We start from the raw sequence: 56561 nt of genomic DNA, 5'->3' as shown, positions 1-56561 counted from the left end.
TACAATGCACCTCTCTGTTTTGAAACAGATTCTCAATTAGACCCTTAGTATCCAGAAATCATAGATTTTGCCGTAAACCCATATCGACTGTGTGTTCTCTGAACGCACTAGGTGGTTAGCCTTTGGTAAGCGGATCCGTAAGTATTTGCTTGGTACTCATATGCTCAATGCTTTCAAAATGATTCTGGATTTTCTCATTTACAATATATAACTCAATGTCAATGTGTTTGGCAGCACACTTGACCTGTTATCTTAAGAGTTAACTACTTTAAATGGCTATTGCTATTGACTACCATTTTTAAACCTGGGTACTAATTCCCTCAACCTTCTTTTGCCTATTCCTTAAGCCTCATGTCAAGCTATATTATGGTATGCATCACTGATGACACCATAACTGTTTTTTTAGCTTTTCTACAATAATACTCCAACTGCGAGTGTTAGCAATAATTGTGGATTTCATTATACATCTCGCCAAGACTTAACATTTGTACTCTCAACTATTTAAGAGTACTTGTTCTTTCTTACTCAGCATGAGGTCTATGATACTTTGTAAAATTGAAAGACATTCTCAACTTATTCCAGTGATCTATATCTGGACTGGACTTCTGTCAAAATATCTCGGATACGTAAACTACGTCAGGGTAAGTTCTTACTTATACTTGTACACTCATCAAGCTTCCAACAACTGAAGCATATGGAACCATGTTCATTTGATCGATCTTATATCGGTTTCTAGAACACTTAAAGTTCCTAAATCTATTACCCTTGACTATAGAAGCAGGCGTAGGTTTACTCGCATGCATACTTTATTTCTTTAGAATCTTTTCTAAGTATGTCTTTGCGATAGTCCTAATACCCCTTTTTTCTATCTCGGTGAATTTCAATTCCTAGAACCAATGACGGTTCACCAAGATCATTTATATTGAAATTTGAGGGCAAGAACTTCGTCTCCAATAGCAGATTAACATCACTACTAGTGAGTAGGATGTCATCTATACACAGGATGCGGAAAAAGAATTTTTCATTCTTGAACTTCGCATAAACGCTATTGTCGTTCTTATTTTCTTTAAACCCAAACTTTCTTATCATTTCATCAACTTCAAATACTACTGTCTAGAGACTTGTTTTAACCCATAAATGGATTTCTACAGGCGGCATCCCATACGTTCTTTTTTCTTCCACGACAAAACCTTTGGGTTGAGCCATGTAAACGTCTTCGTATAAATCCCCGTTGAGGAATGCCGTCTTTACATCCATCTTATGTAACTCTAAATCATAATGTGCCAATAACACAATTATGATTCTAAAAGAATCCTTGCATGAGACTAGAGAGAAAACTCTCATCGTAATCTATTCATTCTCTTTGCGTAAAACCTTTTGCTACAAGTCATGCTTTATATCTTTTTACATTCCCTTTGGAGTTATATTTTGTCTTGTAGACCCTTTTCACAGTCTACTGTTTTGGCTCTATTAGGAATTTCTTCTAAGTCCCAAACATCGTTGGTATTCATCGAATTTATTTCAACTTCCATAGCTTCTTGCTATTCAAACGAGTAAGCGTTTCTCATGGCTTCTTCAAATAAGGTGGGATCACCCTTCATTTGAATTTGTTCACTAACATAGACTTCATAGTCATCAAAAAATTGGTTTACTAATTCTTTGAGACATTCTGGGGCCTCAGCTACTGGCACTTTCATGTGGGGCTGTTATTACTCTTCATTGCCAAGAGGTAATTAATTCTACAGGCTCCTGTATTACAAGATCCTTATTTACGTTATTCATCTTCTTTGAAGTGCTAACAACAAGTGTTGTATAAGTCATACAACATCAACAAATATCGAGAAATTTGTTGTTTTGAATCACAGAAGTGGGCACGTAGTCCCGCTTCTCTTCAAGTCATAGGTCTCTACATATCTTGTTCCCCCCGATCGTCCCATCTTTTATAAAGATAGTGTATCTTCCAATTTCTTATTTGGGTTCAATCTGTTAAAACCTTATATGATGCTTTAAGCACCGCTTTAATATCTTTGATGGTGACTACGCTATCTTCCTCTCGAAACTTTAAAAAATCCAGGAATTTAGTTGTTTCTCTGCTTAGGGGTATCATTGTTACGACCGACGGTCACATTCATCAAAATCTTTATCTCACTCAGTTTCTTACAAGATCTGTATCTCACTCTTAATAAAGAGTACACATTCATCAACATCTTTATCTCACTCTTAATGAAGAGTAGTTTCTTAATTGATCTGAATTCTTACTCTTAATTCATCTCACAATTCTCCCCCTCAAAATATGGCATGAACTATATTGCCATAATTTCGAGAACTATTTAGAAAACTGTGAACGATAAGACACTTATGACTTGCTTCATTCACATGATTATGCCATGCAAATAAAGTTATTTCTTGATCCATATAGGAGTACACTTTCCTCATTCTACTTCAAGAACTCGACGAGGTCTTTTATTAACTGTTCTTTTGCAAGTCACGCTTGTATCTTTTTCTTGTCCTTTGATTAGTATTGACCATGACAGTGCATTTCTATTGTGCCATGGTCAATACTAGGATAGCATAAAAGCTACCTAAACTTCTCTCGCTATACGAGATAAAAAATATATGAGTCATCATAAAACTTCTCCCGCCATGTAGGATTGACTAGCATAAGTATTATACCAAACTTCTCCCCATACGGGATAAATCTATATACAAATTACCGTAACAAAAAATTTAGTCATGATGACTAAAACATTCACTTATACTTTATTTTCCAATTAAATCTTCCCGTTGGTTCTAATTTAATTAGGAAATTAATAAACTAACAAAAAATTATCTTGAATTGGCTTGACTCAAACCTTTTCATTCATATACCACAGCATTGCAGCTCGTTGGTATGTAGCCGAGTGATCTTGTCGGTTAAAGAATAAAACTTTCAAGATGCTTCTGCATCAATTCTACATCACCGTTGGCAGAAAATAGAATTAATGCATAAAACTCATAAATTAACTTGAAAGACATATAACTACTCTTCAAAATTAAATTCTTTCATTGGTTCAAATTTAATTAGAAGATAATCAATATCATTGCAGCGAAACATGATAATAAAATATATTCTATTAGTTCAGGAGCATTTCTTGGTCTTTTTCTACTCTTTGAAAAATGGACCATATTGGTGTAAAATTTTATCAGAGATTTAAACTTCAACCTTAAACTTATTATAATATTGTTATCATCAACGTTGGTCAGAAAATAATAGTATCATAATTTAACATAAATAAATCGGACTACTTCTCTAATTTAAATTTTTTCATTGGTTCCAATTTAATTAGAGGATAAACATAATTATAATTTACTAAATATAACTGCTCTTTAAATTAAATTCTTCCATTGGTTCGAATTTAATTAGAAGATAATAAACATTAAACTTTGCAGCGGAAACATGAACAAATTCTTTATCTACTTTTCAGAAGCATTTCACTGTACTCATCTACTCTTTGAAAAAATTATCCCGTTGGTTTCAAATTTTGACAGAGATTTAAACTATACAAAAACATCAAAATTTGCTTCTGAAAATGAATAAACATGACTCGGTATCTACTGTTCATTTTGCCTAGCCCGTTGAAACATTACGCGGCCAGCAGCGAAACACCGCTCGCGCGCCCGCGCTCGTGGCCGAGCGACAGCCCAACACGACTCGCTCGCCCGCTCCCCCGCGCCTAGGCCGCAACCTGGGCCTGGGCCAAGATTTCCTCAACCCGCCTGGGCTGAAAGCCGGTCCAGCGAATACCGATCATCGATCGTAATCGGACGGTCGTCCGTCGTTCTCGGTAGATCAAAACTCCCCGCGGTCGGCTCTCCCCCTAAACCCTAATTCCATTTGCTCTTCCCCTTTCTCTCTCTACGCCGCAGCGCACCAGACACAGAAGCGATGGCGACTCAAGGCTGCCGGAGAAGAGAGTGCGGTGCTGTCGTGGCCCCCCTCGCCGGAGCGCGTGCTTCCCAGTGGGTGAGCGCGCTGCAGTCGAGTGGCCTCGCGTTGGCGCCCTGAGCCCACTCGTCGGTGACCCAGCGTCGAGCGACGGCTCGTCCCATTCTGCCCGCGTGACGGCGGTGGTGACGGCGGCGAGAAAACTGGGTAGGTTCTCCCCTCTCCGTCCACTTTTCTTCTTTGGTTAGGGTTAGGGTTTCGATCCGATTCGGAAAACGAATCCCCTCCTTCTACTGAGTCTACGCGCGGTACGGCTCCCTTCCCGCGTGCCGTCGAAGCGGCGGCGCGGTCTTCTTCCCACGCGACGACGGTCTTCTTCCTTAGGGTTAGGGTTTCGGTTCTAATCCCGTTTCACTTTTCTACCCCGATCTACGATCTACACACTAGAAACCTAGAAAACCTAGCTCTGATATCATTGATAGAATTTACTAGACCTCTAGGCGTAGATCAGTGGGTAAAACTTGACTTAGATGGGATGACTTACTGATGTACCTCACTAAACCGTGTTGCGGCCGAGGCGCCGGTGACGTAGTAGCTACAATGGGTCGGAGTAGAGGTAGCCGTGACGCGCCCGCTAGGTCGTCGTAGGTAGCAACCATGCAGGCGCGGTGCTGTGGCGGCGATGAAGGCGATGGAGCTTCCCGTCGCTTACAGCGCCCCTTTCGATCGGTCTAGGGATAGGACATCGGTGAGGGGCTGGCGGCTGCGATGAACCTTGTATCTCGAGCCCCAGCCCCCACCGTCCATTTATTACGCTTCACGACAGGAGGCCATCAGCCAGTAGAAAGGCTGAGCGCCTCCGATCAGAGCGCGGATCAAGGGCCCGTTGGGCCAATCGGTGGAGATCAACCTAACACAACCAATCTCAGCCTCTTTTCTCTTCTCTGTAAAGATGACAAACAGGTTATGAAAAGTAATCTGGTTTCCATTTCCTTCAAGCATGAGCTTACAAGTTACTTTCTTGTGCTTCCATTCCATTGCATCCGACTGAGCCAGACCACTCAAAACCACTTCTTAACGCCTAACCACAGGAGCTAGCAGACGGCTCTTTCTTTTTCTGCAGATGGCAGCCCTTCAACTACCAAGAGATAACACAACCAGCACAGATCACACCTTCCTTTCCGTGACACAACAAAACAAACAAGTAACCATCCCAACATACAGTACTGCACTGTCTAATCACCCCTTTTTAACCCCTCTCCCGCTAAACCACAGCCTGTTCGGCAGGCTGGGCTGGTTCGTTGCTGGTTCGTGGAGAAGTACTGCTGGCTGATTTATGTAAGAGATAAATACTGTTCTGGCTGAAAATTTACGATCGTAAACGTCCAGCCGAACAGGCTGATGACTCACTGAAATCTCTGTTGTTTCTAAGTAACACAGGAGTACAACCTACAGCCACGTGTAAATAATAAACAAAATCTAGATCCATCGAGCACAACAACTTTTACACCTTAATATCATAAAAATCTATGTACATAAAGCTGCCTATAAAATAAATCAATGCAAAAAACACATTACATGGGGAGTAGTATTCAACTTATATATGCATCCATCTGTATCATTCATATGACATCTAGGCTAAAAAACAAAACGCAAGAGGAGAAGGGTACTTGGTTGAGTGCATGCCACTCACTACACCCGTAACTGAGACTGATGAGAAGAGCTAGCTAGCTGCTACCTTGGCTGAAGACCATACCAGGAGCAGCAGCAGCATGCTGCTCCGATCCACTCATCTGTTGTGGAGAGGGTTTGGACCTTGAGGAACCATTCTTCTTGAGACTGTGAACTTACTGGCGGCGGCAGTGTCGTCGTTGTCCACCTCTTTTGAAGGAGATACGGCTGGCGGAAGCTCGTGTTCATGGCGCCTCAACTCGCTCTTCGCTTCCTCTCCTCTCAATGTTCTCAAGCCGAGGATCGAGCTTGGCAAGTGTGACATTAGCAAGAGCAGGAGGATGCAAGAGAGCAAGTGCCGAAAGAACATCCTCATGGCATATGTTAGAGAGAGAGAGAGAGAGAGAGAGAGAGAGGTGTTTGGGAGGCATCCTCATGACCGTCTGCGGGTATTAATATGGATTTAGCTGGGGGTCCATAGTCCATACCCTGTTCCCGTGGGGTGCAGACACGGGCAACAAGAAATAGAGCTCTAAATGAACCTCCATCGATCCTATGGTATGGTCCAGTTAACTCTTGAATCTTGATAGATGACAACGCGTTTGGTTTGCTAATAAAAAAATCACTACTACTTTCTAGATTTCTTTTTTTTTTCAGTCTACTCCTTCAGTTTCCAAAAAATATACAAAAAGGTACTAATATTTATGACGTGTACATGAACTATAGAATATATTTTCAGTAAATCTATTTGGAGATACAAATATCAATAAATTCTAGTCAAACATAAGTTTGACTTGGTCTAAATCTAGCATTCTTTTTTTTTTTGAGATGGATGTATTTAGCAGCTATCGTTTGATATGGGACTTTAGGCTGCGTTTAGTTCGTGAATTTTGGGAATTTTGCTGATGTAGCACTTTCGTTTTTATTTGGCAATTAGTGTTCAATCATGGACTAATTAGGCTCAAAACGTTCGTCTCGTAATTTCCAACCAAACTGTGTAATTAGTTTTTTTTCGTCTACATTTAATGTTCCATGCACGTATCGCAAGATTCGATGTGATGGCTACTGTAGCATTTTTTAGAACTAAACAAGCACTTATATATCGTGGCTTCTGAATGAACATGAAGAAGTATGTACACAATGCCAGGTATCCCATCGGCTTATGCCCTGTTCGTATGGCTGAAAGTATCGTTGGCTGATTTGTTGTGAGAGAAAAATATTATTCGTTGGATGAAAAGATACGGCTTAGACTGTCTCCAACACCGAGACGCAAATCCAAAATACGTCCCCACAGTGCTTTGCCTACCCGAAAACACCGGCCAACAGCTGACCCAAACACGTGACACATTTTGCCTACCGGACCAATCGATACACAAAAAAGCATCGCCTCTCTCCTCGCTACGCAAATCGTCCGCGCTCGCTCGCGTCGGCACCACTCGCGTCCGAGGTGGCCCGCTCCCGCACCGGCATTGCCGCCGGCCCCGCTCGTCCGCGCTCGCTCGCGTCGGCACCGCTCGCCAACGGCGGCAGCGCTGCCGCGCCCGTGCCGACCCCGCTCGCCCGCGCTCGGGCGCGCGTGCGCTCGTCTGGCGTCCGCGCTTGCTCGCCCGCCGAAGCGTGCGCTCTCTGGCGCTGCCGCACTCGCCCATCCGCGGTACGCCGGGGGCGTGCGCTCGTGTGCGCGTTCGTGCTCGGCTGCCGCTCGCGCTTGCCTGCCCACTGCCGCGTGCGCTCGGCCGCGTGGAGGCGCTCGCCCCCGTGCTGGCCACAGCGCGCTCGTCGTGTGCTTCTTCTCCAGTGCCGCTTGTCCGTGCCTTCACTAGCATGCGCTCGCCCGAGCGGAGGCGCTCGCTCGCGTGCTGGCCACAGCGCGCTCGTCGCTTGCTTCCTCTCCGGTGCCGCTTCTCTGTGCTGTGCGTTCAATCGCGTGCTTCTTGTCTCTGCTCTGGTTGGTCGTGCTCTGGTTGGCAGAGAATGAATGGAGAGAGGGCATCGGAGAGCGGGCCACCTACTGGAGGAGCTGCGCGGAGTACTTCGCCGTCGGACTCGGATCCCCCGCCGCCGGCCGCCAAGTACTTCGCCGTCGGGGACTCCCGCGGCCGCGTCTTCGTCTTCTCCGCCACGGAGGGATGAGGACCGGGGAGGAGGCGCACGGGACCGCAGCTCGGCGGCATCCTGGGCCGGGCGGTCGTCCTCCGCTTCGGGATACGGGTCGCCGCCGTGCCGGACGAGGTAGGCAGCTCGGCGGCGTCCTCGGCCGTGCGGTCGTCCTCCGCTTCGGGATGGGGCTCTGCCTTTGCGTCGGTGTTGGAGAGGGTTGAGATATGGGTGCGTGACCCTTTCCTGTGCATGACCTAAAATCTAAAATGGATGTCGTGTTTATGGCTTGCTTGTTGGAGACAGTCTTATAAGCCAAGTGAATAGTACGTTAAACTTTGGGTTCAGGCAAGTCTGACTTCAACTGTTACAGCAACAATGCTGTAGCCATGTGAAACAGCGAGCTAGGTCGTGCTAGGTTAGGTTTAGGTAACTTCGAAGTATGTGTCCCCAGACCCCAGCCCTCTTTGTTTTGCTGTCAGGGTCTTCTAAAGAGATTTGGCACTAGGATGCTCTGGTATCTTTCTCCAAGGCCTATACGGAAAGATTCATGAAACTCGTGTGGGCATAATAAAGAAATGCTTAGGCCGAGAGGTTACTGACTGACAGTCTTGGCTGTTTGTGACAGTTTCCTTGCATGTTATTATGTTAGCCTGATCAAGCAAGCAACCAATGGTCCTTTGAAAAGGTACCCCCAGCAGACTTTGCTTGCAGTTACAAGCAATTGTTCTTTGAGAGGTGAGATGGCTTCTGCTTCCCTCTCACTCTCACCTCAAAACAGACCTGCTGCCCTGGGATTAGAGTATCAACGCAGGGTAGCTTAAGCTAACATAACACCATTGGTATCCCTACCAACCGGTTAGGCTCCACATCTGGTGGAAATCCAAATCAAGATCAGTGCTCAGTAATCTTACTAATCTGGCAAAATACTGCAGCGTCTGCAGGGGACAAGGCACAAGTGTCAAATGTAAAGCTGACATTCAGAGGCACTAAGGTATGGGGGCCATTATCCTGGCAGAATCTTGAACCTGGATGGGGCAATTCAATGTGATGGACCAAAGCGAGTTCTAAGCATTGCAAATTCCAATTACCAGCAGAGTGACTACAAAATACAGCCCCCTCCCCTAAAAAAAAGGCAATAGTCACTTTTTGAAAAGTCAAACAATTTTAAATTTGATCAAAATTTTATACAAAAGAGTACTAACATTTATGATACCGAATATGTACCGTTGGATTAATCATGAAATATATTTTCCTAATATAACTATTTAGGGTCACAAACATTAATAATATTTCCTATAAACTTAATTAAATTTTAAAAGTTTGACAACACACAAATCCAAATTACATCTTTTTAGGAGGGAGGCAGGAACGGGCAGCTGACTACAGACTGGCAGAGAACCAAGAAGACATCAGTTTTAAATTTTTCTATGTCTACTGTTTGGTCAAGTCGATGCAAGGTTCAACAGATCTGGTAACAGGGGAAAGAAAAAATAACCATGACAGGACAATATTGATTCCCATTTGATGTGCTAGATTGTTAATTGATGTGTCTCTGCATCGATCCGTGCTGCTGCGTTATTCATTAATAGTGTGTCTCACTACAGGAAAGGTTAATGGCAATTTATTATCAAGCAACCAAATTTAGTACCCTTGATGAGCATTTGCTGCTTTAGCTGGAGATTAACTGGAAATCTACAGGCATACCATACACAGGTTTAATATGTATGCTTACCTGGTAAGGTTGTCCAGTGATGCAGTCTGCACGTCATGCTTTGATGATGTGCCAACAAATATCTGTCAGCACAAACGGGTTTGCTACAGCAACAGGACCTGTTAAAAAGTGCAGAAAGTGGTAGAAGAAAACATGGTTTAAAAGCAAGTGCCGAGTGCTCAATTTTTCAGTGGTTCAATCTTTGCTGCGTATAATATATGCATGCATGTTCATATGATTTTGCAGTTTCTGCAGAGCTGAGGAAGCTTGTCGTGGTAGAGTTGCGCCAAAGAGTTGGTGTACTGACTTTAGCTATTATAAGGTTTAGGCACATGTGAATGTGATTCGCCCATCCCCCTCTCATGTCCCTGCAATAGGGTCAAAAGCAATGCAAATTTTTCGTGCCACAGGTGCTAAAACCTACTATAAAAATACATGTTAAAGCCTGATTAGCTCTGGAGTAACAGTACTTAGCTTTGCGAATAGGTCATTCTACAGGACAATGGTTTGATTCAACTCATGTTGCTTTGGCCACAAGCAGAATGCACCTCTCATGGGAATTGGTCATGTGAATATGACAACTATTGTCACCTTGGCCCATATTTTGCCCGATAGGTAATGCAGTAGCAAACCAAGCACTTCTATTCAATCCAATACAGGGTTATGCACTATATAGAATACTAACTTACCAATGTAGGGTTAGAAATTAAAGCCAAATATTGGGTAGCAACAAATCTGAAAATACCAAACAAACAAAATACATGAGGGTAGATCCACCTGAATGCTGTAACTGAATGCAATTGTCTTTGCTTAATGCTAAGACAGGGGCAAAGCCTTAAAACTCTAAAAAAATATATGAGGGTAACATTAATTGTAAATTGTAATATACATGCACAATACAATTACATACTTCTGGAAAAAAATATTTAAAATGAATGCCATTTTTATTCATAATGGTATAGTACAATCAGGCAGTAACACCGATGATGTCATTGGTGTTTAGTAGGTACAAAGTTACATATTTCACATAGATCCAACAGAAATTTACTGTTACTGAAATTTCGCACATTAAATGTGATTTTCTATGTCACACTTTCATATTTAAATGCAAGCAACTCCCTAGGAACTCAAGCAAACTGTTGAGGAAGTGTCATGTACTGGCTTCTGCATCAAGTGTACTTCTGACTCCATCTTGAAATGAGATTGGCTTGATACCAAGAATCTGGGTTAGCTTGGTGATGTCCATGGATATGTCTGGTGGAGAAGCTACCCCTCGATTAACCTGGGTAACAGGTAGATGCGGGCATTACAAGATATTATGATGGCAAAATAAGCATATGGAAGCAAAATGTTTAAAGCGACCTCAATGCTCATGTTGGATACTATTTCAGTTGTAAAGTTAAGACCAACTTGTATCTAAACCATCATGCTTGTTGAATAACCGTGTTCTAATAGTACTCATGTGTTAACACTAAACAGGCATATATGGATGCTTCAATGCTACATTCCAGAGGCAATACCGATGATGCAGACACATAATTGATTATACTGGGGTTATATCCACGAACAACAGCAACAGACTCAGCCATCTGCAGTCTTGATACCCTATCTGGACCACCAACATTCAGGAGGACCTGGACTTTTTTGCCATCTGCAGCATGCACTTTGATGTCAGTCACCATGGTACAATGGAAAGCAATTGCTAAGAAGAAAAACACTAATATTGAAGCGTTATATATAAACTGGAACATATTAAAATTGTTTATAGAGTGAACACAAGAAAGAGTATTATTGCTACTGATTGAGTTCCACAAATGCTACAAGTCAAACTCATACCAGATAACCAAGTTTTTGTCAATGACAAAATCACGTCCACCATATCTTTGACATAGACAGGGCACCGGAATTCATCATTGAAGAACTCAACCTGTTGGCCTTGTGAAAGAACACCATCCATCCACTGCATCCAAATGCCAAGTACTTTTCTTAGTGAGACAATGCTCTAGTCCTGTAGCATCAGTTTGAATTCTGAAACATTAGCAACACGAGTTTACCTACATATAGTTGGGGGAGAATAGCATAACACTATTGGTGAGCACCGAGTGCATTTTACCTGAATGGGAAGGGATTTTGCCACAGGAGAGATTGTTTGTGGCCCATAGATAATGCTGCTTCTCAAGATCGCATAGTTTGAGCATTTCTCAATAATGAGTTTCTCCGCAGCAACTTTAGATTTTCCATACATGTTCACCGGCATTGTGTCGTCCTCTTCTTTGTAGAAGGATTTCACCCCCTCATAAACTGTCAGTACATGAGAGGCATATTTCATTGTACACTTGAGTCTAGGATGTAAATACATGCACCACAGATAAAAAAAAGGTCTGAGTAGCAGCGTATTACACCAAGGATTGTGATGAGTACTGTACCTTGATCGGTTGACAGATGAATCAAAAGTGAGTCGTCATTTCCAAAACTTAGCAACCAACTGACAAGTGAAGAAGGCACATTGGTAGCCATAGCAGCAGGTGGATCCATTTCACATGCCCGAGGAACTGACATCGCAGCACAGTTGACAACTACGTGTGGCTGAACATAATAGGTACAGGTTAGTATGCTCTGTTATCGTAGAAATGTAGTAGTGAGCTCGTGATTCATGTAACGTACAGCCAAGGAATCGCCAATCAGTTAATCACTGAATCAGTGAGAGCAGAAGTTCGTATGAAGCAGAGAGTTGCAGTGGGAAATGCGGACGCGTATGCACCTGGCCAAAGGACGCGGAGATCGCCTCGAAGCCGTCGCCGGAGCGGAGGTCGGCGCGGAAGGCGCGGACGGAGGGGAGCGCGTCGAGGAGCGGCTGCGGCGGGGCGGGGCTGTGGTGGGTGAAAGCGATGTCGAGGCGGTCGGCGGCGGAGGACGCCGCGAGGAGGTGCTGGCCCAGGTAGCCGCTGCCGCCCACCACCAGCACCCGCTTCCTCTCCTCCTCCGCCCCCGCCATCTCGAGGGATCTGCTGAGACTGAGAGATTGCGAGGGAGGGAAGCAAAGCGCTCGGCTTCGGCTCGCTCGGGGTTGAAGCGGAGCCGTGGGTCCCACCCTTCAGTTGAGAGAGCGATGCGTATCCTGGTGCAGAAGGCGGCAAGCTCTACTCCTGAAGGCGGAAACCTAACTGCTCTTCCTCTTCTCTTCTCACTTCACAGTCTGTTGCGTTGGCCGCCGCCAAAACCCAGCAGCGAGCGATAAACCCTACAGCGCCGCCGTCGCTGCCCCAGGCGGCGATGGGGGGCGGGCCGCGCACGTTCCCGGGCGGGCTGTCCAAGTGGCAGTACAAGAGGATGCACGAGAAGCTGGCGCGGCAGAAGCAGCGGGGGCTCCTCCGCCACGAGAAGCAGCTCTACCTCGCCCGCCTCCGCTCCGAAATCCGCGCCTCCCGCCTCCCGGGCGCCGCCGCCGCGGAGGCTCCGCCGTGCGAGGGGCCCACCTCGTCGCGCGCCCACATCCGCGCCCTCGCCGACCGCTTCCGCAGGCCCGGCGCCGAGGACCTCTGGAACGAGGACGACGGACCCCTCCGCCGCGCCAAGCGGCCGCCGACTGGGATCGCGTCGGGTGTCCAGCACCGGCAGCAGCAGTTGGACTCTGGGAGGCCCCGCGGAGGACCGAGTTGGGAGGACTGGGAGGACCTGGCCGCTCTGGAGCAACCGAGGCCTCGGAGGGAGCCTTTAGACAGGGGAAAGGGGCCGACCTTGGCCGCGTTCAATCCGAGAAGAGAGTACCGAACGGTGGCGCCCTGGTGCCCGCGTTGGAATCTGGCGCCACTCGGTTTCGTTGATCCCAGGAGGTTTTACTCGGTGATGAGTCCTTGCTCCGTGAGTTGGCAACCGTGTGTCGACCTGAGGCCATTGGTTGCTAGAGGCCTTACTGAGGTTGGGAATGGAAGGAGGAAGACACCATTGGCGCTGTTTAATCAGGAGAGGCTGTACTCAGTGTCTGCGAGGCGATTTGGCAGGAAATGGAGACCAGATTCGTCAGATGAGGATGACGAGGGTACATCTGCGCGCAAGAGGAATCTGAGGTTTGGAAAGTTTGGGGCTTCGGGCGAAGAGGATTCAGAAATTGATGAGTCTGAGGACACAGGTGCCATCAGGAGGAGATGGAGCAGTGCTGCTCTCAGGAACTGTGATATGAAGAAGGAAAGGCGGGTGCTCAAGTCTTACGAGGAGGAAAGCAATGATCTCGCGGGTAGAATCCGAGAGCTGCGAGAGGAGATCAGAAATAGGGAGGTTTTGGGTACTGAGAGGAGGCGTTACGAGTCCAGGGGTGAATCTCTGCTTACCAGTAAAAGGTCACACTCTCATATTTCATTATATGCTATTGTTCATATTTGTTGTGTAGCCTAGGAACTTCATATTGTATGGTTCATGAAATTTAGGTAAAGCAATGAAATGAAATATTCTCGAAATGTGTGCATCATATGTATGAAATCTTCTAGTTCAGCTTCTGGAGTACCGTTTTATCATGACACTGACCTTTAACATAAAAATTAACAATAATGCAAAGAGTGGAGGCAATATAGATTGCTCATCACTGCACATCATGGTACTTTTCCTTTTGACTCAAGGTTAATGAATGATTGGTGAATAATAAATTTAATTTTGCATGTCCTGTCTTACTTTGAAATAGAGATAGCATCCATATAACCAGCAAGTTATGTTGTTTCTGTCTTCAGATTTGATGAGTGTGGTGTCTCCCCTCTGACAATCAAAGCACTTACTGATGCTGGATATGTACAGACAACTGTGGTGCAAGAGGCAGCTCTTCCTATTTGTCTTGAAGGTATTATATTTATTTTACTTTCTCTAGACATTTCTTTTACACAAAAAAAGGAAAAAGAATGAACTTTGTGATATGAGGAAAACATGTGTTTGGGTTCAAAAGAATTTGAGAACATATGTGTCAGAATGAGGTTGAGGTTGCCCCTCGTAACCTTATGCATGTACATCTCTCGAGAAGTCAGGTTGTTAAATCTTTGTTTGTACATTCTGATATCTTCTTTAAGCATAAGCATATGGTCCATGTTGCTTGACTTAAGTATTTCTCCATTTTAGGACTTTCAACCTTATGATACCATTCCGTTATATCTCTGCCTGAACTATCAGGACATGTTATCACAGAAGTCATCGAATTCTCACTTATAATACTATATATAAGCAGGTAAAGATGTTCTTGTCAAGGCCAAAACTGGAACCGGCAAAAGTGCAGCTTTTCTGGTAATGTTCACTCATGATATATTATATTAGTTTCAGAAATTCTGTTTCTTTTGATGTTCATATTGTTCAACCAATTTATTCAAAATGGATTGATATACAGCTTCCTGCAATTGAATCAGTCTTGAATGCTATGAAGAGCAATACAAATCAGCGAGTATCTCCAATATTTGCTCTTGTCCTCTGCCCTACAAGAGAGCTTGCTATTCAGCTTACTGCTGAAGCAAATGTCTTGTTGAAGTACCATGAAGGAATTGGTGTTCAATCTCTTATTGGTGGCACTAGATTCAAGCTTGATCAGAGACGTTTAGAATCTGATCCATGCCAGGTTTGTCATATTTATCAACCTACTGAAGATCAAGACAAAACTTACTTTAGCCTGACGATTTTCCGTTTCCTTCTTTCCCTTCCAGATTTTAGTTGCAACACCTGGTAGACTGCTGGATCACATTGAAAACAAATCATCATTCTCTGTTCGTTTGATGAGATTGAAATTGCTTGTGTTGGATGAAGCTGATCATTTGCTAGATTTGGGTTTCCGTAAAGACATAGAAAAGATCGTCGATAGCTTGCCACGTCAAAGACAAACATTGCTCTTCTCAGCTACTATTCCAAAAGAGGTAGTATAATAATCAGCATAGCTTGTGCACCAATATATGTATATTTTTGTCTAACTCCAACAACAACAACAAAGCCTTTTAGTCCCAAGCAAGTTGGGGTAGGCTAGAGTTGAAACCCAACACGAGCCCCTAATCATGGTTTAGCCACGTCAATAGCCGCTTTCCAAGCACTCCTATCCAAACAAAGATCTCTAGGTATATCCCAACCCTTTAAATCTCTTTTAATTGCCTCCTCCCATGTCAGCTTCGGTCTTCCTCTACCTCTCCTCACATTGATATCTCGACTTAGCACTCCACAATGCACTGGTGCCTCTGAAGGTCTCCTTTGGACATGGCCAAACCACCTCAGCCGATGTTGGACAATCTTTTCTTCAATTGGTGCTACCCCTAGACGATCACGTATATCATCATTCCAAACTCGGTCCATCCTTGTGTGACCACAAATCCAACGCAACATACGCATTTCCACGATAGTTAGTTGTTGGACATGTCGTCTTTTTGTAGGCCAACATTCTGCTCCATACAACATAGCCGGTCTAATTGCCGTTCTATAAAACTTGCCTGTAAGCTTTTGTGGTACCCTCTTGTCACAGAGTATGCCAGATGCTTGGCGCCACTTCAACCACCCTGCTTTGATCCTATGGCAAACATCTGTATCAATATCTCCATCCTTCTGTAGCATCGATCCTAGATAATGGAAGGTATCTTTCTTAGGCACCACTTGACCTTTCAAACTCACTTCTCCCTCCTCATGTGCAGCGTTGCCAAAGTCGCATCTCATGTATTCTGTTTTAGCTCGACTTACTCTAAAACCTTTGGACTCAAGGGTTTCCCGCCACAACTCCAGTTTCCTATTTACTCCTGCCTGGCTTTCATCAACTAGCACTACATCGTCCACAAAAAGCATACACCAAGGGATATCCCCTTCAATGTCCCTTGTCACTTCATCATTATCAAGGCAAAGAGATACGGGCTCAAGGCTGACCCTTGATGAAGTCCTAGCGGGAAGTAATCTGTGTTACCATCATTTGTTCGAACACTAGTCACAGCATTGCTGTACATATCCTTGATGAGGGTAACATACTTTGTTGGGACTTTATGTTTGTCCAACGCCCACCACATAACATTCCTTGGTATCTTGTATAAGCCTTCTCCAAGTCAATGAAAACCATGTGTAGGTCCTTCTTCTGCTCCTGAACCGCTCCATAACTTGTCTTATTAAGAAAATTGCTTCTATGGTAGACCTTCCGGGCATGAAACCGAATTGGTTCGTAGATACCCGTGTCGTTCCTCGCAGTCGATGCTCGATGACTCTCTCCCACAGCTTCATCGTGTGGCTCATTAACTTAATTCCCCTATAATTAGTGCAACTTTGGATGTCTCCTTTGTTCTTGTAGATTGGTACCGATATGCTTCTTCTCCACTCCTCAGGCATCTTGTTCGATCGATAGATATTGTTGAACATCTTCGTTAGCCATACTATAGCTAAATCCCAGAGACACCTCTACACCTTGATCGGGATACCATCAGGTCCCATCGCTTTACCCACTTTCATCCTTTTCAGAGCTTCTCTAACCTCCTGCACTTGGATCCTACGCATAAAGCGTCTATTGGTGTCATCAAACGAGTCGTCCAACCGAACAGTGGAGTTCTCATTCTCCCCATTGAACAACTTATCAAAATACTCTTGCCACCTTTGTCTGATCTCATCCGCTTTCACCAAGAGCTGCTCCCTCTCATCCTTAATGCACTTGACTTGATTGAAGTCCCTCGTCTTTCTATCACGAGCCCTAGCCATCCTATAGATGTCCTTCTCTCCTTCCTTTCGTATTCAGACGTTGGTAAAGACCCTCGTAAGCCCGCCCCTTAGCCTCTCCCACCGCTCGTTTTGCAGTCTTCTTTGCCACCTTGTACTTCTCTATGTTGTCTGCACACCGGTCCTAGTACAAGCGCTTGTAGCATTCCTTCTTTTCCTTGATAGCCTTTTGCACATCTTCATTCCACCACCAAGCGTCTTTCAAGTCGCATCCACTTCCTTTGGTCATTCCAAGTACCTCTGCCGCAACCTTCCGAATGCATGTTGCCATCTTCTCCCACATGTTGTTTGCATCGCCTTCGTCCTTACAAGGGCCATCTTCTCCCACATTTTTGTCTAACTCCATCTGTGTTATATTATACTATATCTGCGAATGAATACCCACAATCATAAAACTGGGAGTAATGGTTGCTAGTTGTGACTGACAGGTTCGAAGAGTTTCACAGCTAGTATTAAAGAGGGATCACGTTTTTGTTGACACAGTGGGCCTTGGAGCTGTTGAAACCCCAACTAAGGTATACTCTTTATTTTATTTTTTTAAAACGAAACTAAGGTATACTCTTTCTCCTCAAAATATTTGTCTCTCTTACTATTCTGAAGATACTTGATACACACGTATAGATGTTTGAAGCCATATATTATCCACTCTTTAGTTTGACCATTTGAATATTATACCATCATGCTCTTTTTAGGGATACATGAGTTATATTTGTAAATCATGTCTAGCTTAAAATAGAAGTTTGTGGCCCTCTGTTAGCCTTCTTTTCTATTCTCTGTATGAAAATAATTTTGTTTCCTGTTGACCCATTTCTACCTCCTATTGTTGGGCTTAGGTTCAGCAATCATGTCTTGTGGTACCACATGAGCTGCATTTTCATATGGTTCATCACCTACTTCGAGAGCATATTGACCGTGAAGTTGATTACAAGGTCCTGCATCTCCTTTTCTTCAAACAACCAGTTGTAAGAACTTCAATGTGTCGTTTTACTAATAATATTCAAATTTCAGGTTATTGTTTTCTGCACGACAGCCATGGTGACTGAATTTATGTATATCATGCTTCGAGATTTGAAGTTAAATGTCAGGGAAATTCACTCAAGGAAACCTCAGCTTTTTAGAACTCGCATATCTGAAGAGTTCCGGGGTTCTAATCGCTTAATTCTTGTAACATCAGATGTTTCTACTCGTGGGGTGAATTATCCAGATGTCACCCTTGTGATTCAGGTGAAATTCCATTCATGATTATTGTAGCTGAAGAAAGTTTATGACACTACCATTTATTTGCCTAAGCAACTGGAGAATTGACGTCTAACTGTTACAGTTGCGTGGCATGATTACATTGCTTCTGTGCTTCAGTATTGCAGTACTGACATACATGGTTCTCGGATTAGGTTGGTGTTCCTCCTGATAGAGAGCATTACATCCATCGGCTTGGAAGGACTGGAAGGGAAGGTAAATCTGGCAAAGGAATTCTTTTACTTGCACCATGGGAACAATATTTCCTGAATGAGATAGGTGATCTCCCAATTGAGAAGTGTCCAGCACCAGACATTGGTCAGGAGATGAAACAAAAGGTCCAGATTGCTAACTTAGCTTGTGTTCTTGTTATCTTTTAGGAACTAGCCTATTTTGTCCTATAACCATCTCATCATGCAATATCGTTAATGCTTACAAGAACTTCATTTGAAACGGTACTTGCACATGTGCCCACAACAGCCTTTCTGATGTTTTGTCATCATCACACTATTCAGTTCACTGTTTAATTGCTGCCCCATTATATTGTAGTGATTAAGTAGTCACTGATCAGCTTATTCAGCCATTGTCATACTTTTATTCACGTTTTGCAATGCAGGTTGACGATTCAATAAAAATTGTTGACATGAGCATCAAAGAAGCAGCATACCACGCGTGGCTTGGGTACTATAACTCAATTGCTGACATAGGTAGAGATAAAACCATGCTTGCTGACTTAGCAAATCGATTTGGTGCTTCGATCGGCTTGGAGAAGCCTCCAGCAATATACCGGAAGACCGCACTGAAAATGGGGCTGAAGGATGTCCCTGGGATTCGAATAAGGAAATGACTTGCTCAACACAGCACGGATTTCTTTGTGTACCCTTAGGCTTTTATACTAGTGTACAGATTCACTCTCATAGTCTCAGGGATGAGTAGTATTTGTTCTATTTTCACCTATGTAGTGGCATTTCTGTATACTGGTAGTTCCATTGATCAGCGTCCTTGACAAGGCTGTATTGATGAATAAGACCGGCTTCCATGCGAATTACTGTAATCCAAAATGTGTGAACATGTAGCTGTGCTTTTCAACTCTTATTGTATTATGGTACCGCTACCCTCTAGGATCTGCTTGATCATCATTAAGCAGCTTAAATGGGTTTTTTTAGATGGAATAGCATCTACCAAGTCATTTATATCAGGGGGCACGAACTGCTGCGTGAAGGCCAGGCAAGAAGGCGAGATGTGCATGTGGTTTAACTATTCGATATACGGAGTATATGATATGTGCGCCGCGCACGAAGTACAGTACTATGCTGGAAAGAATATATCCTCCAAATTCAAATTGTGATTACGAAAAGACAAATTGTGATAAATAAATAAATACAATCATCGGTGACTGAATCTCATTCAGATACAGAACATGTCAATACCTCTTCATTTTTCAATAAAATGGCCCAGGCACATCATAGACAAGATACATGAAGTCATAAGGCTTTTATCGCCTATCTGAGGCCACTGATTCAGCAGAAAATAGATACTTCACGCGAGAAAGAACCGAGTCATGCGCTGGATCATATGGATGGTCCTTGGACGGGATCTCCAGTATTGCAGGAACAGGTTTGTTGTAGCCATCTACCAAGAACCTTATCATGTTTGCAACCTGACAGACACAAATTGAACACCTCAGAGAACAGATTCCATATCATTTTTTTTAAGCATTTCAAATTTCAACTTTTACAGACTACTCAGAATGCAAAAGCTTAAAGCTGATTTTGGTGCATTGCTGGAATTCCAATGTTCATTCAATATTAGGAGCCTAAGTTCTGCAGACTGATCAAGCATTTTCCTATAAGTCTAGAACTAAGCACAGCCAAAGGTTAAGCGGTTTTGATTAATTACACCTGCAGGGGGATAGGCAAGTATGTCGTGATGAAATACCACAAGCTCCAAAATTTTACCCCTAAAACTAAAAGGTACATTTTAATGTGTTTAGAATTGAGAGCAAATTTAACAGAACTAACTCATTTACCTGAACTTTTGAGGCAGAAAAATTAGCTCTGCCATGATCCCATGATACAAAAGAATAAATAGCTGGACAAAAAAATAACTGCATTAAACAAGATTACTTACATATTGGCTGATGAGTACAATCGCAATGTCCTCTCTAGCGGTGAACTCCTTAAATGCATCTTCAATTTGTTTAACTGTTGTTTCTGTAGCATAAACACACAGGATTTTATCAACAACATACTAACAAACAATAACAATATAAATAAAAGTAAAAAGTTAACGCTAGCATATCAGCATTTCAACTAAATACAGGAGCCATAAAAAAATGTTGAGCTAGAAAACAAAATTCAGTTTTCTGAAAGCTTTAGCTTTCATCGTTCAAAAAAGTACACCAACTGGCAAAGGAAAACCTAAATGTGTCCATTAGTATATAATCAAAGCTCACATTGAGTATCTTCCAGAGCAATTTACAGCCCAATAGAGCAACTTCAGGTTCGACACATTAGCTAAACCGGTCACTGGAATTCACAGAGGTTGTGTAATGTTCAAGCACAATTTTTTTTTTCACAAAAGCTACCATAAAAAACCTTACTACGAACCATTGCTGAAGCAATCTACCGGCATGCCAATATTGCAATAAACTGAGTGACAGAGAATGACCAGAGGCCATTTTTTCAGTGAGCGCACTATGCTGCAGAGCTCAAAAGATTAATCAAGTTGAACATTTAACTCTATTAGTAGTATGGATCATGATAGAGGAAGGCCAATAGGCTTGGATTGATTGATTAGATTACAGGAGGGGTTACACGTATATATAGGAGAGCAGGGAGAGCCCAAAGGGCCTGGCCAGCCTGGAGGTGGAGGTGGCGCATAGGACTAAGAGATTACAGCTAAGAGGTAATTAATTCTAACACCCCCCCCCCCCCCCCCCCCCCCCCCCCGCAGTCGGAACGTCGTTAGAGCGAACGTTCAGACTGGAGCGGAAATCCATAAATACAGAAGAAGGAAGCCCCTTGGTGAAGACATCGGCGAACTGCGACGTGGTGAGAACATGAAGAACACGGACGGCTCCAATGGCGACCCGTTCCCGAACGAAGTGGAAGTCGATTTCCACGTGCTTGGTGCGCTGATGCTGAACGGGGTTGGTGGAGAGGTAGACGGCGCTGACGTTGTCCCAGTAGACGAGGCAGGCAGAATCCAGAGGATGGTGAAGCTCCTGTAGAAGCTGCCGCAGCCAGGAGGCTTCAGCGACACCATTGGCAACGGCACGGTACTCGGCCTCGGCGCTTGACCGAGAAACGGTGGGTTGGCGCTTAGACGACCAGGAAACAAGGCTGCCTCCGAGGAAGACAGCGTAGCCTGAGGTGGAACGGCGGGTGTCGGGGCAGCCGGCCCAGTCGGCGTCGGTGTACACGACGAGCTGAGTTGGAGCAGATCTGGGAATGACCAGACCATGACCGATAGTGCCCTGAAGGTAGCGAAGAATCCGCTTGGCAGCAACAAGATGAACTTCCCAGGGATCATGCATGTGTAGGCAGACTTGTTGGACGGCGTATGCAATGTCAAGCCGGGTGAAGGTCAGGTACTGAAGAGCTCCCACAGGGCTGTGGTAGGCTGTAGGATCATCAACAGAAGGGCCGACATCAGCAGACACTTTGGCACAAGTGTCGACAGGGGTAGAGCATGGTTTACAGTCGCTCATGCCGTGTCGAGTGAGAATGTCCAGAGTGTACTGACGTTGTGAGAGAAAGAGAGTATCCCTGTGTCACTGAACTGCCACACCGAGAAAGTGGTGCAGGGGACCGAGATCAGTCATGGCAAATTCCTTCTTCAGTGCATCAATCACACGGTGTAGGAGCTGCTCAGAGGAGGCTGTAAGGACAATATCGTCCACATATATAAGCAAGTAGACTGTCGCGGTGCCACGGCGATATATGAAGAGAGAGGTGTCTGACTTGACTTCAGTGAAACCCAGTGAGAGCAGAAAAGAGGCAAACCGGCTGTACCATGCTCGCGGTGCCTGCTTTAAGCCGTAGAGGGATCTGTTGAGCTTGCAGACGCGTCCAGGAAGAGCAGGATCAGCAAAGCCAGTGGGTTGAGAGCAATACACTGTTTCTGACAAAGTCCCGTGGAGGAAGGCGTTCTTCACATCAAGTTGATGGATGGGCCAATCCCGAGAGTGAGCCAGAGTGAGGACGGTGCGAACGGTAGCGGGCTTGACGACGGGACTGAAAGTCTCATCGTAATCAACTCCGGGGCGCTGTGTGAACCCACGGAGCACCCAGCGAGCCTTGTATCTGTCCAAGGAGCCATCAGCATGAAACTTGTGTTTGAAGATCCATTTTCCGGTGACCACATTTGCCTTGGCAGGCCGAGGAACGAGATCCCAAGTGTGGTTGTTCAAGAGGGCAGCAAATTCTTCTTCCATGGCCCGACGCCAGTGCGGATTAGCAAGAGCGTCACGACGGGACCGTGGCAGTGGGGACAGAGCCTCGGTGTGTAGAGCAAGGCGAGGCTGCCTGTATCCGGACTTCCCGCGGGTCGCCATGTCATGAGAGTTGGCGATTGGCGGGATGGAGACGGCTCCTGTTGGCAGTGGAGGACCACTCTTGATGTAGCGCGGTGGAGAGGGAATCATGCCGGAGCGTCGAGGAGGAGCCCCAGCAGGGGACTCAGGTGGCGAGCTGGGTGCGGGGGCACGCCGGGTGTAGACGTGGACGACGGGCGGCTTGCTGAAGGAGGAAGCCAGGGGCGCCTGCACAGGGGGCGCCATGGGCGCCTGTAGAGGGGACACTGGCGGAGGGGGCGCTGTGGATGCCTGTACAGCGGGCGCCTGTGGAGGGGGCTCGCCAAGATCGGCAAGGGCATCAGCCATGCCCTTCATCTTGCGGCAGTAGTCGTCGATGGAGAGGGCGCCCTGGGAGAGGGTGCGGAACTCAGCGTCGAGGAGCATGGCGCGTGACTCGCGATTGTTCAGGAACTGTTGTTCAATGCCGAGCCACGCTGCCCGAGCGGAGATGCCGTCACGCTCGTGGATGACGTCCAGAAGGTCGGTGGAGATGGTGTTGAAGATCCAGGAGACGACCACGCAGTCCATGCGGGACCACGCTGGATCGTTGAAGCGGGAGGCGTCACTGAGGACATGGTCCTTCAACGCGAAGCGGCCGAGGATGAGGAGGACGTAGCCGCGCCACCTGGAGTAGTTGGAGGACTGGAGGTCCAGAACGATCGGAATCAAGTTCTTGATGTTCTGGACAGCGGCAGCCTGGCTATGCAGATGAGCGATGGCCGCGGCGTCGGAGGAGATGGAGTGATCGTCGCCTTCCTGAGAGTCGTCGTCATGGAGGGAGTCCGTGCGGAGACGGTCCCGGAGGGCAGCGGCCTGCTGTTCCAGGGCGTCGGCCTGCGCGCGCTCCTTCTCGAGGGCGTCAGCGGCGGCATGAACGCGATCCTGAGCGGCAGCAGCGGACTTGAGGAGGTCGGCCTCCGTCTGAAGCTGTTGGCTGCGTTCGGTGTTGGTGGAGTGCAGGGAGGCGGACTCCTCCTCCAACTTCTAGGCGGCGGCGAGAGCTTCATCACGAAGCTTGATCGCGGTGGCCGCGGCGGAGACGCCGGAGGTCGAAGTGGCCATGGGCGCGCGGCTGGGGCGGCAGCTCTGGGCACGCCGGCGACAGGGAAGGGTCGCGGGTCGCGGCGGCTCCGGGCGCGCGGGGCAGGCGCGACTCGAGGCGCGCGCGCGAGAGAGGTGAAGGAGCGGGTGCGGCTTGAGGCGGGCGCCGGGAATAGCGGAAGCAGAGGAATCGTAAGTTAGTCTGATACCATGATAGAGGAAGGCCAATAGGCTTGGATTGATTGATTAGATTACAGGAGGGGTTACACGTATATATAGGAGAGCAGGGAGAGCCCAAAGGGCCTGGCCAGCCTGGAGGTGGCGCATAGGACTAAGAGATTACAGCTAAGAGGTAATTAATTCTAACAGATCGTTTGGCAAGTCATGTATGGCCTTCGTATGAAAGTTAACATCATTATTCTGTGAAGTCAAAAGCTAGGAAAGTTCAAACTTCAAACTACCATAGACAACTTAAATGGCTTTGCATATTAACAGTTTCAAGGAATTACTGTTATCAACAATAAGATAATTTGTTTTCTTTCTCAGATCCACATTGCCAACTCCAGCCAACAAAAAGCCAGTCACCGTGTCCTGCAAAACAAAGTGGAGACAGCAAAATCATTCCCATAGTAGAATTATAATTGTGAACTAAGATTAAATTAGAAAACCTGGCCGTACAGAATAAAAACAAAAACCTGGCTGTTCTCAAGGTGACATCTGATAGATATTAAGATCAAATTAAAAGGCGATCCTCTGACTGGAGAAGCACTGTCTACTAGATAAGTCTATCCCAGTGCCCAGAAAGCACTGTCAAATTATATCAGGGCTCTCTGTAATCATTTTGCTTGACCATCCACTGGAAAAGTTTTTTTTTCCCTTAGTTGCCATCAGAAATTAAAGTGGTGTCTTATTTGGCACTGGAAAAGTTTTTCTTCCTTAATTGCCATCGACTCAAACATGTGTGCCTTACATTACATGCCACTTTTAAGTCCATTTTAAAGTTAGCTGGTAGCTGCTGTTTAAGTGGCATGGGAGATGACCCAGCTGCCCCTATGTTCAGCAAGTAGTAAAATTTGGCATGACTTCCTTTCTTGCCACTCCAATACAAACAGATGACGTGTTGCCTTGTTTGTGAAGTAAATACTGTGTTACAAAGTGCATTATGCTACCGTTCGCATATATCTATATTATATTAGAATAAACATGTCTTGTTTATCAAATACGCATGAAGTAAATACGTACTATGCTACCAAGTAGTAGACCATCGATCAACTAGTTTCTGTTTAGCTATCAATACAGAACAGTCAAAACACGGAAACGGCACTATTTCTGTGTTCCCTTCTTATGATGGCAGGATAATAGCCTAGCATTTGGTGACTGTTGTGTTCGTACAGTAACCTAACTATTAATACTTATGCTTCGGCAGAGAAGCAATAATGCATAGATAATGAGTTCAGTGCTGAACAGCAAGAAATCGATTGACAGACCCATCGCCGCTAAACAGCTAACACAACAGTTATATTTCTCGCGTAACAAAGGCCATTAATGTCGAGCTACTAGCGAGAAAGGGAGCGGCGAGGAATCTCTCTTGTTCAGAGCGTCCTGCCACGGATCTGATCTCTACCGGAGACGAAGTATCATGCGTTTCTTTTTATCAACTCAACCACTTGACAGCCTAGAATCTTCTCACACACAAATAAGCAAAACATCCTGATCCCCGAGTAATGAGACCAAATTCAGGGAAAGGGGGAGAAAGATGGAACGGCAGCGAGCTACCTCATCGGCGATGATGGCGATTAGCGCAGAACTGTTGGTCGGGATGTTGGCTCTCCCCGCCATTGCCGCCGCCTCTTCCCTTCCTGCGCATGCAGCAGCAGCAATCGAAAACAAGAGGCTTGGATCAGAGAACGAGATCGCCGGTTGGGTAGGCGGAATCCGTGATCAGGAAAAAGAAATCAGGATTGGACCTTGCGACTTGCGAATCCGCGAGCGGGCGTGGAGACGGGAGGGAAACCCGGCGCGAAATCAATCGATCGATCCGACGGCTTTGTTCCGCGGCGTGGATGGATCCGCAGGTCTAATCTACAGTGTATCTATTTTTCGGTTTCGGCTACCTGCCTCATCAGATGATAATTAAGGGTTGAATTGAAGGTGGGCCCCATGTGGAAGAGAAGAAAGAATCCGATCCACAAGCTGTCTGTGTTGGAGGAGGTGTATATTCTTGTATTATTCCGTGCCGTGCCGGTCCGCCTAGGGAAAAGACCAATAATAAAGTGTTTGGTGATTAGCTAAGTTTCAAAAGCCAAACTATATAATCAGTTTGTTCGCTAGTTGGTTTCTGGGCTGGCTGGTGCTGGTTTATTGTGAGAGAAAAATACTGTTGGCTGGCTGGTTTTGGCTGGCTGAAACCAACAAGCGAACAGGCTAAATATGTAATAGTAGTCTCTTATTTGTCTAGACGAATTTTTTTTATTGTTAGTTTTACCTATGCTCAACATTCTCTTTCATAATCCTCCTCATATTCACTTAGCGCATGGACCCACTACTACATATGCACCAGTGCCCAGCTTATTGCTCCACATCTGCATTTACTTGGCTATAAGCCAATTATTGTACATGCTCTACGTTTACCTTTTTTTCTCTTTTTCGTATCATCAATCAATCACACAACAGTAGAACATACTCCCTCCGTCCAAAAAATTACTAATCAAACTTTCTTAAAATTTATAACTAGATTTGTAAAAAACATTCGCAATGTTTATATCTCCAAATAAGTTTATTATGAAAATATATTCAACGATTCATCTAACGACACTAATTATACAACATAAATATTAATATGTTCTTATATATGTTTAGTCATAATTAAAAATATTTATTTCTCAGGAGGTGAGAATGATATTTTTTTTACAAAAGAGAGAGTACTCCCTCCGGTTTTGATATTAAAGTCGTTCCGGAGGATTTTGCGATTTCAAAATACTGGTCGTTCATCTGGTATTCGGTCCATTGTGGACTCTTCTACCCTCGCGCATGCTCGCTCCCAAGGCCAGAACTCGCTAGCTCCCGAGGCAATTAAACCGCAGCCCTCCATCTTCCCCGCGCGCTCCCGTCTTCAGTCGTAGCCGTGCCCTCCCGTCTTCAGCCATAGCCGTGCCCTCGCTCTCGTCTTCTCCGCCGGGTTCTACCTCCACGAGCGTCAGCGTGGCTCAACTTCCCCGCGCGCGCTGGCGATGGCGGAGGGCAGCGAGGAGCCCGCGCGCGGCGGCGAGCCTGACGGCGGCACGCTGTCCGCGGCGTCGATCCGGAAGAAGGCCATCGAGGTGGGGTCGCGCGCGGGGAAGAAAAAAGAGCGCCATGCACAGACGCCATGCACCGCGCAAACGAAAAAAAGAGCGCGCCATGCAAAAAAAAAGGAGCGCCATGCAACCAGCACCACGGATCTAAAAAAAGAGCGTCAAGCCATGCAACCAGCACCACGGAACGAAAAAAGAGCGTCAGGGAACAAAAAAAAGGCGCCATGCACATTACCAGCGCGCGTCCACAGCGGCACAGTGCCATGCAAAATCGCCAAAAGTTGGAAAAAAAATGAGAAGCTCAAGGATCGAACCTGTGACCTCAGGAGACTAGAACACATGCACTAGACACTCGAATGGAGAGATGTTGCTATACTAAAATGATTCCGAGGCATATTTAATAAGGGCAAACATGGAAGAATAGACCCAAATTAATTATACCTTGGTATGCTAAACCTTGTCCTAAACGACCTTAATATCAAAACCGGAGGGAGTATAGATGTACTGCATACTGTTTCCAAGGGCATCTTTGAAAAGATTGAATAAACAAAGTCAGTATATGTCTCATTATCAATAGGCATATCGTCTACTACTAGAAAACTAGTGTCAACAAATTATAAAATAAATCCAGTCCTGTCAGCTCGAACTATCAAGCGTGTCTTGCGACATGTTCATGCACAATTTTGTACATGTGTGTTTCACTATTGCCCATCTTCCATCCTTGAACACATAATGTCCACTAACCACTATGCGCCATATAACTCGCCTATGGCATTCCCCTAAGCCGTTGCAAAACAACCTTAATACCTAACCCAACCTGACACTTTTGCAACAAAGAAAAAGGAGGATCACTCACCTAGCAGTGAAGAGAAAAGAGGAGTATCATTGTACTTATTATGCTATATTCAACTGTAATTTTTATGCCCATGCTATATTTTCAAGCTAAATTGAATTATTATTATATAGGAGCTACCCACAAAAAAAATCATGTAGCAGCAATTTTTTTATATTTCTATTTATACTCTTTCTTTTTAGAATTACATAGTACATCGTAGATGCCCACAACACGCACGCGCACTCACCCATATGAACACACGTACGCAAACCCTAATATTTATATTTATAATTTATATAGATTAGAGTTTTTATTTAGTTTTGTTATTTCTATCTAAACATGGCTGAAGAACACAACCCTTCATATTATCAAATAAAGGCTCAGAAGAACAGAAGAGGACTGAACCGAAGATGCTATTGGCCCAGAAAGGCCCATCCTGGCCCAAGTCCGTCTTCTCCTCCGGTCTGCCCAAGCCCACGTTCCTCCCAACCCTCTACCCCCTCACGACACAAACTTTCTTCCCCTCTCCAGTCGGTCTCCACGCCGGATTTTTTTTTAATTTTAACACTTTTTGTACTCTATTTTTAAATCTAACATTGTTTAATCTTGTTTCAAATCGAACACTTTTAGCCGCGTCTATTCACACGCCTCGGTGAAACGCCTGTGCCGCGCCATGCATGGTGGTCGCTGTCGCGCCATCCCTCGCGCGGCAGTCGCTGTCGGGTCGATTCAAACAGTAACGTCTGAGCTGTCGCTATCGGCAGTCCCTCATGGCACAGTGTAGTAGTGGCACCGGAAAGGAGAGCGGCCTTTTAGATGGACACAGATTGTCCACCCCCATAAGTTGCCTCTGAGTTGTCCTTCACTGATGGCTTTGCCTGGCTTGTCACTGTAGAAAGGTTCAGCGGCCACGCATCTTCCGCACTCTGCACAGTAACATCTGGGATGGCGTCTCCAATCGGCTGGAACGGTTCGATATCCGTTTGATCCGATCGCTAGCGGTAGGAGCGGTGACGTGACAGCGACCAGGGCCGCTGAACGTTGACGTGGCCGGAACTACCGCGCCACAGATCTGGGCGTGGCACTGACGTGCCACGGAGCATGGCGCGGCAAGACCCTGGCGGGCGGATTCACCGAATTGGCAGGCCCATCGCCAGGCTAGGGGTCGGTCGGGCAGACCTCTACGGCGGAGCGTGCAGTGCAGGCGTGCAGCTAGAGACTAGAGTAGACTGCCAAGGCTAGTCTAGTCTTACGGATGGGTGAAGGAATTATTGTACGCGCTCCTTGCAGTTGATGGTTGGTGCACTACTGCTGTGCATGTGAGGCCGCCTGACGCTGCATGGTTTGGTTTCATCGATCAGATCAATCGTTTACCAGTGACTTCATCAACTATCTTAAATTTAAATTGGATTAACTTTATAGAAAATAGTATTAATATTCATCACTCCAATCAAATAGATACATTATGAAAATATATTTGATAACAAACCTAATAGGTATTCAGTGTGATAAATATTAGTATATTTTTTATATAAATTTATATAGTTAACCTTTAGATCGTTTAACTTAGCGTTGTTCTAAAACAAGTAAAGTCCACAATGGCCTCTCAAATTTGTTCATCTATGTCATCATAGTCTCTAAACTTGTAAACTTGTTCGACTGTGTCATTCCGATCCCTAAACTCAAAAATTGCATATTTAGATTCTTACACTCGTTTGGCCATATCATCTTGAGTCCTAGACTCGCTAACTGTCCATTTAGGCAGTCAGTCTATGTTTGGATCTAAAGGGTGATTTGCAAATTAAGATGACACAATTGAACAAGTTTGAGGACCTAAGCAGACGATTTGCATGTTTAAAGACCAGAATGATATAGTCAAACAAGTTTAAAAATATAATCTAAATGGACGATTTACAAAATTAGAGACCAGAATGACATAGCTGAACAACTTTTGAAGAACATAATAAGCTTTACTCCCTCTGTCCCAAAATAGAAGTCATTCTCGCTTCCCGAGAAGTTAGCTTTTTTCAACTTTGACTAATTATATATATATATATATATATATATTAATATTTATAATACATAATTAGTATATTAGATAGATCGTTGAATATACTTTTATAATAAACTTATTTGAAGATATAAATGTTGCAAGTACCCCTCACACATTGCATTTCTTGCCCTAAGGCAACCACTTCTCACACCAATCACAACATTGTTATAAGTCTCGAGGAATGTAATGTGCTCCCAAATATTTAGCAATACAGGGCCAGACTACCCTTGCTATTGGGCAAGTAAAAAACAAATGAGACCTTGTGTGGCCACTCCTAGATATTTATGGGAACGATTCAGTGATTTGGTGGAGCTCGTGTGGAAAAATATTTGTTTTTGCTGACGCCGCATGACCTCACCGGTCAGTGCCTTGGTCGTCGTCACATCATCTCTCCTGCCGCGCCACCATGCATGGCGTGGTACAGGCGTTTCGCCGCACCGTGTGAATAGACGCGGCCAAAAGCATTAGTTTTGAAGAAAAAAAAACAGTATTAGATTTAAAAATAGTGTAAAAAAAGTGTTAAAAAAAAATCCCACGCCGCCCGATCGCAGTCGCACGCTCCTTCCCTCGCGCCCACTTCGCGCCGCACCGCACCGCACCGCACCGTCATGGCGAAACCCTCCGCCGCCATCCACACCCCGAACCCCTCCGCGCTCCGCTCTTCATCCTCCTCCACTTCCTCCTGCTCCGTCACTCGCAGCTCCGTCGGATCAACCTCCTCGTCGGCCGCCGCCGCCGCCGCGTCGAAGCTCCCTGTCGCCGCCGCCACCCACCGTGACTCCGCCTCGAACGCCAAGGTAAACCTTCCCAGTACCACCCTACGCTCACCTCCTCCTCCCACCTTCGCGTTCCCACCTATTATAACAAGTACAATTCGCGGCGGCGCCCTCTGATTAGGTGGTGGCCAAGTGCCTCGTCTACGACGACGACTACTTCACCCTCCCCTCCGCCGCTACACCCGCACCGCATCCGGACGCCGTGCCAGTGGACGGGCTCGCCCCGCAGGAGAACGACCTCGCCCCGCTCCTCGAGCTCCCGGACCCCGACGTTGTCTCCGGCGACACCTCCTCCACCTCCGTCGTCTCCGCCGCTGCCGATGACCCGCTGACTGCTTCCGCCGACTCCTGCGTCACCGAGGTGGGTGTGTGCGGATCCGTTGCCATGTTTGTTTGGTGTTTTTGCGGTGCTACTGTCCGAGTTTGTTCCATTTTCATCGGAGTTTGTTGTCCTGGGGTTTGAGCATTTGAAATTCACGCTGATCGGGAATGATTTTGTGCGTGTTATGAACTTTTTCAAGAGCAATTGGAGATCTGGATCGAAAGGGTTTCCGTTTGATTTCACGAGCGCCCGTACACATTTCAATTTCACCGTTATATGTTGGTACAGCGATAGAAATTGATTTGGGACCGTAGCTGTGAACGCGACGGAGTCCTCCATTTTAATTCGAATGCACTCGTTTTGGTTTTGCAAGTTGGCGCCCAACTTTGGTTCATCGATTCTATCTGGCCTCTTAAGCCTCCCCTCGATATGAGTTCCTCCCTCGCATGTGTGTAGTTATTCGAAATTCAGAAAGACACCCAAACCGTGACGTATCCTGTTCTGTTCTGCTTGCTGATGCACAGGTGCCAGCGCCCGCGGACTCGGCCACCGACACCGAGGCCGACGCGGACGCGGCGCTGCCGGAGGACATCAGCCACGCGCTGGCCGAGCTGCGCGGCGCCGGCGGGCTCAGCCCGCGGTCGAAGCGGCTCCTGATCGCGCTCGCCGAGGCCGCAGCCCTGGAGCTGGCCACCACCACCGCCCGGCGCCTGCGGCTGCGCCGCGCCGGCTTCTGGGGCAAGGTGCGCGTGGCGGTGCGCGCGGCGACGCTCGCCGCCTACCTCTACGCGCGCCGCGCCAACGGGTGGTACGGCCACGCCCTGCTGCCCCCCACCTGATCGTGAATGGTCCCTCGCTCCGTCACGACGCCGCCGCCGCCGCTTGCTGTTCCTAGTTGCATTGGGAGTGCTATACACGTAGTCACGTACGTAGCTAGTGTTGCCGTCTAAATATCTGTCGTTACCATAGCTGTTAGGGGGTGTTTGGGTTCTAAAATTCATGTCGTATCGAATATTTAGATACTAATAAGGAACATTAAATATAGATTAATTACAAAACCAATTACATAGATGGAGGTTAATTTACGAGACGAATTTCTAAGCCTAACTAATCCGTCATTAGCACGCATTTACTGTAGCACCACGTGGTCAAATCATAGACTGATTAGGCTTAAAATATTCGTCTGGTAAATTAGTCACAAGTTGTGCAATTAGTTTTATAATTAGTCTATATTTAATACTCTATGCATGTGTCCAAATATTTGATGTGACAGAAATTTTAGGAGCTCTCTTATAAACCAAACGTGCCCTTAGTTTGTTTCAGTACAACCTTAGAACGGCTGTGCATTGCTGCACGTACGTTTTTGCATTCCATTCCTCTGACAAGACTGAAACAACATCCAAGTGATAATCCTAGTAACATGTACAGGATGCATACGTGCGTTGAGGTACTGAAAATGTTCTCTGCGTGGCTACAATACATACACTGCACAGTTACACAACGGCCGCACAGACATACATTTCCCTTGAGCAAACAACGGCACCCACCACGCAGCAAAGCGATAGCCAAGATGAGGGACGAAAGCATCTAGGAGTATGTATGTAACTATGTGCTAATGTACACGAGAACATAGCCAAAACTACAAAGGATGAGATGATATGCGTCCTGCTCTGCTTACGCCGTAATCAGAAGCTGAGGAATGAGGACCGTGGTGCCTGCCTTTGCTATCAGCACCTAGAAGCAGCCGAGGAATTTGGGGCGTGTTTGCGCACCTGGCCCAGCATGGCCTAGCCAGCCCAAACGGACCAGGCCGGGGCAGGTCTGCCCCAACTGCTGCAACGCAGCTTGTTTGCGCACCTGGACCGATTCAGCCCGGCCCAGATGAGCTGGTGTTTGTAACCCAATACTCAGCCGGGCTCAAACGCCAACCGTTACCAACTGCCAAGCACAGATTGTGTTTGCCAGTTGCTGTGCTCGGCCTGGCCCAAAGAGAAGGAAGAACAGCATGATCAATAGAGAAGCAAACACTTTGAATGAAAATATACAAAAGACATAGGCCTCAGACTAATTCCATTTAATCAACACATACATTGCCGGCTACATTGCATAATCAAAGAAGCAAATTAAGAACAGTAGCAGAATTAAGTAGTTTGGCAAGCCGAGAAGGGCAACAAGTTAACAGAAAAGAGAGTACATGAATCAAAGTGACATGTAGCCAGCTAATGCAGTCATCCTATTGTGTCATCATCGGCCTAATTAAAACAACAGCTGTGGCACATGAACAGCTTGAGTGACAGACCAACTACAACCATAAACAAGATTAAGATGACAGCATTTTTGTAACAGCCTTGCAGCTCAGGTGAATGAGGATAGATTTCAGAACCTGGACCTGTCACCAGTTCATGGGATGCTGATGCATCCCTATGAGGGGCATGAATTGGTAACAGCAAGGGTTCTTGAGGTACCCTTGCATTAAAATCTCTAAGAGCATCATCATAGTTGTTGTACTTCTGATAGATAGCTCCTTCTTCCCTAAGCACTTGCTTAGCACACTCATACCATATAAAATAAATCACAGGTTTCTTCCCTTCAAAGACCACATAGCAAGGAGGCATTCTCTGAAACCAACCAAATGTAGAACATGTAAGTGGTCTGAATGACATGCCTCAGTCGACCATTCAGTTTGAATAATGGTGAACATCATCGGCAACTTGATAAAAAAATTAGCCTCAGCTGTTATTTTCCTTGTTTAGTCATTGGTGGCTACCAAGAATTGTAAGAACCAAATAAAGAGGCAAATAAACAACAGTTACACTCACTGCCATCAGCCATCACAAGAGGATGTTGTTGCTATAGAGTACAACTGAGCAAATAAAGAAGAAAGCACAACACTGTAAACCATCAAAACAAGAATAGGGTAGCCACCTCAAGTTTGTTTTATGCATCATAGGCCTTTAAATCCCATAGTTACCACCAGAGGCATAAACAACAAAAAAGGCAACTAGTTATCAAATAAAAAGTAGCCAACAGAGGCTACAAATAAGTTTCTTACAATACCAAGTTCAGCCCAACAGCCAAGGGCTCAAATGTTCCCAAATCCTTGCCTATTGTTAGCCACCCTCCTAGGCAAACTACACCATCAAGGTCAAGTGTCAAAAGAACAAGCAGACTGCACAAAAGGTCCTGTTGTCAAAAGAAGAGAGAGTGGGTGAGGGGGGGGTGGAGGAACTATACATCTCTACAGTCAACCCCCTCCTAGCCTTCTAGCCCTTCATGTGTAGTGGAACTACACATAGTTTTTGGCCAGGAAGGTCCTAAGCCAAAGGGCCCTGTGGGCATCACTCATGTTCACAAAGCCCCTGCCTTGGGCCTTGTTGTCCAGGAGGAAGGTGTAGGCAACAATAAGTGCCTCCTCACTAAAGCTAGGCATCTCCATCACAGCAAGGTATAGATTGGCATCAACATGGGCAGGTCCAGTCTCCCTAAGAGCATTGGCCACATTGTTCACAGCATCTGACATGTTAGTCAACATGAGCATCTCCTCCTCAGAGAAGTTCTCTCTCTTCCTCTTTGGGCCAGCAGCTGAGGAGGTAGGAAGCAGTTCAGTGGCCTTGCTATCCCCTCCCTGTTCACTAGGAACTGTGGTGTGGGTCAAAGGAGGACCATCAGCCTTAGCACCAACACTGTCAGCCTGGTTCTGCCCTAAGGCTTCACCAGACCCAAGTGCAAACTTGCCTGTGGCCATGGCATTAGCAAAGATAGCCTCCATCTCAGTGTAGAACCTAATAGGGCAGTTAAGAAACTCTGCGTCTTTAGGATGGTCCTGCAGAGTTGGGCAAATGTAGTTTAAGAAAGGCAAATATAGGTAGTCAAGGCAAAGACGAGATCAAACTGCTACCTTGCAGTGGCCAAGGTAGTGCTCTTGCTCAAGCATGATAGCATGAGCCTGGTCATCCCAAAGAGCAGCACTAAGGTCCTTCAACTTGCTCACCCTAGCCCATTTCTGCCTCCACTTCCTCAAGTGGTTGTACACTTGAGTTGGGCTAACAACCTCCCCACAGAACTACTTGAGGGCTTTGGCCATAGAATTCACATCTTTGTCCTTGAAAACCTTCTCAGGCCTGCTACCATCACTAATAAGGGCAGCCATCCTCCTTAGCACAAAGCCAGAGGTGGTGTTGGTCCACCTCATTGCCCTCACAGCCCCATTCCCAGCTACAGGAACAGCAACATCAATAGGGTTTGCTGCACCTGGAGCAGCACCAGCACCAGCACCAGCACCAGCACCAGCTACAACAGGGGCAGCAGCACTAGCACCAGCACCAGCTACAACAGGGGCAGAACCACCATTGATGAGCTGCTCCATCACTGAAGTACCAGCAACAAACCCACCCTCAAATGCACCTGAATCCATCCTAGGACTGGCATATAATGAAATCAACAACAGAATTAGTCAAGAACAGGCTGACAACAATATTAACAGTTGTATGAACTAACCACAGACTAACAGATCATGAAGAACAGAATGTTTCAAGAACAGAATGAATGAGGCATAAAATTGGTCTCAGCTTTGTCCACCAAATTATTACATCAGCATGACACACATGAGTTCCATAGCAGGGTACAGAAACTAAAATCAAGAACATATTACATCAACTAATGTTTGTTCCCCTCCCTTCCCACATAGCATTGCAAATGGCATCCCTTATTTCAGCCATGTCAATAGAGTCTTGGTCCAGATGGGCTGGGGGCAGGTTGGTTGGATCAGCAGAAGTAGTGAAACCTTCCTCATCAGGAACTACTTCATCAATGCCAAAACCTAGGATCCAGTTATGCAAAATGGCACAGGCAACTACAAGCTTCACTTGTGTCCTATACTTGTGGAAGGGTTTGTTGTCCAAGATCCTAAACCTGCTCTTCAGTGCACCTATAGCCCTCTCCACAGTCACTCTAAGTGATGAGTGCCTAAGGTTGTAGAGCTCCCTTGCATTGGTGGGCCTATTCCTTGGGCCATACTCAGACAAATGGTACCTAACCCCCCTATAGGGAGGTAGAAAACCATTTTTGCATACATACCCAGCATCTACCAAGAACATTTTACCTACACAAGACATCTACTGTGAGAGTGTGTGTTAATAGGCCATGGAATATGTAATTAGTGTTGGTGTGCAATTACCTTCTGGCAAACTCAAGCCATCTTCCCTGGCTACAGCATCTGCCAAAACAGTTGCATCATGGGCAGAGCCCTCCTAGCCAGCCAGGACATAAGTGAATTTCAGATCACAATTCACAACTACCATCACATTTTGGGTGGGATCCTTTTTCCTACCCCTAAAAGCTTGTTGCATGCGCCTAGGAACCCTTGCTAGGAAATGAGTGCCATCTATAAAGCCAATGATATCCTAAAAAGCATGGGTCAGTCATTGCAATAGGTCTAATGTAACTAATGAACTCAGGGTATACAATTACCTTAAAATATGGATTCTATGTATGGCTTCCAAGAATCTTTGGGTGAGTGGTAGTGCTAGCTAGCTTTATCATTTCACTCCTAAGCTCACCCACAGCATACAACACCTGATGGAAGTGCTTGTGGACAGTTTGGATGGACCTCCTAAAGGACTGGTGGACAACACTAAATCTTTGGTTGTGCCCTACAACATGTAAAAACATGACAACCTGCTCTTCTACTGACACCCCCTCCCTATCAGTGACAAGACTCCTCTCTCTAAAAGTTCTCACTAACTTAAAAAAAGCAACTCTCTTTATCCTAATCATAGAAATACACTCTGAATCAGTAGAATTGTATATCATTCTCAGTGTTCTCTGTCTATGCTGTTCATTTTCATCCCTAATCAGGGCCAGTGCTATAGGATCAGGCAGTGGGGTTTCAGGTTCAGGGGTTTTCCTTTTCAGCCTAGTGGATACAAAGGTAACCATAACAACAGTCAAGGCAGCTGCCTTCCTACACAGCATGTCACGGCTCAAAGACAGATCCATCTACAAGCATGTAAAAATGTAACATGATTTCAGTTAATGAGCCCTGCTAGGCATCAACATGACTGTGAAATGAATGCATGCCAACAAAAGCACGGCTGCATCTTTATGTGATGCCTCCCAGTACTATGTGGACAACATCATCGACCAATGATGGAACAAAAAACTCAGATCAAGAATAGCAAGGTACAAGTAACACTAACAACTGCATCAAACAGTTATAAATAGCAAGGTACAATATAAATCTGAAACAGATCAACAACCCTAACAGATCACGAGCCCAACAGATCAAGAACAGCAAGGTACAAGTAACCCTAATAGGAGCATAAAGCAGTTATAACAAGTATGAAACCCTAACAGATCATGAACAGCAACGAACAAGAAACCCTAATAGGTTCGAGAAGCACCACAAAAAAGAAGATTAGGGGTCGATTTCACCTTGGCTCGGGGTCCAAACAACGGAGAGGAGGCAGATCTGGAAGTAGAGGATGCAGATCGGGAAAAAGACGAAGCAGATGCGGACGGAGAAGAAGAGGAACACCGCTGCCACGGAGTCCCAGCAGCAGCCGGAGCAGGGAAGCGGCGAAGAAACTCGGCGCCGGTGACCTAACCCACAACCAGCCGGAGGTCATCACCGCCGCCGCCACGCACCACAACTCACCGTCGGTCTCTCACGAGGGAGGTGGAAGAGCAAGCACCGAGTGGAAGAAGGAGAGAGTGGAGAGTGGGAACCCGTATATAAAGGCTGGCGAAATCGCCGCCATTTCGCTTCGCGCGCGGCAGCCAGAGCGAGAGCGGAGAGCGGGGACGCGCGCGAAGACGTTTCCCCTTCCCGCCAGAGCCCGCGCGAGCCACCCCGCCGCCGCCCAAAATCGCCCGCGTGCGTCGCAGACGAGCGTGGCTCGGAAGAAACGAGGGTTTCGGTCGTTTCTAGAGAGCCAGGCGGAGAGGTCGAGTGTTGCTCTGCGAAGCCAGGCTCCCTTGCGGGCCATCGACGACAAACATGACAACTTGCAGCCCACGGACGCAGCCGGGCCTCTGGGCCAAGGTCGCAAACGTGCCCTTGGTGGCCGGGGTAGTCCCTTTGGACCGGTGCTTGGCCGCCATGTCCTCGTACTTGAGGATGGCCTCGCGCTGCGTCGCCTCCACCGACGCGCGCTTCTCTTCCGCCGCCCTGTGGATGGCGGCCACCTGGTTCCTCGTCTTCTCCGCGTACTCCGCCTTCTTCTTCTCCAGCTTCTCCTACAGTCACCGTCGCCAGCGCATGCCCATCAGTCATTAGTGTGTGCATCCGCGGCTAGTTTCAGTCTCACCAAGCTCAGCAGGTGGTGGATACACGGTCATCATCAAACAATAGCAGCAGCAGCAGTAGTGTATGCAAAGACGAGTGATGGAGAGATTGAGACCTCTGTAGTTCGCAGCTTTGCTTCTACGGCCGCCTTCTTTGTGTTCTCTCACGACATGATGGCCGACATCTTCTTCTCAGCCCTGCACGCCCCGCCGTTGCATTGAGCAAGAACAAAGGTAAAACAAACAGTTTGGCTGGCTACAGATCCTAACTAACAGTAAGGGCCCTGTTCGTTTGGCCTTGCTGATAAGCTATAGCTGAAATACTGTTCGTTGGCTGAAAAAGTACGGCTTATAAGCTAAACAAGCCCAAATGAACAGGCCCAGCCGAGCAGCAGCAGAGAGAGTCCAGCTGAGCAGTGCCTACGTACGTACTTGTTCTCGGCTTTGCTCTTCTCGCTCTCCCACAGGTCGTTACTCACTTGTCTGAATGATCGAATGCCTGAACATGTGAGTCTGTGACCGACATTCAGGCCAAGATCGAGAGACGCAAACAAGTCGATGCTAGCAGAGACCAGAAGGGGACAGTGGCGAGTCTTACTCTTGGCTTCTCCGGCATCGGCCGCCGGCGCCGCCACCATCGCCTCCTTGGACTCCATGGACGGATCTCCCTTTCTTTTCGCACGAGCTATGCCTAATAAGACTGACACCAAGCGCCTATGAAGAAGCTCAGTGCTGAGTGGTAGTACTGAGCGGTAGGAGTAGAGCTTACGCGTTACACTTATCGATAAAAGGGCAGCGCTGGTGCCCGCACGTCCCGTGGACACCGATACGAGATGCAACGTCAGAAAAAAAAGACTAATACAACGAAGAAAAATTACTTGTTGCAACGGTAAATTAAAGCTACTGCAACAACAGAAAATAAAAGCGTAGTGCGAGATATAACATCAGAAAAAAAGATTAATGCAACGAAGAAAAATTACTTGTTGCAACAGCAAACCAAAGCTACTGCAACAACAGAAAATAAAAGCGCAGTGCGAGATGCAACATCAGAAAAAAAAACCCGATGCAACAAAGAAAAAACTTATTGCAATAGCGAAACAACACTAATGCAACAACAGAAACAAAAACGCAATGCGAGATGCAACATCAGAAAAAAAGACTAATGCAACAAAGAAATATTGCTTGTTGCAACAACAAAACGACATTATTACAACAACAGAAACAAAAAGGCTCAATGTGAGATGCAACATCAGAAAAAAAAACTAATGCAACAAAAAAATATTGCTTGTTGCAACAGTAAAGCAAGCCTACTGCAACAGAGCTCGTCGAAACCCTAGTCACCGCCGCGTCCCTCAGATCCAGATCCAGAGGAGGAGTTGGAGGAGGAGAAGGAGGAGGAGAGCTCAAATCCAAATGAGGATGAAAAGGAGAGAGAGGAGGAGGGCTCAAATCCAAAGAAAGACCCACCTAGCTCGCCGGAAGCCGTTGCCGTCGTCCTCCTCTCCGGTTGCATGGAGGTCGCGGAGCGAGGTAGGGAGGTAGGGAGTTAGGGAGAGAGAGGCGGCTCGATGGAAGCCGCTGCCGCCGCCCTCCTCTCCGGTGGCATGAAGGTCACGGAGGTGGGGGGAGTGAGGGAGGGACGGAGGGAGAGGCGGCTCGCCGAAGCCGCCGCCGTCGCGGAGGGAGGGAGGGGCGGCGGCGCGTGAGCAGAGTGAGAGAGTGGAGGAGCCGGGAGGAGGAGATGGCGAGAAGAGCGAGAGAAGTGATGCGTGCGAACACGGAATGAAGATGGAGAGGGCATCGAGCGAGTGGATAAGACAAGATCATTTCCTATCCGAAACATGGACGTTCGAGTAGGAGCATTACCACAGTCAAAACCATCTTTTGAAAGACGGAGCCTCAAAGAGAAATGCTTTTGGAGTGGCATCACTAAACGAGGCAGGTGTGAGTATATTACTCTATGTTGCTTAATTAATTATTATATTATACATGATAATATAATAATCCTTGGGTAGAGATCAGAGAATGATGACCGACACGTCGGCGCCGGCCACGCGCCACGCGTCCGTCCCGTCCGCATGATTTCTCCTGCCTGCGGGCCCCGGCGATGTCGGCCGGAGACACGTGTCACGTATCGGCTAGGTGTCCCGCCCTCGTGCCCACGATCCGACCACCTTTATCTCGTCGTTTCTCACAACCTGTCCGAGTCGAAGCTTCCTTCGTCCACCGTGGCTACGATGGGCCTGGAAGTGGGCTCGGAAATATCCGGGCCTTCGTCGTTCCGGTATGGGCCAGATGTGTAGTACTTGGGCCTAAAGACAAGCAACGTCGCGACTAGCCCAGATTTAACGGCCCGCTGACTTTTTTACTACCAAAGGAAGGGAGGAGGGGGTTCGGCTTGGCTTTGGCCTTTGGGTTTGCTCGCGTCTCCTTCCCTTGGCTGCTGTCGTGTCGGCGGCGACGGCGAGGGAGGGAAGTAGGGAACATGTCGAAGAAGAACAATCTTGCCAAGAGGAAGAAGCAGTACGAGTTCGACCTCCAGAGTGCGATACGAAGCAACCTCTCTTCTCTTGCCTCCTCTCCCTTTCCTTATCCAATTTCGATCGTCGCCTTGGGAGTATTCGTGGTCTGATTTGGTGCTTGGAATCGATACTGGTGTTGCGCAGGAGAGAAGGAGGCCAAGGAGAAACAGGCCAAGAAACTGCAAGCCAAGAAATCCAAGATGAAGGTACCGCCGGCCCCAGTGCTTTCGCTCCTTCTTCCTACTCTTGCTGTATTGGATGCTCTGATCTGACTAGTAAATACAGAGGGATTACTCATTGACATTGCTGTATGCCTTTCTCTGTGTGCTATGGGACCTCGATTTCCAATCATTTGCCTTAGAGAAGGCGGCCCTAACCTTGCTTAAAAGTAACATGATGATAACTAGCTTAAAATTAGTCTCGATTTCCAATCATTAGGACCAGGACCGTGGAGTCTTTAATTTAACATAGTTACCAAAAAAAAAAATCTCACTAAGAGACTAATTTGTTGCCTGATTTTGCTTCAAACTGGCCAGACTCAGGAGCATTTGCTCTCAATGCTCCAGCTTGGGGTTGCACCCAACAAACTAAACACATGGCAGGCGTGAAAATTGTTATTGCGGCCATTACTTTCTCATGACTTCATGAGGTTATGGCCATATTATACCAGTTCTAGTTTCTCACAAGCCGTTTCTCTCATTGTAAGGCATGGTCTTTATACGATGATACTGTGTACACATTGAATATGATGTTCATCCCTCGACTTGTCCAAAGGAATAGGCAACCTGTAAACAGTTTAGCAGTTATTAGTAACCAAATGTAGTGTGCTTTTAGGTGCATGAAAACATTCGTTTACTCTTAAGCTCTATCATGTTGTTCTCTCATTTGCGCAATTCAGCGTTATGTTTGTCTGCCTGCATTTGTGATCTGAAGTTTTGCCTATCAGCCATTTTCATGTACTTGTTAGCTTTTTGCCAAGTTCTTCGTGCCAGCTAAATGACTCTGCCGCACATGCTGTCTGATGTGCTTCTCATGGTAATTTCGTGGCTCCGGGAAAACAGCACTAATCTGCTGTCCTCAAAAACAGGCGTAATCCTTTGGTAGCATTCAGTGCTTGTACCTGAGATTTTCTGGTTACTCCTAGTTTTATACAGTGGTGGCTTTTTATATCTTATACTCCAGTTTTTCCTCCTCTGGCTCATTGAATTTTGCCGTTGTTGTTTGGTTATGTACTTTTGCTTGTTTTAAGATCTGGATTACCTAACTATGGTTCCAGAGAAACATTGAAAATCCCCTTTATTCTGTGACAGTCTACCGTAAAAAATATTTAAGATTTGCGCTTGCACCATGAGATTTGCAAATTATTCTTCTTTTATGCATTGCTAGCTATAAACAAATATGGTAGCTTAAATTTTGTTCCCTTCATCAGTTCATCAGATTTCACTACATGCTTGACCATGATGCTGCACTAACACTAAGATTTGAACAGCCTAAGTACATGCCACATTTGTCTCAATGTCGTTATTTTTTCTCAAATTGTTCAGATAGATGGTGGTGAAAAGAAATGTAAGGGTGGTCAGTTTAAGGTTGGGAAGAAAAAGGTGAAGACAAAACTTTCAGCCTTAGCAAAAGCCAAAGCCGCGCAAGCCATGGAGGTCGACAAGTGACTGCGGAGCACAAACACCATCAGCTTAAGTGTCGAGCCAATGTTGGAACTCTGAACGAAATGGAAAAAATTCTATGCCCACATGAATAGCTTTTGATGGGACCAGATGGGAACCGTGTAAACTTATGCAACTCCCATCAGGCGCAGCTGCAGCTTGTTAACCCTTTTGCCTTTATGTACTCGCGTGTAGTGGTAGAGTATAAATGTGTTTGGCAACAGAATATCAATGGCATTGATTCAGATTTGTGATCTTTATGCTCTTTTTGCTTGGGATGCAGCAGCATTTACATGTGGCAGTCTACAGTGTTGTGTCGTGTGGGTCTACTGAAATCATTACATGCTTTTCTTGCGTGTGCCGACTCAGTGTTGATGAGTGACGCCTGCCCTTTTTGCCACCAGTTTTCCTGAACGTTTTCAGATTACAAACTTCTTAATCACTATTCCCTCGGTTTCTAAAAGATTACCATTCTTGTTTTTTAGGCCTTTTGAGGAGGCAATGCACTTAAGTTTGGCTAAATAAAAGCATCTTTAGTAGTTTCTAACAAGAAACAACTGGTAAATCCCCTACCAAAAACGATGCTCAGACGTAGAAATTTCAACCAAGGTACGGTATTCTGTGTTATGTGCCAAGATCAGATAGAAGAAGACATAGATCATCTTTTCTTCACATGTCCCTTTGCAAAGTCCTACAGGCAAAGGATTGGTATTCAGTGGGACGAACATCTAACCCTCCTCCCAAGATTAGCCGAAGCTAGATCGCAGTATAACTTGCCCTTCTTTATGGAAGCAACTCTGATAGCCAGCTGGGAGATTTGGAAGTTGACAAGGTTTTTGAGAGAAGAAATCCAACCTTGAACACGTGGGTCATGAACTTCAAAAGCCGGTGCTTGCTCCAGTCTTGTCGGTTCAAGGAGGATCTTAGGTCGTTCTTCTGTGTGTTGGCTAGATGTTTTTAGTTAATTTGCAGCTTTCCTCCCTTGTTTGTAAGTATGTAACTCCTTTTGTTGAATAATTTATAAAATCACTGTGGGGAACTCCCCCACAGTCTTTGGTGTTAAAAAAAAAGAAACAATTGGTAAATCAATAAGTTCTTCAAGTTGCTAAAAAAGATAGAGAACATATTTGTTCCCTTTCTCCAAACATTTTTAATAGCTTGACTTCTAAAAAACTAGAACATAATTTTATATTAGAAATTCTGGGTATTTCTAAATCAAGTCTTCTAAATCACCATAGCCACTTTTATGCTTTCTTCTTTTCTTGTACATTTGCATTGGGAACATTAGGGTACTTATAACCACCATATGAGAAAAGCCTATTTTGTGATATGCATACTTATGCTGCTATTTGGTGTGCCTGCATTTTGTCCTTTTGCTGGTATAATAGCAGTTGATTAATCCCCTTGTAAAACAAAAGAAAGCAGTTGTTTAATCTCCTCGGAAGTTGCTTCAGGCTGTGCTCCATTGGAACCTACTGGATGCGAGCGAGTACAAACAACGCCGGTACGTGATGCTCATGTCACCACTTTGTTGGCTGCCTTTGGACTCGAGACCCAGAAAAAAAAAAAGAACACTCTCACACGGAGGAAATCAGGAAACTGAAAACCCAATAATAAACATCTGTTTGGACTTTGGAACGCACGAATGAATTTATATATAAAAAAATAATATAAAATTTTGAAAAAAAAAATAAGTTCAATTTTACAGAACCAACACGGTAATAAAAAAAATATCATGTTCCAACAAGGTCTAATCGAAACAAGTAGGGGCATATCATGTCAGGCGGCTTGTCATTTCAGAGAAACCGTTTCTGAAGAAACACACACAGTTGGGGGTACGGGTTACCTTTGATCTTGCTGAGAATTTTTGTGTTCCATGCATATCAACAGCTCTCTCTCTCTCCGTTGAAATGCGTTCTTTTGGACAAATAAATATCTTCTTGTACTAATAATCCTCTTGAACAAGTGATAACAAATATATCTCTTTCTGATGGCAATAGCTTGCTCAGCTATATGTGGGGTGGCTTCACAGCGCAGTTATTACTGCCATCCTATCCTACGCGTTCAACAAGCGATGTGTCTTTGTCCCCGTACCCGGACAAGGCTAGGATCCTTTGTCACGGCCATCCCGTGCCACTCTGTTTGCACTGGTGTTACCAAAAAAAAAAACATTCGGTTAATCCGATTAGGGACGAAAATGGACGGAAAAAATTTCCAAGACATCGTTGGGTAATTCAGTCATTTAAACATAGATGAGGAAAGAAAGGTATAGGGACTGCATTTTATTTTTTTATTGTTTGAGATGACAGAACAAACTAGGTAGATTAAGTCTTTTTACACACCTTTTGCACGAATAAAGAATCTCATCATAGTGTGCATTTTGAACATAAAAAACTTTTTCATGAACCTCACTACTACAGAATGTTACTGTAGGGGCGGCTCTAGAGCCTCTGTAGAGGCGGCTGCGCCAGACGACCTTCCCAGGGTGTTCCTACAGAGGGTGCCTCTGTAGGGGCGGTTTCCTGACCGCCCCTGCAGTGCCTTCTGTAGGGGCGGCTGGTGTTTTCAGCCGCCCCTACAGTGCCCTCTGTAAGGGCGGCTGGTAATATCAGCCGCCCCCTGTAGTGGACTTCTGTAAGGGCGGCTATATCAACAGCCGCCCCTGCTGTGTGTATTTGTAAGGGCGGTTCAATCAAAAACCGCCCCTACAGTGGATTTTTTAGCAAAAATAAATAAATAATTCAAATTCAAATCTGACCACATATATATATATATAATTTAAATTCGAATCTGACCATTTCATAGGAAGACTAGTTATATTCCTACAGAGTGGACTAGTACAGGTAGTATTTCATAGGCTCACAGGAATATAACTACAGAAACACAAGACCATTTCACAGGAAGACTAGTTATATTCCTTATAAAGACTGTCATATTATAAAGGCTGTCATATTTCACAGGCTGCTACTACTGGACAGACAACACAAGCAATGGTGACACAGATGAAATCTAATCTCTAAAAAAGATAACTTGTGCAATACTACTGGACAGAGTGTCTTATTATCAGCTAGCAGCCAATACAGATACCTGCAGTCCTGCAAGCATCAAACAACATGTTATCACCAATTAGTCACACTTCTGGATTTGCCCAATTTGCTAGCACATAGCTGCGAATGATTTCCCATGAATAAACTGGTTGGTCAATCACAGTAAATTGCCTGAGAACTATTGAGAACTATTAGAAGGAAGAACTACAAAGTTTAAAGGTGAGACATATCACCTTTGCATCGAATCCCAATGAGCTAATGTACCCCTTGACATCATCTGATAACAAGTAGTTGGGGTCCAGGTCAAAATAGCTGAATAAATTCTCTGCTGGGAATTTCTCTGTGGTCAAATTGTCCCATAGATACTTGTAACACATCAGTTGAAGCCTGTCATAATCAGATAATCATCTATCACACAAACTTCATAGATGCTATCATTCTCCCATGTTCTTCAAGAGCATCCTACCATCTTATTACTGTGAGGCAAAACATTAAAACTTGAAGATAGCGACATATGCTACTAATCATATGGATTTTGTTACTAAACAGTAACACTCATCAATGGCTTAAAAAAGATGTCACATTAATATGATACATTTTTAATGGCACAAATACAAAGGCACAACATGTGTACAGTCTGTTGTAAGAAAGAGCACTTGCCCAGTACCACCAAATTTAAGCAGTGTTCCACATTCATATACTGAATGATTGACCTAAGAGTTGTTGCTTAAAACAAAACTAACTAAAAATCATAGTTGGCAACAATAGGAACCTGTAGTAAACTAAGCGATCACACGGTTGGTAGAGATTCCAGTTGAGAGGCTGAACACCCAGGCTTGATCCTAGGTGTCATGGTCGTATGAGTACCTCAGTAAAGAGTTTGATGCTCCCATTTCTTAAGACAAAGCCAAATGTCTCCCTCTCCCTCTCCTTGCGTAGATTTACATATATAGGTACAAAGATAGATTTGCATAAACAATACAGTCTAACAATACAGTCTAGAATTATTTAACAAATGATGCAATCCCTACAACGCAATAATGGCATTTCAACGAACAAGGTTACTGGCAATCGAATTGGATTGAGTAGCACATATATCAAATTTCTACAACATATCGACTCAAATTCATTATACACTTAATGTTAAGGGTCAAGAAGCCATACACATGTTTTCTTCTCAGGGTGAAAGACCTATGCTAACTTTTTTATAGCCAAAAGAACTCATCTATGCTTTCTTGGATCTACACACATGCCAAAATTAAATTGCTAATGTAGACATCATAAAGGAATCCAATACCTAAGAACGTAGATTTTCAGTTTTGTCAACAAGCAGCTCAATCTTCTCACCACGGTCAAGAACCTGAACATCAAAATAGTAATATGGAATTAGGAATAATGTTTGTTGAGGTGTGCTGTCTTTTTCATTATAATGCAGAGATGTGTATTTTTTCAGATGATTAAATATAGTACCTTCTCAATGTTTTCCACCATAACTCCTTTGACTTCTGAGACTTGAGCCTTCACCTTGGCAAGCTTGCTGACCTCCTCAGGGTGGTCCACACAGTACTGCATGTGCTCTTTAAGCTTTGATCTTTATTAGTGGTAAAAACAAATAGATGTTAGTCAAGAAAGTCAAGGGATCTAAATGATTGATTGACTGTTGTGTAAAAAGAACAAAGGGAACACACCCAAACTCCCTATTCAAGCTGTCCGCTACAACAAAGGGGATTTGTCGCCCGACTGATTCAACAGCAACTACACAATACGCTGTAAAAAAGCAAACAATATTTATCATCAACATGTTCTAGAGCATTGGTTGATTGATAAAGTAAGCATCAAAGCACAAACATATTAACCGATGTTTCATGTTAACCTAAGAACTTTCACAAGGGATAGATAACTAAGAAAGAAATAGTTATATTTGCTTCAGGTCAACTAAAGATGACTTCAAGAAAAGGAAATAATGGATCTTCTATATTAGCGCAGCCATATTGCGCCTGTCCAATACGTACAGAAACACTGCTAATCAAAGTATTCTAAAGATTAGCACCTACTAACTGGCTAACTCACAAGTCACAATGCCAATGCAAACTCGCCATTATGTAATCATACAGTGGTACTTGCAGCATACTTCTTTTGCACAATAACTTGGTATATTTGCTCTAGAACAACACAAGATACTAAAATGGATGCCTAACTCATATCAGGCACTAAGAACTTGATATTACAACATTCATTATCGCATACGCATAATACTATAATATGCCACAACCTCTTATGTGATAAAATTGTACCAAATGAAAGCAAAATTGAGCTACATGGCCACAGCATCAACTAACACCAATACAACAACAACAACAAAGCCTTTAAGTCCCAAACAAGTTGGGGTAGGCTAGAGTTGAAACTCATCAGAAGCAATCAAGGTTCAGGCATGTGAATAGCTGTCTTCCAAACACTCCTATCTAAGGCTAAGTCTTTGGGTATATTCCATCCTTTCAAGTCTCCTTTTATTGCCTCTACTCAAGTCAACTTCGGTCTTTCTCTGCCTCTCTTCATGTTACTATCCTGACTTAGGATTCCACTACGCACTGGTGCATCTGGAGGTCTCCGTTGCACATGTCCAAACCATCTCAACCGGTGTTGGACAAGCTTTTCTTCAATTGGCGCTACCCCTAATCTCTCACGTATATCATCATTCCGAACTCGATCCCTTCTTGTATGACCGCAAATCCAACGCAACATACGTATTTCCGCGATACTTAGCTGTTGAACATGTCGTCTTTTCGTAGGCCAACATTCTGCACCATACAACATAGCAGGTCTAATCATCGTCCTATAAAACTTGCCTTTTAGCTTCTGTGGTACCCTTTTGTCACATAGGACACCAGACGCTTGCCGCCACTTCATCCACCCTGCTTTGATTCTATGGCTAACATCTTCATCAGTATCCCCATCCCTCTGTAGCATTGATCCTAAATATCGAAAGGTATCCTTTCTAGGCACTACTTGACCTTCTAAACTAACATCCTCCTCCTCCCGAGTAGTAGTGCCGAAGTCACATCTCATATACTTAGTTTTAGTTCTACTGAGTCTAAAACCTTTGGACTCCAAAGTCTCCCACCATAACTCTAGTTTCTGATTCACTCCTGTCTGGCTTTCATCAACTAGCACTACATCGTCCGTGAAAAGCATACACCAAGGGATGTCCCCTTGTATGTCCCTTGTGACCTCATCCATCACTAAAGCAAACAAATAAGGGCTCAAAGCTAACCATTGATGTAGTCCTATCCTAATCAGGAAGTCATCCGTGTCTCCATCACTTGTTCGAACTCTAGTCACAACATTATTGTACATGCCCTTAATGAGCCCGACGTACTTCGTTGGGACTTTATGTTTGTCCAAAGCCCACCACATAATATTCCTTGGTATTTTATCATAAGCCTTCTCCAAGTCAATAAAAATCATGTATAGGTCCTTCTTCTTCTCCCTATACCGCTCCATAACTTGTCTTACTAAGAAAATGACTTTCATGGTTGACCTTCCGGGCATGAAACCAAATTAGTTTATAGAGACCCGCGTTATTGCTCTCAAGCGATGCTCGATAACTCTCTCACATAGCTTCATAGTATGGCTCATCAACTTAATTCCCCGGTAATTCGTACAACTTTGAATATCTCCTTTATTCTTGTAGATCGGTACCAATATACTTCTCCTCCACTCATCAGGCATCTTGTTCGATCGAAAAATATGGTTGAACAGCTTGGTTAGCCATACTATAGCTATGTCCCCGAGGCATCTCCACACCTCGATTGGGATACCATCCGGTCCCATCGCCTTACCTCCTTTCATCCTTTTCAACGCCTCTCTGACCTCAGATTCTTGGATTCTCCGTACAAAGCGCATATTGGTGTCATCAAAAGAGTCATCTAACTGAAAGGTTGTGTCCATATTCTCACCATTGAACAATTTGTCAAAATACTCTTGCCATCGGTGTCGGATCTCATCCTCCTTCACCAAGAGATGCTCCCTTTCATCCTTAATGCACTTAATTTGGTTGAAGTCCCATGTCTTTCTCTCACGAACCCTAGCCATCCTATAAATGTCCTTCTCTCCTTCCTTCATACTCAAATGTTGGTAAAGATCCTCGTACGCTGTACCCTTTGCCACACTTACAGCTCGCTTTGCAGTTTTCTTTGCCACCTTGTACTTCTCTATGTGGTCCACACTCCTGTCATGGTATAAGCGTCTATAGCATTCTTTCTTCTCCTTAATAGCCCTTTGGACTTCCTCATTCCACCACCAAGTATCTTTAGCCTCGTGTCCCCTTCCTTTGGTTATTCCACACACCTCTGAGGCTACCTTCCGAATGTTTGTTGCCATCTTGTCCCACATGTTGTTTATGTCGTCTTCTTCCTTCCAAGAGCCCTCTTTAATAACCCTTTCCCTAAATACCTCTGATGTCTCCCCTTTCAGTTTCCACCACTTTGTTCTTTCAATCTTAGCTTGTTTATCCTTACGGGCACGCACCTGAAAATGAAAATCTACCACCAAAAGCTTATGTTGAGAAACAACACACTCCCCTGGTATCACCTTGCAATCCAAGCATGCTCGTTTGTCCTTTCTTCTTGCGAGGACAAAGTCAATCTGGCTACAGTGTTGTCCGCTACTGAAGGTCACTAGATGAGATTCTCTCTTTCTAAAGAAAGTGTTGGCTATCATCAGGTCAAAAGCTACCGCGAAGTCCAGAACTTCCTCCCCCTCCTGATTCCTACTACCATACCAAAAACCTCCATGAACTGCCTTGAAACCTGCGCTTGTTGTACTTACATGCCCATTAAGATCTCCTCCTATAAAAAGCTTCTCACTACTAGGTATAGCTCTAACCAGGCCATCTAAGTCTTCCCAGAACTGTCTCTTAGCACTCTCGTCGAGGCCTACTTAGGGGCATATGCACTAATTACGTTCAAGACCATATCACCAACGACAAGCTTGACTAAGATAATCCTATCTCCTTATCTTCTCACTCCCACCACACCATTCTTGAGGCTCTTATCAATCAAAACTCCTACTCCATTTCTATTCACGACTGTCCCTGTGTACCAAAGCTTGAAACCTGTATTGTCTACCTTCTTCGCCTTCTGACCCTTTCATTTAGTCTCTTGAACGCATAATATATTTACACGCCTCCTAGTCGCGGTATCAACTAATTCTCTTAACTTACCTGTAAGTGACCCTACATTCCAACTACCTAAACGGATCCTAGTTGGTTCGACTAGCTTCCTTACCCTTTGCACCCGTTGACTCAGATGCGAAGACCCTTGCTCATTTTTCACTACACCCGGGCACCGAGGTAGCGCGCCACTAAGGAAGCGATGACCCGATCCTTGGTCACTTGACACCATGCCCAGATCATGACACGGCGTGTCACGGGGGTGACGACCTGGCCCTTGCCCATTTAACACCATACCTGGATTCCGATATGGCGCGTCGCTAAGAGGGTTACGCCCCAACGATTTTCTTTCGAGTTTCATCTCTATTAAAGTGGCTAAGTTTTTACATTGGCTCGCCACGCCTAACACAACCCTCCTCCTTTATCAGGGCTTGGGACCTGCTATGCTGGGACACCAAAGGCGCCCCACCATAAGCGGAGTTCATCAACTAACACCAATAGAATTGGCAAAATGGCCACCCCTTCCAATGACTAGAAACCGCATGGTTCCACATGAGAGATATGTGCCAGTGCTTTTATCCCCCACAGAAAGCACTAGAACACAATCCAACCACACCAAATCCAGAAAACCCCTGAATCTGTGATTAGGTTCCCTAAAGTCAAGGACGATCGAGACACCTTGAAGCTATATCCATAACGCATCTCAGCAGATGAGATGCAACGGGCCTAAATTTTCTGCTGCCCACCATGCATACCGATATACCATACATAGAAATTATCCAAGCAGGTGACCCCCTAAAAATAGCCATTTACAGCAACTCCCGACCCTCCCCAAAACACATCTCATCTCAACTCAAAGTGGAGTCCAAACAGCAGCTTCGATTGGTGAGCGTCAAGCAACAGCCCGCTCCACTCAGATTAGCCTCGAAGCAACCGTCGAATCTAACCCCACACCACCTCGAGACGACCGAGCCTGAGACCCCACCCCCACCAGGCAGTGGATGGAGGCGAGCCCTGCGAGATCTAAGCGAGGCGAGCCCCGATTCGAGCCCACGGTGGCATAGATCCACGCGGAACAGGGCGGACCGGGGCGAGCGACGGACGGGGAGGGGGAGGGAAAGCAAGCTACTCACTGAATCCATCCTCGACGAGGTAGTTGAAGGTGTGGCCGTCGCAGTTGTAGGTGAACTTGTTGTTGCTGGCGGGAGCTTCTACAGGCACTGGGCGGCGATGGTGGGGATGACCGGCGACGGAGGGGCCTCCGCTGGCTGGCCGCGCGGCCGTGGGGACGACCGGCGACGGAGGGGCGAAACCCTAGGCCGCGCGACCCGCCGCGTGGCGTCGCGAGGAGGAAGCGACGTGGTGGTGGGGGTGGTGGAGGAGGAGGAGGAGGAGAAGGAGGAGGAGGAGGGAGGCCACCACCGCGCAGAGGGCGGGCCACCGCCGAGGCCGTCCCGCGCCGTCGCCTGAGGCGCGTCGCGAGCCGGTAGCGAGGGAGGGAGAGAGAGAGAGAGAGAGAGCGGAGAATCGGAGAGCCGCCGAGTGCTTCATTGCGGGCGGGCACGGGCTGCAGCGAGCGACGGAACCAACACACGGGCCGTCGATCGGAGAATCGGACGGGCAGGAGAATTTCGGGCGACGTGGGCACCCTGGCTGACGGCCAAAGCTAAAACAATTTAAAATTGTAAAATTGCAATAACTAAAATTACAAAATTTTATAATTATTTTTATAGATATATTTACATATACAATAATTAAAACAACCACAACAATTTAACATTGCAAAATTGAACCTTTAAAAAAGAAAAAAAAATTAAATTTTAAAAAATTAAAATCAAAACTACTAAAATAATTTTGAGACACCAAATGATCTCAAATGAAAATTTGATAAACATCAAAGTTGTAAAGGTCATGAAGATACAACTTTTATTTTGGTCATCTTGTTATTTGACAAAATTTGAACCTTTCAAATTTGAAATTTTAAAAAATGACAAGTTCGAACCAAAATTTGAGACCCAAAATGATTTCAACATAAAAAGTGATGAATACCAAAGTTGTTCAACTCATTAATATCTTCAACTTTTATTTTAGTCATTTTATCATTTGACAAAATTTGAACCTTTCAAATTTGAAATTTTGAAAAACGACAAGTTCGAACCAAAATTTAAGACCCAAATTGATTTCAACATAAAAAGTGATGAATACCAAAGTTGTTCAACTCATGAATATCTACAACTTTTATTTTGGTCATTTCTTCATTTGACAAATTCTTAGCACGCATTGTTCACTAATATTACACATATCATATATAGTTTATAAAACCATAGAAGACATGTGTCACATTTGTGAACAATGTCATTACCACTTTGTCATATGAAGAAATGACCAATACAAAAGTTGTAGATCTTGATGAGTTATTCAACTTTGGTATTTATCACTTTTTCAGCTGAAATCATTTGTGGTACCAAAATCATGTCTAAAGTTACATGTTTTTGAAATTCAAAATTTAAATTGCTCAAACTTTTCATATGTATATATTGACAAAACCAACAAAATAAATTGATAGAGAATGATTTTAGAAAATTTTAGGAAAAAAATCATCAGATTTGGAGTTAGTATGAGAAAGAAAAACTAGTTACAAAGTTGACCCACAGATTAAAAAGAGAAATCACACTGTTCTAGATGATCTATGATCATAGTGAACAGTGTTATTTCTCTTTTTAATCTGTGGGTAAACTTTGTAACTAGTTTTTCTCCCTCATACTAACTCCAAATGTGATGGTTCTTTTTCCTAAAAATTTCTAAAATCATGCTTCAGCATTTAAGTTTGATCAAACTTAGATGTGACAATGTTTTACGCATTTTAAAATTTGAAATTTGAAATTTAATAAGTTCAAACCAAATTTTAAAACCCTAAATGATTTCAGATGTAAAAATGATGAATATAAAAGTTGTTCAACTCATCAAGATCTACAACTTTTATTTTGGTCATCTTGTCATTTGACAAAATTTGAACCTTTTAAATTTGAAATTTTAAAAAATGATAAGTTCAAACCAAAATTTGAGACCCAGAATGATTTCAACATAAAATGTGATGAATACCAAAGTTGTTCAACTCATTAATATCTACAACTTTTATTTTAGTCATCTTATCATTTGATAAAATTTGAACCTTTCAAATTTGAAATTTTGAAAAATGACAAGTTCGAACCAAAATTTGAGACCCAAATTGATTTCAACATAAAAAGTGATGAATACCAAAGTTGTTCAACTCATGAATATATACAACTTTTATTTTGGTCATTTCTTCATTTGACAAATTCTTAGCACACATTGTTCTCTATTCTTACATATGTCTCATATAGTTTATAAAACTATACGAGAGACGTGTCACATTTGTGAACAATATCATTACCACTTTGTCATATGAAGAAATGATCAATACAAAAGTTGTAGATCTTGATGAGTTATTCAACTTTGGTATTTATCACTTTTTCAGCTAAAATCATTCGGGGTACCAAAATCTTGTCTGAAGTTGCATTTTTTTGAAATTCAAAATTTAAATTGCTCAAACTTTTCGTATGTATATATTGACAAAACCAACAAAATAAATTGATAGAGAATGATTTTAGAAAATTTTAGAAAAAAAATCATCAGATTTGGAGTTAGTATGAGGAAGAAAAACTAGTTACAAAGTTGACCCACAGATTAAAAAAAGAAATCACACTGTTCACTATGATCATGTAAGGATCATCTAGAACAGTGTGATTTCTCTTTTTAATCTGTAGGTAAACTTTGTAACTAGTTGTTCTCCCTTATACTAACTCCAAATGTGATGGTTTTTTTCCTAAAAATTTCTAAAATCATGCTTCAGCATTTAAGTTTGATCAAACTTAGATGTGACAATGTTTTACACATTTTAAAATTTGAAATTTGACAAGTTCAAACCAAATTTTAAAACCCTAAATGATTTCAGATGTAAAAGTGATGAATACAAAAGTTGTTCAACTCATCAAGATCTACAACTTTTATTTTGGTCATCTTATCATTTAACAAAATTTGAACCTTTCAAATTTTGAAATTTAAAAAAACAAATGGGCACTGCAGGGGTGGCTGGTGATTGAGCCACCCCTACAGATCAACCCCAACTGTAGGGGCGGCTAAGGTTACCAGCCGCCCCTACAGTGCCATCTGTAGGGGCGGCTGGGCTGTTGGGGCCCGAGGACGCCCACTGTAGGGGCGCCCCCAACCCCAGCCGCCCCTACAGTAAAAATGCCCCCGTTCCTATAGTAAGAATCTGGCGTAGTGCCTGTAAATTTAAGAGATTTGGAGATTTGCTATTATAATTTTGCAAAGTTGGAGATTTGTCATTGGTATCTCACTGACATGTGGGGCACACACGAGTCAATGACATATGGGACATGATGGCATATCTCCAATTTAGTAAAATTATAATGACAGTCTTCAAATTTAATCAATAAAGTCGTGTGAAGTTATTTGAATAAACAATTAATTATCAATATTATTTTAGGATAAAATAATCTTAAATGTTCACTCCATCTCCATGAAATCCTTGGGAGTGTTTTGTTTCTAATTTGTGTGTCAGTTCTAAGTGCTACTACACGTGCTATTGTTGAGGTCGCAACAGTTGGTTGGATGGTTGTGCGGCTAGAACCCATTGCCAAACAACCTAATCTACAACACGTTTGGTTAGAGGTAATCGGAAGGATATTTTGTTTGTTCCGGAATAGGGGGTTTAGATAGCAAATCCCAACCAATCACTTACCATTAAAGGTATTTTTAGTTCCCAATATATATCCATGGGTTCATGTAAAGTGTTACCACGAGTCGTGCTTTAATCTCCTAAGCCAAAGTTTAAACTTGACCATCAAAAATTAAAAATGTTATTTAGACTAACAACATATAACCGCATTATACATTTACTCCTTTCGTCTAAGAGTCTAAGTCGTATGAGCAAAATCTTATTTTTGCAGTAGTCTACATCACCTAATCTTTTCTCTCATTTTTTTCTTGATTTTCTCCTAGTGTGGCTCCTAGTGTGACATGCGTATTGAATGCATGGTTGTTCCTCGTTACGTACTCCAATTCTCCCTTTTTTTCATCTAACGAGAACCTCAACGCCAATGCTCCACAACGCCATCACACCGCAAAGTTATAACATTGTTGTGCCACGCATTTGTCGCCTTTCACCGAGTCGCAACGCTGCCGCCTTGTCATGCTGCAATGCCACCGCTATATATGGATATCTAGAGTGCCACTGTTGAGGGCGAAATTGTGTGAGGGGTGAAGTGGGTGTTGGACTCTTGTGATGAAGATGATAAGCACAAGGTCCACACAAGAGGAAAGGAGAATCAACAGATATGTCCATTTGCTGGCAAGACTGTGGTAGGATAAGGTGTCTAGAATGGCCATTGTCGAAGAGGAGGAACTTGACGTCATGGATGCTTAGTGCAATTGGCTTCAATCGAGGTTAACAAGTTTGAGTCCAGCACCAGGTCCTCCACCTAAGATAACATATGCTACTGCATCACAAGAAACATGAACGCCATCTACAATAACACCACATTGCACTTTGCCTACTATAGGATCTCTAGTTAGCCTAGAGGAGGGGTGAATAGG

The 56561-nt window shown here is 44.7% G+C and overlaps 6 protein-coding genes across 7 annotated transcripts; 3 read left to right on the top strand and 3 right to left on the bottom strand.

Annotated features, from left to right (window-relative positions):
* Positions 1–10338: 10338 nt before the first annotated feature.
* On the bottom strand, positions 10339–12405 carry LOC136478445 (uncharacterized). Its single transcript, XM_066476902.1, has 6 exons — positions 12169–12405; positions 11834–11993; positions 11521–11708; positions 11244–11367; positions 10928–11058; positions 10339–10689 (listed from the first exon to the last, which is right to left on the bottom strand). The coding sequence occupies exons 1-6, from the start codon at positions 12400–12402 to the stop codon at positions 10558–10560; spliced, it is 969 nt and encodes a 322-aa protein (XP_066332999.1). The 5' UTR covers positions 12403–12405; the 3' UTR covers positions 10339–10557.
* Positions 12406–12563: 158 nt separating this feature from the next.
* On the top strand, positions 12564–19431 carry LOC136478437 (DEAD-box ATP-dependent RNA helicase 48-like). 2 transcript variants are annotated; one of them, XM_066476895.1, is made up of 10 exons: positions 12564–13744; positions 14129–14235; positions 14614–14669; positions 14770–14994; positions 15080–15286; positions 17531–17617; positions 17936–18031; positions 18111–18326; positions 18494–18676; positions 18955–19431. In XM_066476895.1, the coding sequence occupies exons 1-10, from the start codon at positions 12681–12683 to the stop codon at positions 19183–19185; spliced, it is 2472 nt and encodes an 823-aa protein (XP_066332992.1). In that variant the 5' UTR covers positions 12564–12680; the 3' UTR covers positions 19186–19431. The 2 variants fall into 2 exon arrangements, with proteins under 2 accessions (XP_066332992.1, XP_066332993.1); XM_066476896.1 differs by lacking the exon at positions 15080–15286.
* A 255-nt stretch (positions 19432–19686) lies between these two features.
* On the bottom strand, positions 19687–26135 carry LOC136478451 (V-type proton ATPase subunit F-like). Its single transcript, XM_066476907.1, has 5 exons — positions 25926–26135; positions 25735–25817; positions 24468–24549; positions 20469–20551; positions 19687–19998 (listed from the first exon to the last, which is right to left on the bottom strand). Exons 2-5 carry the CDS (start codon positions 25795–25797, stop codon positions 19834–19836), a joined length of 393 nt encoding a protein of 130 aa, XP_066333004.1. The 5' UTR covers positions 25798–25817; positions 25926–26135; the 3' UTR covers positions 19687–19833.
* Positions 26136–30729: 4594 nt separating this feature from the next.
* Positions 30730–32176, top strand: LOC136478448 (uncharacterized). Its single transcript, XM_066476905.1, has 3 exons — positions 30730–30936; positions 31037–31276; positions 31762–32176. Exons 1-3 carry the CDS (start codon positions 30748–30750, stop codon positions 32074–32076), a joined length of 744 nt encoding a protein of 247 aa, XP_066333002.1. The 5' UTR covers positions 30730–30747; the 3' UTR covers positions 32077–32176.
* Positions 32177–40925: 8749 nt separating this feature from the next.
* On the top strand, positions 40926–42970 carry LOC136478453 (uncharacterized). The gene is made up of 3 exons (XM_066476909.1): positions 40926–41064; positions 41188–41249; positions 42588–42970. The coding sequence occupies exons 1-3, from the start codon at positions 41007–41009 to the stop codon at positions 42708–42710; spliced, it is 243 nt and encodes an 80-aa protein (XP_066333006.1). The 5' UTR covers positions 40926–41006; the 3' UTR covers positions 42711–42970.
* A 3819-nt stretch (positions 42971–46789) lies between these two features.
* On the bottom strand, positions 46790–53202 carry LOC136470761 (vesicle-associated membrane protein 721-like). The gene is made up of 5 exons (XM_066468496.1): positions 53127–53202; positions 52055–52132; positions 47440–47518; positions 47222–47342; positions 46790–47111 (listed from the first exon to the last, which is right to left on the bottom strand). Exons 1-5 carry the CDS (start codon positions 53200–53202, stop codon positions 47049–47051), a joined length of 417 nt encoding a protein of 138 aa, XP_066324593.1. The 3' UTR covers positions 46790–47048.
* Positions 53203–56561: the final 3359 nt, after the last annotated feature.

This window comes from Miscanthus floridulus, chromosome 8, assembly GCF_019320115.1.
Source record: "Miscanthus floridulus cultivar M001 chromosome 8, ASM1932011v1, whole genome shotgun sequence".
Lineage (NCBI taxonomy): Eukaryota > Viridiplantae > Streptophyta > Magnoliopsida > Poales > Poaceae > Miscanthus > Miscanthus floridulus.
This window is presented reverse-complemented; position numbering and strand designations above follow the sequence as displayed.

Bases quoted from the DNA above. Each gene is read 5' to 3' on its own strand.
- LOC136478437 (XM_066476895.1), top strand. From the start codon at position 12,681: ATGGGGGGCGGGCCGCGCACGTTCCCGGGCGGGCTGTCCAAGTGGCAG. The intron at 13,745-14,128 runs GTCACACTCTCA...TTCTGTCTTCAG, and splicing joins TCTCTGCTTACCAGTAAAAG to ATTTGATGAGTGTGGTGTCT. The intron at 18,032-18,110 runs GTCCTGCATCTC...TTCAAATTTCAG, and splicing joins ACCGTGAAGTTGATTACAAG to GTTATTGTTTTCTGCACGAC.
- LOC136478448 (XM_066476905.1), top strand. From the start codon at position 30,748: ATGGCGAAACCCTCCGCCGCCATCCACACCCCGAACCCCTCCGCGCTC. The intron at 30,937-31,036 runs GTAAACCTTCCC...CCCTCTGATTAG, and splicing joins ACTCCGCCTCGAACGCCAAG to GTGGTGGCCAAGTGCCTCGT. The intron at 31,277-31,761 runs GTGGGTGTGTGC...GCTGATGCACAG, and splicing joins CCGACTCCTGCGTCACCGAG to GTGCCAGCGCCCGCGGACTC.
- LOC136470761 (XM_066468496.1), bottom strand. From the start codon at position 53,202: ATGCGTGCTAAGAATTTGTCAAATGAAGAAATGACCAAAATAAAAGTT. The intron at 52,133-53,126 runs GTATTCATCACT...CAGTGCCTGTAG, and splicing joins TCATGAGTTGAACAACTTTG to AAGCTCCCGCCAGCAACAAC. The intron at 47,343-47,439 runs GTGTGTTCCCTT...CCACTAATAAAG, and splicing joins AGCTTGAATAGGGAGTTTGG to ATCAAAGCTTAAAGAGCACA.
- LOC136478453 (XM_066476909.1), top strand. From the start codon at position 41,007: ATGTCGAAGAAGAACAATCTTGCCAAGAGGAAGAAGCAGTACGAGTTC. The intron at 41,065-41,187 runs GTGCGATACGAA...GGTGTTGCGCAG, and splicing joins GTACGAGTTCGACCTCCAGA to GAGAGAAGGAGGCCAAGGAG. The intron at 41,250-42,587 runs GTACCGCCGGCC...CAAATTGTTCAG, and splicing joins CCAAGAAATCCAAGATGAAG to ATAGATGGTGGTGAAAAGAA.
- LOC136478445 (XM_066476902.1), bottom strand. From the start codon at position 12,402: ATGGCGGGGGCGGAGGAGGAGAGGAAGCGGGTGCTGGTGGTGGGCGGC. The intron at 11,709-11,833 runs GTACAGTACTCA...ATGTACTGACAG, and splicing joins TCATCTGTCAACCGATCAAG to TTTATGAGGGGGTGAAATCC. The intron at 10,690-10,927 runs GTATTGCCTCTG...CCTGTTACCCAG, and splicing joins ATTATGTGTCTGCATCATCG to GTTAATCGAGGGGTAGCTTC.
- LOC136478451 (XM_066476907.1), bottom strand. From the start codon at position 25,797: ATGGCGGGGAGAGCCAACATCCCGACCAACAGTTCTGCGCTAATCGCC. The intron at 20,552-24,467 runs GTAATTCCTTGA...TTTATGCTACAG, and splicing joins TTATCTTATTGTTGATAACA to AAACAACAGTTAAACAAATT. The intron at 19,999-20,468 runs GTAAGTAATCTT...TGTGTCTGTCAG, and splicing joins TTGTACTCATCAGCCAATAT to GTTGCAAACATGATAAGGTT.